Below are 72,089 nucleotides of genomic sequence, written 5' to 3' on the forward strand. Positions count from 1 at the left end.
TTTCACCAATACTTGTTTTGGTTAGTGAAACTAGCTTTATTTTCTAAATTTCTTCAAATTGGAATTTCATATAAATGTTATTTGTTAAACTAAATTTTTATAATCTGAACTTTTCATATAAATGTTAATTGTTAAATTTGATTTTTATAATTAAATAGTTAAACAATACTAATAGATAAATAAACTAAATTATTTAAATGAATTTTTATAATCAAATTATGAAATAATAATAATAATAATAAATAAATAAATTAAAATATTTATCTTAAATAATTATAGTAATGTATAAATAAATTAAAATATTTATCTTTTTGATAAGTAAATAGATTAAATGATTTAAATGAATTTTTATAATCAAATTATGAAATAATAATAATAATTAATTAATTAATTAAAATATTTGCCTTAAATAATTATCAAAATCAAATCATGTAAGTGTTAAACATTGTTGTCTATGTGCATGTTGTGAATATACTCACACAGTTAATAATTGTGAGTTTGAGATGATTTATATGGTATTACTTACACTAAAATATTTATTGATTTAGACGTTGGCATTAGAATTTAAGTCATTTGGTTGATGTGATAACATCCTCCCTTAATATGGTATTTGACAAGATTAACAATTTTGTGTCATGATTTATGGGTTGTTTTTTGGTTGCAATTGTTAACCAAATAACCATCTTGATAAGAACTTTGATCTCTAAATGAGAAATTTAGCCCTAAAAACCCATATGTTTCCTTCAAAAACTCCAAAAATAACCCGAAATTGAAAGGTGTTAATTTCAATATCACCCCTATTTTTGGTGTTAAAATGATAGTATTCTACAATTATGAACTACAAAACATGTACCATTGTTAACAAAAATCTTAAATCAACCCCCCACTTTTTGTTGTTGTTGTAAAGTTAAATTCTATTGATCTATCAAATAACATATACATTTGAGGTTTTAATTGCCTTGGTTTTCCATTTGTGAAATCAGACTAGTGGAAAAACTATGAACTTTTAACAATTTTAGTTTGAGATCCAAAATTTTACCTTAAAATTGAATTTTCTCTCATCGACAACTGTCCTATCTACCCAACCATAACTATTTAACTTACTAAAAACTAGAAAGAAACAAAATGAAACAAAACTAAGCATGATGCTAAGAAGAGTTGGAAGAGTGGGTTCCTTTCCATGCTTAGGGGAGCTACTTGGATCAGGTGTGAGGCCACGATGGTCCTCAATGTGCTTCATTCCCTGTCGAGGGTCTTCATGTATAGATAAAGTTCAACCAACATTTTGATGAGCTAGTAATGCCTTCATATGTTGGTACAAATGAATTGTGTGCATGTTTTGATTTTGTATTCCTCTTGTATGACCCATGTTGGGTATCCATTAGGCCACAACAACTAATATATCCATGTCCAATAAGCAACCACATTCCCGAGTAATGTCTCTCTTTATCTCGTCAAGGCTTGCCTAAATATTTTGTGATGTTTTCTCATGAAAGTGATGTGTGAAAGGACTATAATTAGGTTATGCAAACTTTTATGAGACCTCTTAAAATTACAGATTTTACAAATAACCATTATATTGTAAGAAATTATGGAAGTTTATGTATGGTTTTAGATTATTTGTATTTTGTGGACATAATGCATATTACAAGAATTAAGTATATTTTTGTATTATTATCTTATCTTGAAATGCATGTTTTCTATTCATATTTTCTCATTCCTATAATGTGTGTTTCTTTAAAATTGATGCACAATTAACCAAAGTGAGTAATAAATTTGTTTTGGAGATTATCTACTTTTTAGATATGACTGTTGAATAGTAAATAGACAAGTCCATACTAAAAATTTATAATGGGGCATCTGAGACCACATTAGTCTGTATCATTTTCATATAATACAGGAGTTAGTGTCACACCAAAGGTCAACACCATTCATAGAATTATAGTATCTGAAGGCAACCATCATGCTGATTGAATTAGATTTTGGAACTATAAATGGGAACATACAAGAAGTATATTTGGACCACCCTTTCATGAAATTTGACACCAAATGTTGGTCCGCTGCCAACAAGCATCCATATCCTCGGTGGATTCATTCATTGCTTCTCAATAAAGTTTTCCTGTCCCTTTTTTTTAACCTTGTGTTAATGACTCTCCATTGTGCCTTGTTTAAAAATTTGACTTTAGCTTACTTAAATAATTTAAATTGTTACACTTTAGCTTTACACTAGGCACAGTGGGAAGATAACACACTGGGACTACCTAATGCCACTAGTGTTTTTCCGCCACCAACAAGCTTGTTCAATACCTTAACGAAGTCAATAGCATACCTATGACAGGTCACTGTATAAGGGAGTCGGTAGGTATCGTACTGGGAAGACCAATACCACTAACATTGCTCCACTGCTAGTGAGTGTCCATAGCCCCGAAGCAAATATCAACATACCCTACTCCAAGAGGGATAGTTATAGATATGAGATGCAATATAATGGTGGAAATTGATTCATGAGGGAGGAGAAGAAATTCATTCACAGGCCAAGGTTAACCTATTCAACAACAAGCAATACCAGGTAAGGATTTCATAACATAGAATTGTAATAGAGTCTCTTAATGGACCAAATGTGAGGTTAGTACTAGCTTCAAATTTTCGATAGTCTCAATGACCGAATTACAAAATTATGGATAGGAATTTCTAATAACCACAATAGCCATATATATTATAGCTTTGACTGTGTTTGTTTCTTTTCTCTGTACACAAAGCCTATACCTACGAATATTCATTATTATTATATACAGTATCCACATTTTATTTTATTACTATTATTATTATTATTGATGTGTGAAAGACTCGATATGTAAGGTAGTTCTTGAGAAATTGACCATTAACTACTGGACCAACTTCTTCACCTTCAAAATTCCTAAGGGAGAAGGTATTTCCCCCCTCAACATTATCTATAATGAATGGACCGAGCCACAAATTATCAAATTTCATGTGTTTTCTAGGCTCTTCATTCCTTTTATCCCACTTCAGAACCCAGTCTCCAGGAAGAAATGTTTTGTCTCTGGCACACTTGTCAAACAACTGCTTGACCTTAGCTTGGTGCCTAAATATCTTATCGTATGATTGTTCTCTTTCTTGATGCAGGTGAGTCATCTAATTAATTCTTCTTTGTAAATCATTGGGTTCTTCATTAATTTCTTGCACTTTTTTATGATTGTCGAATTGAGGTAAAGTGGTATTACGACATCTAAATCATAAATTAGCTAGAAGGAGGAAGTACCAATGGATTTATTTGTGCTAAATCTATATCCCGATACAACATATTCCAGCATTACGAGTTAGTTTATTTTCTTTGAGTTTGAATATTTCTTAAGGATTTTCATAATATTTTTATTGGTAGATTCATCTAGGTTGTTTCCCTATGGGCAATAGGTTGTTGAATGACCTAGCTTAATTTCATAGTTGACATAGAAATTTTGAAAAGCTGCTAAGCAAAATGGCTTAACATTGTCGACAATGATTTTCTTAAGACAACCAAATCATGAAAATATACTTTCCGCCAAGAAATCCATGACTACCTTATCATTGATCGTCTTTAATGGTATTGCTTCAACCAACTTAGTAAAGTAGTCTGTAGCAGTAATAATCTAATGATGTTGACTGTTAGAGGGAGGGTGAATTTTACCAATGAAGTCCATCCCCCATTGTTTGAAGGGTGCTTTAGCTATGATTGGTTTGAAGGGCATGACAACCAGCTTTTGCTTTCTAGCTAAAATTTGGTGTTGGTGTCAATCTATGACCTCTTTGGTTATGCCAACGAATAAGGTAGGCCAATATAAACCACTCGTTATAGTTATATGCAAGGTGACTTTCTAGGCATAATGGACACCACATACAACGTTGTGGTGTTGAGTCATTAGGTAGTCAGTTTGGTAAGGTAAAATATAGTTAAGTAGAATACCTCTTGGGTCTTTCTAATATAACTTTCCATCTATAATACAATATTTTATAGACTTTGTTTTATCAAACCTTTCGTGGACCTAGTCAAGTGTCGTGGAAATTGGAGGGTCTGGAGGTAGCTTATGATGTTATCATACCACTCAGAAGAAGCCATATGAGTGACATGGCACCATTGAATATGCTTTTCATGAATATATTTTCCCAAAAATAACCTTTAGTCCTAATTAGCTGAAGCTCCCTCACATAATTTATGGAACGACTTCCTGCGAACTCCACGAGGTTTCTGAACAACGATTGAGCCCTTTCGCAGCGATGTGAGTGAACGGTGATAATTTCTTGCACCTATATTGTTTTCTCAAAGATGTTATAATATGTATCAAGAATTGTTTTCTTAAAGATGTTATAATATGTATAAAGAATTGTTTTCTTAAAAATGTTATAATATGTATCGAGAATTGTTTTCTCAAAGATGGAGATCCTTGCAAAGGTTAAGAATTCAAAACATAACAAACACAAAGTTGACAAAAACACTATCTTGAATATCGGTCTAAAGCTTCAAAATACATACCAGTGATTTGTAGGACAAAATTCAAAGGTCGTTGGTTGGGCATGAAAGGCAGAGTGTCAATTCCGGAGATTTTCTCATTATATATATATTAAGGATAGTTCACGGACATTGGGTGACCGCTACATCCACGGGAAAAATCCAAGTAGATCAACCCGAAGGGATCTACCCATCGGCCAAACAAGCAAGGCATAGCCCCAAGGGCATTGAGGAGATTTGACTCTGTAACCTCCCAACTAGTGACGTACTTAGCAACGGGAACTCGACCAACTGAGCTAACCTTTGGGGCATCTCATAATCTATATCTTAAACAAATATAAAGTAAGTTATTTCGTAAGGCACAAAAGTTGCTTGACAATTTTTCCAACTTGTGGTTTAGGAGAAATGATCATGGTGTTTGAATTTGCAAAAGAATTAAGAGATAATGCTCTTCAATGTTCGATCCTCATTGAGTAATGCCAAGAGAGACTCGGTGTCTGTCAAACTAATCATCTTGAGAAGTTTGTTGAGGGATATGCTCACTCGCTCGCTCAAAGCTCTTGGTCACTGTTAACTACGTTAGCAATAAGAAAATGAATATTCAAGAAAATGTACGAGGGTCACATGAAAATAAAGAATCTGTGGTTCTCCTAAACAATTTACATACCTCGAGTTTGTGAGAAAATGTTGTTTTAATTTTCAATTGACGATAATTGTCTTTTAATTTTGATTGTCTCATGTAGTGTTTGGTGTCTAGTTCTGGACACTTCATTTTTGCTTGATGCTCAGACTTTCCCCTGTTATGTTGTTTTATGGATGCTCAGTCTTTCCCTTGTTTTGTTGTTGTATGGGGCCTCTGTCTCTTCCAGTTTTCTTTGTTGTCATATACAATCATTTTCAGTATCAATGTGGCTCTTGTCTGTTGGGCGGGGTCTTCTTTCGGATTCTATCTGATCTACATGCTTTCTGGACTAGTTGGCCTATCTAAATGTTATCGCAGGTTTTTGTAGTTGTATGTTGCAGGGTCTATACCTTGGATGAATGTAACAATTTTTCTTTTCTTAATGCAAAGACTATTTTTTTTTCTCCGTGAAAAAAACTAAAAATACGGAAATGGTGGTTTGGCAGTGGAGAGAGAGCTCAAAGAAAGTCGAATTTAATTCTCAGACGTACACAAGATCATTTTTTATTATACAATCTGATTAACCTCATCAATCATGCATACCACATTGATGAAACCCATCAAAACCTGAAACTAAAAATGCGGTGACAGACTAACGTCACCCAAAAATTAAAAAAAAACCATAATGTTGACGATAAAAAACTGAAGAAATTACAAAATAGAAACAAACAAACTAATAGCCTAGCGACAAAATAGATTTCAACTTTATTTAATTTATAATATAAGTAAACTAACTTAACATAATAACATGACTAAGTGCATCCACTTGACACACGCCATTATTATTCCGAAATTGAGAATAATTTTATTTTCTGTGGTTTCACTCTATATTCCAACAACCACTCCCTTCCCCCAAAATCCCGGGGTATTTTCATTTTTATTTTTCCATTCTGTACGAATTTTTATGTCGCTGGCATATCGAATATTATAAAATAAATAAACAACTCTGAGTGGATACAATTAGATTAGGAATTTCAAAATAATACGGCGAGTCAAATTTGACGAGGAGTCAGGTCAGCATGGGCATCAACGAGCATCAAATGTAATTTTTTTGTTGTTTTTTTATTATTAATAGAATTTTTTTTTGTACTATTAACAGAAATCACGGGAAAGATAGTTCACAGTTTGATATTTTATATTATTCCATGATAAGTAATTTGTCCATCCAATTTTACTTTTGGGTCACGTATTTATTTTCTCTGATGGAAGTTTCACTAAAAAATAGGGTCAAAGGAAATTTGGATTATGAAGTGATGGAAGTTTCACTAAAAAATAGGGTCAAAGGAATTTTGGATTATGAAATTTTGTAAATTTATTTTGAAATTATGGTTATTTAAAATTGAGAATATAATAATAATAATTTATTTATTTTTTATTATTATTATTTTGTAAGTTTGTTATTTTTAACAAAAAAATTATCAAATTGTTTTTAACAAAATAAGTATGTTTTTAACAAAAATTGCAGGTGGTCTTAACCTGCTCGCAGGGAAACTAGGTCTGTTGGTCACGTGTCTGCATCAAACGCTGTCTAGAATTTAAAGAGTTTTCCTTACCCTCGAGGCTACATTGGCAACTTTATCTACGATATGATTCTTATTAAAATAGTAAATGCTAATTGTCATATAGTCAAAATTCTACTAAAAAGGCTGCTTCAATCATCTGATGAGTCCACTAGGGTTGGGGTTTTCACGCCTGAACCTAGGATTTCACTTCTCTTCATATCCTGAAGGCTTTGTTCAATCCTGTTCACCTTGAGGTTGTTGTGATACATATGCAATTGGACAGATTGGATCTCCCTTTGCTGATCCTTCATGCTTGGCTCAGTTGGTCTATCTTCCTCTGGTTCTTCTCTTTCCTTATAGGTTGTCATTGCATGGGCCAAGATGTTTTTCATGACCCAGTACTGCTGAATTGTTTGGCAGAACAACGTTTGGTGTCTTCTGGTATTCCCGAGGTCTTTAACCATTGTTTCCCATTCCTCTGCCTTGATCTCTTGATTTGCTATGTTATTGTTTAGTTCTCTTTCCCATTCGGAAATTACTGCGTTCACCTTCAGCGGTGTTCCTACGATGTATGCATTGATCAAGTTCTACATACTCTCTCTTCCATTTTTCCTACCTATTTTACTCAGTCCTCTGCTAGAAGTCAGTTCCAATCCTTTCATCTTTTTTCCGACCTTTCCCATTCCTCTGTTTACTTTCTTTCCCGCTTGGTTACCTTCCTTGGCCATCCTGTCCTCCTTCCGACTTTCTTCCTCCTTTTCCGAGCAATGCACCTATACCTGAGTTGGAGCATGGTTTGAGTTCCGAGACTCCAAAATTCTTTACGCTCTGCTTGTATATTACCTAAAACAGAAACCAAGAAAATAATATAAGTCAACATCATTTTAAATAGAGTAACCTCAGTCTTCCCCCCTTCCGAGTGGGGCTTCTCTGGCGTTGGATTTTTCAATCCCTCCGTCCCTGGAGACCTATGGTAACTCCCATTAACAACCGGATTCTCTCCTCCCTCGTAGGAGAATAATGACCTCCCCATCGTTCTGATGGTTTCCCATTAGAATCTGAAGAGCCTAGTTACCCAGCGCCCACGAGGCTTCTCTGCTTCTCCACCTGACTGTAGTTGCAGCCCTACCTTGTGTATCACCTCCCCAACGACCCAGGGAATGCTTATCAAGAGGGATGAATGTAATTGCAACCCTACCCTGGGTCTAGACAAAGGAGCTGAGCAGGGATTTTCTTAGAGCTATTTCCCTACCCCGATTGCAACCCCAATTACTACCTCTATTCCTGTGGCCCTTGTCCAGGTCTAGGCTCGACTCAGGATGGAGGAGTATTTGCCTTGTCAATAGATCAACGGACACTTCTAACCCTCCACACTTAACTAAAACACCTTCCTTCCCGAGCCACATGCTCAACCAAAACAACTTGATAGGTTTGTTCCTACAGTCACAGAGGAAACCGCAGAGGATGTTCCAGCAGGCCGCAATACCCCGAGACGTATCTACCTTGAGACCAAGACCAGGGTTCCCAAACAGCCTTCCCCAGTTGACAATCCTAACAAATTCTCTCCAGGATAACAAGCCAAAACCCTAAGAGAAACAGAAGGTCTCGACAGTGGCCGCATTCAGGGATATCATTTCTATTAACCAACATTCATCTTCTAAAAACATGTTTTCCATACAGTCGTGAGTGAGAGTCGAGAGGACATACCAGTTCTTGCAAACGAAAACCGGTCGCATCTCGACGTCCTCTAGCCCTCCACTTCCACCACCTTCAGTTGCACATCCTAACTTATCTCTTTGCATGCAAATGGCTCTTAGCCTAACTGTCTTCCCTTTTTGTTTTGCTGGCCACCTGCTCGGTTATCGCTCGAAGGGCTCACCACGTGCCTTCGTCCTCCGTCCGCCAACCTTTCTCCAACATGAGTTTCTCAGGATCTGGTTTCCCTGACATCCCCATTATTGCCCATCATTAATCCTCTCCGACCGCCGACTGCTCCTATCGTGAGTTTACTCCATCTACTTCACCACTTGTCGACTGCCATTGCCTTCCTCCCTCTGCAACACTTGACACCTGGCCTTCTTCTCTCCTCTCTTCCCTCTCACACAACTGTCTCTACCCTGTACTACCTGCTGCCCCACTGCCCTCTACCTGCTCTCGTGGCCTCATGCCAACCTCTGCTCCCTCTGCCTTCCGAGCGAACTGGGTGGTTGATCCCCCTCGGCCCACCATGTCCTATGGCCTTCCTCTCCTTCATTTACTTCCTCTTGCTTTTCACACCCCGATCGGGGAAATTGAGAATATAATAAATAAAAAATAATATTTGAAAATTTAAAATAAATATTATATTTAATATATATATATATATATATATATATATATATATATATTTTGTAATAGTAGTAAATACAATTTTAAGTAAGATTGTGATTTTTTTGTTGATTAAAATACAATTTTGAATGCATAAATAGATTCACTATCGTGAGAATCTTATAGAGAACTTGAATTCTATACATTAAACAACTTAAACTCAAAATTTTAAAATTATTTACCCGATTTTTAACTACAAAAAATACCTAAAAAAAAGTGGTTTCCTAAGTTATACTACAGTTTTATAATATTATCTACATTAAAATTTTATTATCTTTTACTTATATAAAAATATATTTTAAATAATTAAAATTTTAAATAATAAGCAAAATTATTATTATTTGAGAACGTTTTTTTAATTAATTTATAAATGTGGAAGAATTTTGATAATATTTTGGAAAATATTAATTATCATTATCATCATTAAATAAAACATTTTGGAAACAAATATATATTTTTTGAAAGTTTTCAATGTTTTTCCTACTAACTCAGGGAATATCAAATCATGCCCAGTTACATGAAAAGTAAAGGTGTTGACTACTTTTTAGATTGAAATTTTTTTATAATGTTATTATGCGAAATTTGAGGTTTATAATTACATGGTAACGTATTTTATGTTTTTCATAATGACTAGTTTATAAATTTGATAATTAAATTAACACAACTATATGAATAAAGTCGTTGAAATATGTTCATAGGTATTATTTTCCACTTTTAATGATTTTGAGAAATGTATAGAAGATGAAAATAATTCTAATCAATATATTTCAACCACTTTATTAATGTGATTGTGCTAGTTGATAGACTTCATGTGTAATTGTGCTAGTTTGATAACTAAAATACTTAGCAATTAGTAATTTAATCATCAAATTTCACCAATACTTGTTTTTGTTAGTGAAACTAGCTTTATTTTCTAAATTTCCTCATATTGGAATTTCATATAAATGTTATTTGTTAAACTGAATTTTTATAATCTGAACTTTTCATATAAATGTTATTTGTTAAACTGAATTAATCTGAACTTTTCATATAAATGTTAATGGTTAAATTTGATTTTTATAATTAAATAGTTAAGCAATACCAATAGATAAATAAACTAAATTATTTAAATGAAATTTTATAATCAAATTATGAAATAATAATAATGATAAATAAATAAATTAAAATATTTATCTTAAATAATTATAATAGTGTACAAGCAAATTAAAATATTTATTTTATTTGATAATTAAATAGACTAAGTTATCTAAATGAAATTTTATAATCAAATTATGAAATAATAATAATAATAATAATAAATAAATTAATTAAAATATTTATCTTAAATAATTATCAAAATCAAATCATGTAAGTGTTAAACATTGTTGTCTATGTGCATGCTGTGAATATACCAACACACTTAATAATTGTGAGTTTGAGATGATTTATATGGTATTACTTACACTAAAATATTGATTGACTTAGACGTTGGTTTTAGGATTTAAGTCATTTGGTTGATGTGATAACATCCTCCCTTAATATGGTATTTGACAAGATTAACAATTTTGTGTCATGATTTATGGGTTGTTTTTTGGGTGCAATTGTTAACCAAATAACTATCTTGACAAGAACTTTAATCTCTTAATGAGAAATTTAGCCCTAAAAACCCTTATGTTTCCTTCAAAAACTCCAAAAATAACTCGAAATTGAAAGGTGTTATTTTCAATATCACCCCTATTTGTGGTGTTAAAATGATAGTATTCTACAATTATGAACTACAAAACATGTACCATTGTTAACAAAAAATCTTAAATCAACCCCCCACTTTTTTGTTGTTGTTGTAAAGTTAAATTCTATTGATCTATCAAATAACATATACATTCAAGGTTTTAATTGCCTTGGTTTTCCATTTATGAAATCAGACTAGTGGAAAGACCATAAACTTTTGATAATTTTAGTTTGAAATCCAAAATTATACCTTAAAATTGAATTTTCTCTCATCGACAACTATCCTATCTACCCAACCATAACTATTTAACTTACTAAAAACTAGAAGGAAACAAAATGAAACAAAACTAAGCATGATGCTAAAAAGAGTTGGAAGGCTCCACTTCAATGGGTTCCTTTCCATGCTTAGGGGAGCTACTTGGATCGAGTGGGAGGACACGATGGTCCTCTATGTGCTTCATTCCCTGTCCAAGGTCTTCATATATAGATAAAGTTCAACCAACATTTTGATGAGCTAGTAATGCCTTCATATGTTGGTACAAATAAATTGTGTACATGTTTTGATTGTGTATTCCTCTTGTATGACCCATATTGGGTATCCATTAGGCCACAACAACTAATATATGCATGTCCAATAAGCAACCACATTCCCGAGTAATGTCTCTCTCTATTTCGTCGAGGCTTGCCTAAATATTTTGTGACGTTTTCTCATGAAAGTGATGTGTGAGAGGGCTATAATTAAGTTATGCAAACTTTTAGTTTGATAAAATTTATATCACTAAAAGACACTAAAAAGTAGAAGATAATAATGTACAAGTAAATTAAAAGACACTAAAAAGTAGAAGATAATAATGTACAAGTAAATTAAAATATTTATCTTATTTGATAATTAAATGGATTTTAGAGAATAATTTAACACAATTTTTCTTTGATTAGGAGACCCGGAGACCCAGTTAATTGCATAGATTCCAAGGTAGAAGTGAAGGTGTACTTCTCGTGGGCAATCTATAAGTTAATTTTAAGTGGCTTGAATACTTTTTTTGGGGGGGAATCTCTTTTATAATATGAATTTTATGCAAAAATGATAGTAGTGGATTGTGAAATGGTAGCTATGCTCAACTTCTTTTATTGATAAAATAGAAAAAAATCAATTAATGATAGCTGTGGATTGTCAAATGATAGCTATGCTCAATTTTTTTTAGAGATAAAATAGACAAAATTAAGGTTAATGACAATAAAAACTTATTTCCTAACTTTTAGTCAAACTAAATCTGCATATAACTGAGTAAGCTTTCTCTATTCCAATATTAATTTGAAAACTAAATTATTATAATTTTTTATTTTTAACCTGAACAAACATCATAATTCAATTTCCGTATCGAGACCACCTACTTAAAACAAACCCTATTCTATTCAGTTATGAGTCTCAAATCCGCCACAGAAAATTCAACGTGGTCCCCGCGCCTTGGCATCCAATCTGATTTATGCGTGCGTTGGTTGGGTAGAATCTAACCAAGTCGTTGGTAGTAAACGCCGTGTGTGGAATCCGGCCGTAGTACGGCATATTGTGATGTAATAACAAGGCTAAGTTCAGTGGCTAGAATTACACTGAACCTCGGCACAAATTATCATGGTTAATTATTTATTTAAATATTCAAACCAATTCTCAGGCCCGTGAACCAGAGAGGAATTCAAGTAATGATTCGAATGACATAGAATTCACAAACACATCGAAGATACCGAATGTCTTTCGTGTTTCCCGTTTCAGTGCTATACGCGTCAGCAATGTCTCACCTCTCTGCTTCTGTTGCGCTCCTCTTCATCACGCCTTTGCTTTCTTCTTTTGTGATTAGTGCAGGATTCACAGACAGCAGAGATGGTAAGCTCTGTCGATACTGGTCATTGGGCAGCTAGTAATTATATTTATTTTTGTGACTTTTTAACACAGAGGTACTGCTGATATAAGTGGGTAATGGCGAATTTCAATGTGTCCAGTGAGCACGATGTTGTTTCTGAAAAATCAATTGGGAAATACACCATCGACATGGAAAGGCGGAGACCCCTGCGGTTCGAAGTGGGATGGCGTTACTTGCAACGGTTCCAGAATAACTTATTTGTAAGTATTTTGTGCATCTTGGTTTCAAATCATAGCAGCAACTCGTAATCGAAGCGAACATCCATGCCGCTTATGGAAATTTCTGTTTGGTAACTGAATCCTAAAGCCTTTTTCCATGGACAAAATTTTACAGGACTCTCTCTTCTGTGAATCTCAAAGGGCAGCTGCCGGGTGAAATTGGGCGCCTTTCAGAACTACAAATTCTGTAAGTTGACTGAAGTCATCACAAGAGTACTGCATAGCTAGTACCATCCAAACCTGGGTGTGAAATGAATATGAATATATTGAAGTTGCTAAGGGAGTCATATTTTTTCTATTTGCTTCACAGTTCACGAGAATGGATATCATTATGTCCATAAAGGTTTAAGTTTATACTCTAATTTAATTCATGAGCGTTTAGAGAATTGAACTCATGACTTTTTTAATAGTAGAGAATTCATGAGCGTTTAGAGAATTGAACTCATGACTTTTTTAATAGTAGAGAATTGAACCCATAATTTCTCATGACTTTTTTAATAGCAGGGAATTGAACCCATAATTTCTCAATAGCAGAATAGCAAAATTAAACTCATAACCTCTTAATAGAAGAATTGAACCCATCGCCTCTTGAAAGCAAAAATGTTTTAAAGGACTCCAACTAAGCTAACCCTCTGAGGCTTGCGGAGGGAGTTATTTGTCTGAAACTCCTCTGTAATACACAGACCTAGTTTCATTCGTGTGCAATACTTTTATACCATCTAGATTTAATCCAGCATTTAGACCCACAGTTGTAGCAGTGAATCTGGTGATGGATCTTCCACATCTACCTCCTATACAGAGCACCTTCCTTCTCCAGACACAATTAGATTAGTACTAACTAAACATTCTCTTGGGGCTTGCATGGGAAATAAGAAGGTATAATTACTAAAATATGTAGATTGGGGCTTGCGTGGGAAATAAGAGAGTATAATTACTAAAATATGTAGATTGACTGAACGAAGCCATTATTGCAGTGATTTATCGTACAATCCAGGATTGACAGGAACGATTCCGAGCGAATTGGGAAATTTGCAGCGACTTCAGACGTTGTAAGCATTTTGAAACCTGTAATTCAATTATAGCCTTTTTTGCTCAAATCGTTCAATAATTTCTAATTTCTAGTTCGTTTTAGGATTTTGATAGGCTGTAGGTTTTCTGGGCGCATTCCAGAAGAGCTGGGTAAGCTGCACAAGCTCGTTTTTCTGTAAGAAAATAATCCTGATAAAACCCTTATTTTGTTCATAATCTGTCAGAAAATACTCCAGATAAAACCCTTATTTTATGAACAAGTACACTTTATGACACTTTGAATCCTCGTTGATTTTGGTAGGGACATGAATTCAAATGATTTATCAGGAAGTATTCCTCCATCTTTGAGTAATCTTACAAAACTCTACTGGTTCGATCTGTCAAACAATTCCATTAGCGGAGAATTTCCAGTTGAGCTGAAAAGACTTGTTAAATGTGGTCACTTGTAAGTGTGATATATGTATTTTTTTGACAGTACAATTTAATTTTTCCTTATAAACAGGAATATGCATTTTTACGTTGCTACCTTCCTAACTGATGGTTATGTGATTGATTATTCAAGCCACTTCAATAAAAACAAATTGAGCGGATCGATTCCACCGGAGGTTTTTCACAAAAATATGACCCTAAAACATATGTGAGTAACCATGTTCATTGTAATGTAAGGATTTTATCAAATTAGATACTGAACATAGGGCAACTGGGTGCAGATTATTCGATAACAATTCGTTTACAGGAAAGATCCCCTCAACCTTTGGGAGCGTATCAACCTTGACTGTCCTGTGAGTCTTCTATATGTAACGCCGTGTTCTCTTAATCTAAGAATAACGTTCTGCTGCATTTTCTTTGCTGCTCATGTCTCAATATCTCAACAGACAATCTAAATCTTGTTCTATGATTAACAGGAGGCTTGATGGAAACTCTTTAGAAGGCCCAATTCCGTCCAACATCGCACATTTGGAACTTAATGATTTGTAAGATTATCGCAGATTGCCCCTGTTCAGAGATTTTAGATCATTATGATGGGTTCTGTTCTGGACTAGAAAAGTCGACTAAAAATCATTACTGTGGATCAAGTTCCCTAATCAAATTATTCAAATTCACTGATTCTTTGTATTTTGCCAGGCGTCTATCAAATAATAAACTCAGTGGTTCTATACCTGACTTATCCCGGATGGATTCTCTTCAGTATCTGTAAGTAGATAGTTCAAACTTTCTCAATAGATGTTGGATTAATTTCATCAATTTAAGACATCCAATATTCGGGCGCATGGTATTTATTTTTAGGGATCTGAGTAACAATTCAAAAGTTCATCAATTTAAGACTTCCAATATTGGGGTGTATGGTATTTGTTTTTAGGGACCTGAGCAATAATTCATTCGAGGTCTCCGATCTGCCTAGCTGGTTATCTAATCTAACATCATTGACCACTATGTAAGTTCAAGTGATTTGAATTTCCAAACGAATAAAGTTTTGATATTTTGCAAACTAACTGGTTTTTCCAATCCCCTTGTCTTGTGCTATAGTGTGATAGAAAACAGTAATTTGAATGGGCAGCTTCCTGCTGAACTTTTTAGCCTACAACAGCTTGAGACAGTGTGAGTGTATTTAATATTTTCTTTCCCATACCGTCAATATTTCATTGTTCAAAGCTCAAACTTGACCAGTCAGTGATCTTCGTTTTCCAATGGTGTAGGATTCTCTCCAATAATTCTATAGATGGGCCTATCTCAATTTTGGAAGGAAGTGTCAGCCAGCAGCTCCAGTTGATAGACCTTCGATACAACAACATCACAGACATTCCGTTGGGAAAAAGCTTTACCAAGACTTGGGCGTATGGATTTCCATGATAACCCTCTAAACTGATTCATGTGCATTTCTGATTCATTTATATATATCGGAAACCTTGCTGTATCTATAGGAATAAGAAGAGGGAAAACACTTTGCATATCTGAATTTTTCTGGCATTTTAATGATGTGATATTTGAAGGTTTTTTTTTTTCAGTAAGATGTGATATTTGAAGGTTAGCTACTTTTATTCCAAAGTTGTACACCATCAATTCCTTAATGTAACTATCTAGATTTTGTCTGAATGCAGACTTGAGGGTAACCCAGTTTGTGATTCACGACCACTCATATCAAATAGCCCGATGTGCCGTCCTGATGAAGGTGCGCCTCAAGCAACCTCCTACAAAACTGATATGGCTCATTGTGGAAACTATATCGCATGCACTGGAGATTCAGAGAAAGTTAATCCTCAGAATTGTCAGTGTGCAACGCCATATATGGGCACCATGGTCCTAAGATCTCCCTCCTTTTCAACTTTGACGAATACTGACAGATTCCAAAGCCTCGAGAATTCTCTGTGTACCGGATTAAACTTGACAAAGGGGTCAGTATATCTCTGCTGCATGTGGTTTGATGAAAACGGATATCTGAATATACCACTCCAGATTTTCCCACCGCCCGGGAGGAAATCTTTTGACCTAACTGAAATCATAAATATTGGTTCTGCTTTAAGCAATCAAAGCTACAAGCCTCCAGACGAATTTGGACCCTACTATTTTATACCATCGTTTTACAACTATTTGGCAGGTGAGAAACTCAATTTTACTCTTGAACCCTGGTTTTCAACAAACATGGGCATCCTTTAAACTTTATTATAAATATGCTTGAACTATTTTCCTGGCTGTTTAATTTCAGGAAAGTCGAAGTCTCTAAGTACAGGGGCAATCTCAGGAATAGCAGTTGGTGCTGCAGTGTTAATCATTGCCATCATTGCCATAGGGATTTACGCATTATGGCAAAGAAGGAAAGCAGCAAAGGCCGTTGAATTATCAAACCCATTTGGTATGAAACCCTATCCTTGTAGCACCTGCTTTTACCTTTAACATATATGTTTGGTGATGCAAACAAGAAACTAATTTCTGTTAGTTTTCCATCAGCTTCCTGGGGTGCAACAAGCAGAGGAGATAGTGGAGATGCTCCCAAACTGAAAGGCGCCAGAGTTTTTTCGTTTCAAGAACTGAAAACGGCTACCAATAATTTCTCCAGGAATAACGAGATTGGCTCAGGAGGCTTTGGCAAGGTATAAATTTGGAGTCGTCTCAAGAACTCATTGTTTAGTGTATAGAACGAACACTGACCTTAAAATCTCGGCTAAGTGAGAGCGACCGGATAAGGGGGAAGCATCCAAGCCCCCTACTCCTGTAAACCTCCAAGCCCGCGACCGCCAATTTCCCTCTGAAAGCATTGCACAATTGCTACTTAGTTTCCCGGGCGAGTAGTCTAACGAGAATGCAAATTTGTTAGGAAAATAATGGAAATTCAGAGATGATTTTGGTAAAAATCTGGCGAAATTTTTTGGAAACCTTGGAAGCTTCAAGATTTTGGGTCTCAGGGTAAAAACATTAAAAACTAAATTAAACAAAATTCAAGCACCCCTGACATCATATTTTTTAGGAAACAAGTTTTAGCTCTACGCCCTCGGTAGACAACGCCGTTTTACCGGTGGGAAATAGGGTTTGTGACTCCAAATGATTTGTGAAGATATTTGACAGTTCAAATAAAATCCCAAATCTCCGACTAGCTTTAACTGGGATGAATGCATACTCATCTAATTTTTAAACCTCTTAGTTTAACTGGCGGGAAACAGGGGATTGTGAATGCTAGTTTAACTGGTGGGAAACAGGGGATTGTGAATGCAAAGGACTTATAGCCAGGGACTAATGAGAAGGTAAAAAAAACGTACACTAGATCTGTGATCCAAATTCTGCATAATTTCTACTTGGTTTAACGGGTTGGATTTAATTTCTACATAATTTCTACTTTGTTTAAACGGGTTGGAAACAGGGGATTGCGACTCCAAAGGCTTTATATTTATGACGTAATGAGAGCGTTAAAAAACCATTCTCAGATATGCTACCGATTTTAATCAGGCTGACTGTACGCTGTTTTAAATTTTCAGTTAGGATCATATTAAAAACAATTCATTTACGGCTATGAAATGTTAGTGCTGAGATATTTAAGTGTGTGAGGGCTGTGATATTGATTCAGCTTTTAACTCACTCCATTATGAATATCTGATCACTCACTGAATTAATGTCACTTTCATATGGAGCTGGCAGGTGTACAAAGGGATATTGCTCGGTGGGGGGCAGATGGTGGCTGTGAAAAGAGCGAGGAAAGAGTCTAACCAAGGTGTTGCAGAATTTAAGACGGAACTAGAAATGTTGTCTCGGGTCCATCATAAGAATCTGCTGGGATTAATTGGATTTTGTTTCGAGCCAGGCTCGGAGCAAATGCTTGTGTACGAGTACATGCCAAATGGATCACTCAGAGATAGTCTCTCGGGTAATTTTCTATCCTTATCCCTCCACTTTTTGTTTCATGTCCGTCATATTAGTTGAATCAGCGCAGAAATTGAAAACAATGATTTGTCTGCCAAATTAACAGGTAAAACTGGAATTCGTCTTAATTGGCGGAAGAGGTTTTGTATTGCACTGGGGTCAGCGAGGGGATTGGCGTATCTTCACGAGCATGCAGATCCACCCATAATACACAGAGACGTGAAGTCGACCAATATCTTACTGGACGAGAATATGGTTGCCAAGGTAGCCGACTTCGGACTTTCCAAACTTTATGAAGACGCAGGTAATGCAGGCCATGTATCAACTCAAGTCAAAGGAACTATGGTGAGTATCAGCACTCCATATGTTTTTCATCAAACTTTCCAGCCCTCCAAAAACGGCATAAACTCTGTGCAATTAGTGAGAATTAGTGAGACATCGTTAATGAAAATTTCTGTAATATTTTGGAATCTGTGCAATTAGTGAGAATTAGTGAGACATTGTTATTGAAAATTTCTGTAATATTTTGGAATTTGATATTTTGGAATTTGATAAACATGGGTGAAGTCAATTATATTCCAAAATTAGATTTACCTTTATCCATATCTGTCCGATCCCCATATATAGCAGTAATCTACAATGGACTTAAGCTCAAGGCAACTAATATCTAATCGTGAAATTGAAACAATAATGAGTTGGGCAGGGGTACCTGGATCCGGAATATTACATGTCGCAGCAGCTGACCCAGAAGAGCGACGTATACAGTTTTGGCGTGGTATTACTGGAAATCCTAGCATCTCGGCAGCCCCTGGTTGAACGAGGGAAATATCTGGTTCCGGAGGTGAAGACTGCAATGGAAACGGGTGGAATAAATGCAGTCCGACGGCAAATACTCGACCCCTTTCTCCGAGAGGCTCCCATTTCTCCAACAGCTTTTGAAAGCTTCGTAAGTTTATCATTGCGCTGCGTTGAGGATTTGGCTGTGAATCGTCCTAAAATGAGGGACGTGGTGACGGAGCTGGAGTTGATCGTAGAATCTGTGGGAGGACCATACGATGCAACAGCAAAGACAGAGCATGAGTATCCAACAGCAAAGACACAGCATGAGTATCCAACAGCTTCTCCACAGAGAGGTCAGCATCTTTATAATTATCATAATGAGGCTGTAACTTCCACCCCTTCCTTTGAATACAGTGGTGGATTCGCTGTGAACCCTTCCATAGAGCCCAAGTGATGTTATTACGCTAGATATAGCAAGCCTGTTAAGCCTGCCATGGGGCAGGTTCTCTTCAAAACACCACATTATATTTAGGGTGTGTTCTTTTGGTCCTCATGAAAAATATTGGGGTGTTATTTTGGTCCTTATGAAAAATGAAAAATAGAGCGTAATCTGAGCGAGGAGAACAAATAGATTTAGCCCAGCCACCACATCATAATGTAATTCACCGTATCAGCCTGGCAACTACTAACAGCGTTCGCAAGACTTTTGTGCGTCCCAAAACATTTTAAGCTGTATTTTCATATTCCCCGTCCGTCATGTGGAAATCAAATAAAAGCAGTGAAATTGGTGTGTAGATAATTGAAAAGAAATTATATATATATATATATATATATATATGAAATATTTTCATATATATCCTGAGTAACATATATATCTTCTATTTTCTACGCATTTCTCAGATAATAAAACTAGAAACTATTACAACAAATATTCATTATAAGTTTAATATGGTGTTATAACGAATATTTATTTATGAGCTTAACATACTCCATGTAAGAATTAGATAAAATAATAATATATGCTTACATAGGATAATAATATTTCTCTAAAACAGTCCAGCTAAACCAAATTCAGAATAAATATGAAAACATTAATGATTATTTAATTTATTTAAGGTTTTGGAGATGAAATGATTTTTCACGTTGTCACTTATTCTCGCTGAATTTTGTTTGTGTCAGCTTGTGAATGATTAAACATATATAATTGTACTTATTTATGAAAACATTAATGATTATTTAATTTATTAAACATATATAATTGTACTTATTTATGAAAACATTAATGATTATTTAATTTATTTAAGGTTTTGGAGATGAAATGATTGTTCACGTTGTCACTTATTCTCGCTGAATTTTGTTTGTGAATGATTAAACATATAATTGTATTTATTAATGGTGTTGTATTCTTTTTATATTTTTCTGAAAAAGTCTATTATTCGAAGGGTTTTGGAAGATAAGTATAATTTTTTAAGAAATATCTAGAGTTTTTAAAGAATGAGTTGGCTTATTTATGAAAACATTAATATTTATTTAATTTATTTAAGGTTTTGGAGATGAAATGATTTTTCACGTTGTCACTTATTCTCGCTGAATTTTGTTTGTGAATGATTAAATATATAATTGTATTTATTAATGGTGTTGTATTCTTTTTATATTTTTCTGAAGAAGTCTATTATTCCAAAACCCTTGGAAGATAAGTATATTTTTTTTAGAAATATTTAGAGTTTTTAAAGAATGAGTTGTATTGGCCAAAGTTTGTAGTGTACAATTTTAGATAAGTTTGTAAAAAATGAGTTGCATTTGTTAAAGTTTGTAGTATAGAATCTTAGATATCATTTTAGCTTTGGGAATGATTAATTGCCCCATTTGTTTGGGAAAAAAGAATGGTAAGCATTGTTTTTTATTTTTATTTCGGTCCATAATAATTTTATTCTTATTTTAAGGTTGTCTTGTGATAATTTATATGAATTTCAAACCATCTCATATCCTAGAAATCTTGATTTTTGTCCATCCACTTGACCTAAAAATCATATTTATTTCATGGATTAGCCATATTACTACATATTGAGGGATAGTATTTATTTCATGAATTAGCCAATAACTTCACATTACTGCATATGGAGAGATAGATACATTGTCTTTGTTGGCTGTTATATGTATATTAATTTTCATATTGGTAATGTAAACTCTAGATTTTTTTTCCCAAGGAAAAAAACGGTAACTTTTTATTAAAAAGATAATGAAAAGTTACACTAGCAGATGCATTGAAACATTTTGTAAGCTGCCACAAGGGCTCGAGTGCTTTCGCACCCCACGCAACGTTAGAGGACTAACGTGCACAAAGAATAAGAAAAAAGAAGAGAGGAGAGAGAAAGAAAGAGGCAAAAAACTGAATTCCGGCAATGAGTAGGACTCACGCTTCAAGTTTTTCTCCCCTTTTTCTTTTCGACCTTGCGCCACTCTCCTTGAGTGGGCTCGATCGAAGCAATGACTAACTGTGTTTCTGCATTCTGTGGGCCAGTTTCTTTGTCTGAATCTGAAGTATCTGAGTGGTGGTGTCGTTTGATGCCTCCCGTGCTAGGATCCATGCTTGTCTTCTCTGTCTTATTGTCTGATGGGATTTCCTTCTGATTCTCCATTTCTTGAGATACTTCGGTCTTCTCTGCTGGGATCTCTTCCTCTGCTGCTTCTGATTCTTCGTCCTCTGAAGCTGGGGGTGAAAATTGCCATCCTTTTCTCTGCTTCCCTTTCTGCTTCTTTTTATTCTTGGCTTCTGGGCATGAGCTTTGTAAGTGTCCTGTTTGCCTACAAAGCCTACATCTGAAAGCAGTGTTTTCATAATCTAGTACCTGTAACCAGTTCTGTTGTTTGTAGATCAACCTTATATTGTCCAGCAACCCTTTACTTAAATCTACTTCCACACAGATACGTGCGAAGGTGTAGATCCTTTCATCGATCCTTTCCAGGTCTGTTTTGATATATTTCCCTATGCTGTTCCCAATGCCTTCCAACACTCGTTCATTCCAAAAGTGCAGAGGAAGGTTGTATAGTCTAACCCAGACTGGCATTTTGGTTACAGTCATTTTATTTGGATCAAAATCTGGGAACCATGGGGTCATAAACAGCCCCGCTGTTCCCCAAAACCATGGCCCAGCACTGATGACTGTATCTCTGACTTCCTTGGATGTAAATCTTACTATGAAGAACCCCTTTGAACATAGATGGATATCACATTCCATGGTCCAGCTGGTGAAGATCCAATGGAATAGATCCAAGGGTTTAGGCCAGAAGCTGTTGAAACGGAAAATTAGAGCTTGCGATTCATAGGACTTAACGAAATCATCAAGCCCTGAAGAATCTAAGTTTAAAGCTGGGGTTTGCTCTGACTGATCTACTATGTATGGCCTGGGCATGTGTCCGCCTTGATCTGGAGAGAGCCCTGAATTCCTGCTGCCCTGTAAAATGTTTTTGTAGGATAAACCTCCCTTGGGTTGGTGCTGGGCTGCAGTTTTTTTCCCTTTTTCTCCCCCTGAGGAGCTTGTCTGTCCCTGAGGCAAAGCCCCTCCTCTCAGTCTGAAGATTAAAGTAATGATTGATCCTGGCCCAATCTCATAACTTTCCAACGATCTACAGTCCTGGAGGGACCGCCTACCATTGACCAGATGTTGGATCTGAACTGGGTATCCCATTTCTGCCCATATTTGTTGTTTCAGCTGCAAGGAAGTATCTCCTGCATGAACCCATACTAAACGAGTTTTCCCCTGAGGGGGATTAATCAGAATCTGAAAACAAGTATTTGTTACCTGGTCTGGCTGTAGGCAAAGTTCCAGATCTGGCTCTGATTTGGTTCGTTTTTCCTTGTGCATGTCTAGATCTGCCGAAACTCTGCTCGATCTATGGTTGGTGCCGTCGATCTGCTGCCTGGGGTCAAGCCGTACTCGGATAAAGGCTAGATCGTGTAGCTCCAAGCCGGAACTACAAAGTTTGGGTCCATGCGTTGAAGGGGGAAGCGGATCTGCAGCATGCAGTCCCCCCCTGCCGTTTCTCCATGCGTTCTGGGTTTGACGAGCCCTGACCCCTAAACGCCATACGCCCGACGGCTTCCTTGTTCAAGAGCGCAGTTTGGGGCTTCGATCTTCCGCCAGAGAAAACCCTCCTCGTGGATCCACGCAGAAAGGTGAGCTTCCAATGATGCCCTCGCCTCACAGTCTCGTTGAAAACTTTTATTTCGCTCCCAATCCAGGGTCATTTGATTCCATGTGACAGAAAACCCTACAGATGCGCAGTCGCACTGATCTGGGTATATTTGAAGCGAATGTCTGCTAGAGGTAGACCATTTCTCTGAAGGCGCAGGCAGCTGCCCAGCAGCGTTCACTGTTAACCCATATCCTGGATCGCCTTCGGGTCCTGAGACTGGCTTGGGAGTCGATGCGGCTGCAAAACGAACCCTGCGCGAGCAAACCCTAACCATCGCCATCGCTCTTATTTTTTCACCTCAGGACCGTCGGCAGCTTTACTACTTATATGTAAACTCTAGATTTATTCATTGTTTTAATTTTATTTTTTATTGGTTTACAATTTATTTTGAGAGATAAAGTTTACCATTATTATAACTATGATTTTTTATCTTTATTATAAGTTTTATAATAAGCATTGCTAACCTTTTACAAACAATGTTACCAACTTAACAATAACTGTAACCACAAAATAAGAACTCTAGTCCAAAAAAACATGGAAAAACACTCCAAAATAAAAAAGTGGTTATGGTTAAAATTCCAACAATTTTTTAGTCATAACATTAAAAACAAAGATCAAAATCATAGAAAACCTTAAAATTAGAAGAGTTTTCAACCATGGCGTTAAAGATCAAATAGCATGAGTTCGAAAAACTTTAAAATTCTGTATTTTTTCAACCATGGAATTAAAAACAATATCATGAGTACAACAAACTTTAATTAAGAGAAGCATGGCATTGTAAGTCAAATATCATGGCTAAAAAAGCTTAAAAAATAACACTTAAATCAAAGAGTAATTCTAATAAGAGAATTAGTTTTTTTAAGGATAAAATTATTGCTACATGAGCCTAATAAGAGAATTAGTTTTTTTAAGGATAAAATTATTGCTACATGAGCCTAACACAACTTGACATTTTTTAATGACGTAATAAAATTGCAATAAATTTTTTAACTATGACTTATAAAATTACCATTAGTGTACACAAAATCATCAAAAACACTTTTCAAAAAATGTAACATAAAATTTATTAAGTTTTTTTTTTTTTTTTTCAAGCTTGGCAGGACTACATCTTTATCATGTCCAATATATCTCTGTGTTCGAGAGAATTGAACCAGTGACTTCACATCAAAGAGTGCCTTAACAAAGCAACCGTAAACAAAATTAGAAAATAAGACACCCGTAAACAAAATAAGAAAATTTTAAATTTAATTAAAAAATTATATTTTACAACCCATTTAAAAAAAAAAAAAATTAACACATATATCTCTGTGTTCGAGAGAATTGAACCAGTGACTTCACATCAAAGAGTGCCTTAACAAAGCAACCGTAAACAAAATTAGAAAATAAGACACCCGTAAACAAAATAAGAAAATTTTAAATTTAATTAAAAAATTATATTTTACAACCCATTTAAAAAAAAAAAAAAATTAACACCAAAAATTTAAAGTAGTTAAAAAAATGCAATAAATATTAAAAAATGATTTAAAAATTTCTAAAATATATATGCAAAATAATAATAAAATTATAATTTATTAAAATAAAATTTAAAAATAAATAAATTAATGAAAAAATAAAGTAATATATGGTATGTCAATTGGATTTATCTTGATTGGTTAAGAGGAATGATTGGGAACCTCCAAACCTAAATTATATTCTTACAGGTGAAATAAACTTTAATATATATGACAAAAATAAGGAAAATCTCAACTCTCTTCCTCTTCTTGTCTGCTGAGACATCTGGTATATATGAGAAAGAAAGGAAAAAAAAAAAAAAATCTCAACTCTCTTCCTCTTGTTGTCTGCTGAGACATCTGGCTAAAAAGAAATGGAGTTATTTTTGAAATTAGATCCAATCAATCATAAAAGTTGCAATAAATAACTTGGCAATCCAAAGCTCCCTTTTTTTCCAGTGGGGAAGAAACATCCCCGCTGAAGAAACATCATACAACAAATGTCGCCAAAGCTAGCAGATATACAAATATGGCCGTAACGTGTAGAGATACCATCACCGAAACAAATGTGCTACAACATCGCACAGCTCCCACAAGAATCGAACGCGACTGGGGAGTGCGAAAGCCAACCACCCCAACCAACACATCGTACACTCACGTGCAATCCAAAGCTCCCTTCCAGAAAACAAGATAAACAAAAACACCCGAGAACGGATTCTTGCCAGGTTATCCATGGGCTTCTTTTTTAAGGTGTTACACAACACTCTCCCTCGGTCGCCGGCACAGGGATCGTTTATTTCTGTCATATTCTCATTTTATTCCCTTCTAATGTCGTATTGGACTGGATACAAACAACTTTGCTGAATTTTTTTTCTTTAAAGTTGCTTCTTCAATTGCTCAAACACATGTAGATCGTGGCAGTAATTAACTAGATGAATGGAAACTCAAGATTAATAAATAACAATCTAATTCTACTCTACCAAAATATTATGCACATAATTCGATATTTCTCACACGTCTTTTACTCACATATACCCAGAAGAAAATCAAGAAGCATACCAGTGTTCTTCTCTGCCAAAATATTATGCACATAATTCGATATTTCTCACACATATTTTACTCACATAGACCAGGAAGAAAATCAAGAAGTATACCAGTGTTCAAAAGCTAGATTGGTTATGGCTCCGGGTCTTTGGAAATTCGAAGAAAATCAAGAAGGGCTACTCTTCCTTCTCCACCACACCCCTAGGACTGATTGATAACCTTACTGTGATGAATATGTGAAATTTTGTGGATAGGTTGGGGTGTCTATGGCTCATATATCTGGGGCAGCATATATGATTTTTGTTTTTCAATATAGCACATTTTCTATATGTTTGATGATATTGTTGGATTCTCATATTTATGTTTTATATGTTTGATGATATTGTTTGATTTTCATATTTATGATGCCTACATAACCTGATATTATAGAAAGGTTGTGGATTTCATGCACAAGTAGTGTGGATCATCATTGCAGGATTTATTATTTTTCTTTTATGGACAATTTTCTTTTACAAGGAGGGTGTATTGGATTTTTTGGGAGTACAGGTTAAATTTATAAAATATTGTAGCTATTTAAAGGTTGTTTATATTAGATCTATTTCTAAAAGCAAAATTTTTAGACTAAAAAACCACTTGAATGTTGAATAACATACTCACTTTATATTTTATTTGGACTATAAATAAAATACACACATATATTAAAAAAAAATCATATTTGATTTAAAAAAAATGAAAAATAAAAATTTTATACAATAAATTAAAAAAATTAATAAAAAAAAGCAAAATATATATTAAAAAAAAAAAACAAATAAAAAGGTGTCCCTCCCCATATAGAGTAATTTCTGTTGTGTGTGGGTGAGGGCAATGCGCAACATCGGTACCTCAACCCCTCATCGTCCCTCCACCCATCATTTTTGTTTTTAAGTAAATTAAATTTTATTTAAATTTATTTGTAGTTTTTTTAAATTTGAATTATAATTTTTTATCTTAAAATTTGTATAATTTAAAATTAAATTTTTATTTTATAATTTTTTTTAAAGAGATTAATAATTTTAAATAAATATTTTTTTTTTGGTGTTTATTGAATTTTTAATTTTTTTTGTTTTTGTATTTTTAAATCTATTTTTTTCTTAATTAAAAAAAGTTATGATTTTTCAATATTTTTAACATAAACAATGATTTTTTTCTTTTATTTTAAATTGATTTTTCCATATATATATATGGATTGAAAGCATAAGAAACCTATAGTATTTTCCCACATTTCATGAATGGTAAATTGGGTAAACCATCAGGCCTAATTACAAAGCAATCAAAAAAAGTCAAACCTATTATCAACAACAACTAACAACAATATCAAAGGACTTCATGTCTAACTCTAGACCACTTAAACTAACCCTTGGGGATTTTTCCTCCAATTTCTCAATGTGAATTAATGATTAAACAAAAATTATGTAATGTCACTTTTAGATTCACAGTCAACTTTATGTTTTTATTTTTATTTTGGATAGTACAATGGTCAAGGCTCTAATGTTAATTAATTGGTAATTTTAACCAAACATAAAATAAAATAAAATAAAATAAAAGTTAACAGTTTTGAAAAAAACTTAGAAAATAAGTATTAGAAAAAAGGTAGGCGAACTTTTAATCCTACGTTTTAAGGTTTTTTGTAGTCACCAAATTTGATATTCCATGGGGTGGTTGAAAAAAGTTTGAATTTTAACCTTAAAAAACGGGGTTATGTTGCATCACCACTTTTGCATTTCAACATGTTTTTTCATGTCTTCCATAGTCATGATATTTGATCTTTAATACTATGATTAAAAAATATTTGAATTTTAACCCTAAAAAAAGGGAAAATGATAAAATATATGATATTTCATCACCACCTCCTCATTTCTGTGTGAATTTTCATGTATTTCGTAATCATTGGGTGAACCCATGAAGATGGGTGACACTTTTGGTCCAAATATAGTGATGAAATTTCAAGTTTTTCCTCTTTTGTCGAATTGCAACCCTCAAAATTCATATAAGCATTGTGAATTTTGAATCAGAGTAAATTGATAATATGTGGAGAATTATGTTATTGTCATAATGATATTTTTTGCAAAAACAATTGGTGTCCTATAATTTCTCATTTTTCTATTAAATGCAATACTTATCCTTGCAATTTTCCGCACATCATAAGAGGTAACTTAGTCTAAAATGTATAATTTTAAGATCTATATCTATATCTATATCTACATCTACATCTACATCTACATCTACATCTACATCTACATCTACATCTACATCTACATCTACATCTACATCTACATCTACATCTACATCTACATCTACATCTACATCTACATCTACATCTACATCTATATATATATATATATATATATATATATATATATATATATATATATATATATATAAGCATAATCTACATGGAGAGAACAAAAAATTTCATATTAAAAATGTATTTTTTTATGCAAAGTTATATTTTTCGTTATTTTTTGAAGTTGGCGAATTAATATGAAATTGTATTTTGGAGACACCTGTTCGCATAAGATTTTTTTCAACTTTTTAAATAATTGAAAAATCAAGGCTATCATTTAGAAGAGGACTCGTAAACAAGTATAGTGGTATTTTTTGAAAATTTTTCGTTGTGTATATTTTATGTTATTAATTTTTTATTTAGCCCCTTTGAAATTGTTCAAAAAATGTCAAGCATTATGTTTAAAAGAAATTAGATGAAAAATATCTTATAAATTAGAAAGTGTCAAATTCATATGTCATTGGATAAAATATTTTTTCACAAATCCAACATGATTTGTTCAAAAAATGTCAAGCATTATGTCTAAAAGAAATTAGATGAAAAATATCTTATGAATTCGAAAGTGTCAAATTCATATGTCATTGCATAAAATATTCTTTCACGAATCCAACATGATCAACTCTGCGACTTGAGGAAAAATTATGCCCTAAATCTGCTAGGGTACAAAAAGGGGTTGCAGAGAAATGTGCAGAAGGGGTGTTGCACGGGGGCTTCACTGGGAGAGAAATACCATACCACGTGGGTTAATATTGGGGTATATATTGAGGAAAAAATGACATAATATATTGAGGAATATGAAGGGGGTAAATGGTTTTTATATTGACAGGTATAAAAAATGGAGCTCAAAGTTATTGAAAAAATATAAATGAGTATACAAAATGTTAATGAAAAAATGGATACCTACAATATCTAGTGAAATTAGGGATTTTTTAAATTGGGAAGGTGTATTGGGTTTGTATTGGTAGGGGGTTAAAAAATGTGATTTTTAAAGGTATTTTCCAATATGTAGTCAAATTAAGGGTATTGTTTAATATGCCATGAATGCATGTGATATGTCAGATGTTCATTAAGTGAATTCCCCATGGTAGAAGCAGTAAAATATGGATAGTCCCTCTTGAGAGGTCCTGTCTCCCTGCAACTGGAACATCTAAAAGGGACCTTCCAATAGTCCACCTGAAATTTGTACTCACATTTTCCCTAAACAACCTCCAAATCCACCACCAAATCCTGACTAAAATCGACCTCGACAAGCACATAGGCCATTCTTTTGTCCATAATCAACTCCTATGTCTCCTAAAAAAATAAGAACCCAATGAATTTATGGATTTTTCAATGAAACACTTATTCCAAAACTATAATGACAAACCAGGAATTAAAGCCCAAACATGTTGTATAGACACAGGTTCTGACTGTGCATGAAAAGTTGGATGCTAAAACTTTAACACCAAACTAACATTGTCCCAAAGGCATACATTTTCTTTTATTCTTTCTGTATCCTTCCTCGTTTGAAAAATAACTCCTATCCACCCCTTGTTTAAGAGACATGCTTCTAATTCATAACCCAAAAATGACAACTAATTATGTTTTGTCCACTCCGACAAACCCTTCTTCGTCACCGTTCTCCACATAAATCTCCCTACCAAGCTCCAATCTACAAGAATTTGAACTTGATCCTGAGTTGCATTTTTGCCCAACACCATATGACGAGCACTCTACACTTTCCTGATGCATTTAGCCTTTCTTCTTCGCTTCAATAAACCCAGATCATATGCATATTGAGCAAGCTCGTGCCCCCTTATCTCAGGAGCATAAACCTCCTATTTTCCTGCTCATCATCACATGCAGGGAAATTCCTCCTCAGAAAGGTCTCAGTCTCTTCATTTTCCATCTTTTTGCATGATAAGGAAGCTTTTCTACAATGACTAATAGTTGTTGACCCCACCGTCTGTTCTAATTCATCATACATGTCAAGAAACATCATATCCTCTAGACCCGTTTTATGATTGAAGGATTTAGGAAACGTTTTCATATAGTCCAATATTCCCCGTCATATCAAGAAATATCTCGCGAATGCCACAAACAAAAATTCCCAAAATCCAAATCCATAGCCTTGACTTCTTGTCCATGCCAGTTATACTTCCTTCCCCTGTAATTAGAAATTCAAAAAAAAATGTTGACATATGTCTAATGCCTCTTAACCATATCCTATCGATCACAGGGATTAGGGCCCATCCTGCTTAGTCATAGTCAAACTAAGACCTTAGAGGCTAACCATGCCAATGTTCGAGGAATTGTTGTTGATGATGGAAACCCCATTATCTCTATGAGCAAACGTTGTGTTAGTGTCGTGGCTTCTACAACATCTTGGGTGCGGTATTGTAACCAAAATATACTTTTTAATTCTCCTCCATTCCCAATAGCCATAACGATCACATTTGGCTCAGCACACACAGATGCAACAACACGACCCTGGTTCACATAGGTCCAACAATAATATCACTTTGACTTGTTGTCACACTTTTTGACACAAAGGAGTGCGTTAATCGATGAAAATCCCAGATTTGTAAGTTTGTCATTTCCATCGTACTTCCTCTATATGCAGTGGTGTCATGGTCTCCTCTTTGACTGTGCAAATGATTCATGCTTAATGTGCCCAATTGGCTCCATTCTTCCTAATATTGTTTTTCAAGCAAAACCTTGATGGTGATTCAACTCCATATTTACAAGATGTGGCAACACTGATCTTTCATTATGGTGGTGAGAATTACAAAGGGCTTCCTGTGCCATCTTGCATCCCTCAAGGATTTTTAGTCGACTCCGATCCAAGACTACTAAATCCCAACAAAATCTCCATGTCCGTTTGCATGCAACACTTCAACTCTTTGTAAATACTTGTAGTGCTTCTCTTAATGCTTTTCGAGCACAAAAATAAAATTTCAAAAAATTTCAAGTAATCCATTACCTTTTAAAGATTCAATAGGAAAATTTGGTCCGAATAAGTGCCAATCATCATTATTAGTTGAGAAAATAAATTCCCAAATTCAAACAATTTATTGTCAGCACAAATAACACTAATTATTTTCCAGTATGGTTAAAAAACTCAAAATAATTCCTTATCTTCATAAAATTAAATAACCCAATTTGATTTTTGTTGGCATTATGGTACATGTGTTGTCCTTGATGGCAACCCACTCATAGGTCAGTTCAGAATTGATAAAGGGAAACCCACATTCTAATAGGTCAATTCAGAGGTAACAAAGAAATGGCATAGGAGAACAAGATGATGGAACAAAGGATTACAGATCAAAATCAAGCAATTGAAGAAAAAGAATTTGTATTAAGTTGTATACATTGTTTCACCTAGCCCAAGTAGCGTATACAAGCGGGTTCACAAAACAAAAGGAGCGTATATGTATGCACACACTTTCACAAGAGGAAAAGAACGTCTGGGATGGAAAATTAAGGTTGAAGAATACCAAGGGTCCATACCATGGTATTAACCCAAAATATTGAGCAGAGTAATGGTTAATTGATCCCCTCTAAGAATACCACAGGTTCACATGTTGTTTTGGTCCGAGGTATTGGAAAAGGCTCTAAGTATATAAGGAAGAGAAGATCAAAGGGCTAAGGGTGCAAGTGAAAGGGTTTTTCATGAATACTTCTATCTGAAGTATATTTTGAGTAGTAAGGGATATGGTTATGGTATAGATCTAAAATACCTTGTGCACCCTTGGATATAATGGTGGATCAGGATCATTTGACCAGAAATGACTTATCATTGTATGATCTGATAATGGATAGTCTAGATCTGATTGCTAACACATGTTTTATCCTTTATATTCTATGATCTGGGTATATCTGAAGTTTAGAATAGCTAGGAAGTTATAAGTTATTATTTGCAGATCTATATGATGGTTTTCCTTGGTGAAGGCGCGTATACATGCTGGTTCGACACTTCCAAGTAGCGTATGCAACAGAAAAGCTTGTTGTTCAGAGATGACTGATCCATATGATCAGTGCTGCTATTTTACTGTTGTTTGTCAATGATGTCTTCATTAGATCTAAAAGTAAAACTGATTTTATAAGGAGATTGAGTCTGGTTGATTGATTGATTGATTGAGTAAGAAGGGTGATAAATTGCGCTTAATTAAATTTAAGACGAGATTAGCGCATTAAGAACAATTAAGTCGCATTAATTATTGCAGTTATGGTTCGTCGGAACCGTCAGAGTCGAATAACCGTTAGGCGTTATGCTTCGTCATGTTCACATGCTAATCGTCGCGGAGTTGTGGCTAGAACCGCCAGGTTAACTGACTGTTGGAGGTTGCATTCACATCCGAACTCTTAACCGTCGAAGTGGAAGGTTATGTAGCCACCGGGGTTAACGGAGATGAACTGTTTGTGGTTTGAAGCATTATGTTCATATGGGGGGAGGGATGGCCTGCGGGCTAGCCCTCCCCTAACCGCTAGCCTCCAATTCGTTACAACTCAAATATATGCGATGAATACATTGGGTAAGAACTACCCGGTAGCATAGTTGGTAAGGCGTATGGTCTGTGTGCGGTAGGTCATGGGTTCGACCCCGACTACTGCCAATAAATTTTTCTCCATAGTTAGACACCAATCTGACCCTTGGAAGGTGCCACGTGGCAGCCTCCAGGCTTGCCACATGGCATTCTTCCATTGGTCTAAAATCAAACCAATAAAAATGTGCCAAATCACCATTGTACAACCCAACCAAATGATGACACTTGTCCAATCCTGATTCGTCATTGACCAAAATTGACCATGCCTACTCACCAGACATGTCAACGGTACGGACTACTAATTGTGCAGTGATTGGGCATTTTTTTTGCAAATTTCGCGTGTTTAGCAAAGTGATCAGAACACAGTAACTTTCTCATACGAACTCAATTTTTGATGAAACGAGTTGTGTTAGGATCGTTTTTCCAAGATGGACACGTTAGTTCAGGTTTCGAGCCATTCTGAGAACTTTGATTTTTGAGCTAAATACTGAGCGCGTGATCAATCTTGTTTCAGTAAGAAAAAAAGTTTGATTTCCCTTTCTACAGCTGAAGCAGAATATGTGCCTACTGCATCTTGCTACACACAACTACTCTGGATGATGCAAACATTACAAGATATTCAAATCAAATGTTCTCCTTCCATCTCCATTCTATGTGACAATACAAGTGCTATTAGTATTTCGAAAAATCCAGTCATGTACTCGAAGACCAACCACATACACATTAAGTACCACTTTCTATGAGAACAAGTGCTTGAACAAAAGGTTAAATTGGAGTACGTTCCCTCCAAAGAGCAGGTTGCTGATATATTTACCAAACCTCTTCCCAGAGAAGCATTTGAATATCTCAGACAAAAGCTGGGAGTTGTTTCTGCCTCATCCTGCTGTTAAAACCAATTTTTAGAGGAATGTTTCCTATACGTGAATTTCATGAAGCAAAGTCGCGTATATACACGAGTTTCTGTGCTTGTAGGAGCGTATGTGTTTTTCATAAAGAAAAAACAGTGGGTCAGACTTAGAATCAATTTCTGATATGGGTGTTCAGTTTGATATTGATGGTTAGTCTGCTGATATGTTTTTCTCATTGATGTTTTTGAAGAAGATGCCTTGATGAATGAATTGTTGACAATGCACATGTAGCATAGGTTCATGGGGAGCATTGGCCTTCAAAATATTATTGGCATCATGGTTGCTTAATTCAGATATGGTCTCTAACGAAAAGGTCATGTAAAGACCTATGGTGTAATAATATGTCTCCTTCTATCATAGTCTATTATGAATGAGTCCTTTTGGACATATGATGCATTTTGTACCCCCACTATGCATGGGAATGGTGATGTAATAATTTCAATTTTAAGTCATGTATGAACATTTGGTATATCCCCACTTGGTTGGGTGATTGATGTATGTATGAGTCATTGATGATAGGAAGGTCATACTCACATAGTTGAGTTATAGAGTCATGTTATTCTTTTGAAAAATATTTATGCAAACTCTGCATATGCTCAGGGGGAGCATGGATAGTATAGTGCATCTCAGCATGTACTAAGGGGGAGAATATCTTGGTCCACCCTTTGCCCTTGATGTCAAAGGGGGAGAGTATCTTGGTGTTGCTTGATATATCTAATAGGTTCTACAACGTGAAATGATCAACACCAACATGGTTGCCATCAAGTCCAAAGGGGGGGATTGTTTGCATTATGGTACATGTGTTATCCTTGATGCAAACCCACTCACAGGTCATTTTAGAATTGATAAAGGGAAACTCACATTGTGACAGGCCAATTCAGAGGTAACAGAGAAATGGGACAGAAGAACAACAGGTTTCTTGATATATCTAATAGGTTCTATAGCTTGAAATGATCAACACCAACATGGTTTCCATCAAGTCCAAAGGGGGAGATTGTTGGAATTATGGTATATGTGTTGTCCTTGATGGAAACCCACTCACAGGTAAGTTCAGAATTGATAAAGGGAAACTCACATTGTAACAGGAAAATTTAGAGCTAACAGAGAAATGGCATAGAAGAACAGGATGATGGAACAAAGCAATACAAATCAGAATCAATCAATTGAAGAAAAACAAGTTGTATTAAGTTGTATACGCTAATTCACCTAGCCCAAGTAATGTATACAAGCGGGTTCACAGAAAAAAAGGAGCGTATACGTATGCACACACTTTCACAAGAGGAAAATAGCATATGGGATGGAAAATTAAGGTTGAAGAATACCAAGGATCCATACCATGGTATTAGCCCACAATATTGAGTGGAGTAACGATTACTTGATCCCGTCTAAGAATACCACATGTTTTAAGTGTTGTTTTGGTCCAAGGTATTGGAAAAGGCTCTAAGTATATAAGGAGGAGAAGATCAAAGGGCTAAGGGTGCAAGTGAAAGGGTTTTTCATGAATACTTCTTTCTGAAGTATATTTTTAGTAAGGGTTATGGTTATGATATAGATCTGAAATATCTTTTGCACCCTTGGATACAATGTTGGATTAGGATCATGAGACCTGAAATGACTTATCATTGTATGATCCGATAGTGGATAGTCTAGATTTGATTGCTAACGCATGTTTTATCCTTTATATTCTATGATCTGGGTATATCTGAAATTTGGAATAGCTGCGAAGTTATAAGTTATTATTTGCAGAACTATACGCTTGTTCGCCTTGGTGAAGGCGCGTATACATGCTCGTTCGACACTTCCAAGTAGCGTATGCAGAAGAAAAGCTTGTTGTTCAGAGATGATTGATCCATTTGATCGGTGCTGTTGTTTTAATAATGTTTGTAAATGATGTATTCATTAGATCTGAAAGTAAAACTGATTGTATAAGGAGATTGAGTCTGGTTCAGTGATTGATTGATTGAGTAAGAAGGGTGATCTTTGCTACTATCTGTTTAGAACTCTACAATATGACAGTATATCTTCAGAATGTCACGGGTTGGCACAATTTTTGGTTCAAAGGTTTTATGATTCAGTATCTTTAGAGGTATATGCAGGTTGGGTTACATAAAGTAGCGTATACATGCAGGTTGGCTTCATTAAAGTAGCATATACATTATGACATATGATTATTGAGGTTACAGTTGATTTTGGTTATTGATGTAGTGTTATGGGTTCAGGTCTGTGTTCTGGTGAGAGTGATCTGACTGTTCAGATTAACTGATTGTTGGTAGATGCAGTTGTATTTGATGTGGTGATTGATTTTGAGCTTCAATGTTACTAATGGGTCCAGTATGAAAATTTGATGAAACGTGGCCTACATATTGTGTTGTTGTGTACCAGGAGTATCCAATCTGAAAATTTATGAAACGTGGTATCTGGAAGAAGAGTGAAGGTAGTAGCCTTTTGTAGGCCGGTGCCTACGTACTGGCAAACATATAAGACAGTACAAGAGCTAGGGGGTTGGAGCTCCCTTCCAGTAGAAGTTAGAAAACAAGTGAAGGTTGTAGCCTTCAGCAGGTAGATGCCTATGTACAGGAAAAAGTCTGCACCAGTAGAAAACTATAAAAACTTTTTATTATAAGAAGATTTAAGACTGAGACAACATCAAAGGTGGTTTTTTCCCACATTGGGTTTCCACCTGAAAAATCCTGGTGTTCATGTGTGGTGCTTATGTGTGTTGATTTATTCTGTTCTTACTGCATCTATTTACTTCTTAGTAAATGCATCACACTCTGATATAAGACAAATAATTAGTTGTTTATCAAAGTTTATTATCTATACGCTGGTTTCATTCTTTAAAGGTTCTGACATATGCTGGTTGGCTTTTGTAAAACAACGTATACAACTTAAAAAATAAAATCATCATTATGAAAGTTTAAATACTAATTCACCCCCCCCCCCCCCCCCTTCTCAGTATTTTTCCCAACAGTTGGTATTAGAGCAGGTCCTTCAGAAGAAGCTTGATCGCTTGAAGGAAGATCTGTCAAGATGAGAAATCATGAAGGAATGGGATCTATTAGACCACCAATCTTCAATGGAGATAACTTAATATTTTGGAAGACAAGAACCAGAGCCTATCTTTAGTCACTTGGAGCTGATGTTTGGGAAATTGTGGAAGGAGGATATCAATATCCAGCAACAGTCCCCACAGATCCAACATAAAAGAAAGCATATGAAAACAATGCCAAAGTCATCAATACATTATTAGGAAGTCTATCAAAATCATAATTTTCCAAAGTCACGTAGCTCAAGACAGCCAAAGAAATATGGGACGAAATCATTCAAAGCTACGAAGGAGACTCCCAGGTAAAATGTGCTAAGCTCCAAACTCTCAGAATTTAATATGAAACTCTCAAGATGCATAGTGATGAAAGTATTGCTAGTTACTTTTTACGAGTAGATGAGATTGTAAATCGTATGAATAATCTAGGTGAAGAAATAAAGGAGGCTACTATAGTAGAGAAAATTTTAAGATCTCTATCTTCTAAATTTGAGTCAAAAGTATCTGCCATTGAAGAGAAGCAAGATCTACAATCTGTTACTGTTGTTCAACTTCATGGAATTTTAACTACCTTTGAAATGAGGAAAGGAGGTCCATCAGAAATCAGAGAAGCTGCTTTCAAAGCCTCTGCAAAGGGAAAAGAAAAGGAATATCTCAAGGAATCAGGATATATATCAGAAGAAGACAAGGTAAACTTTGTGAAGAAACTTCAATTGGGTACCAGAAGATTCAAAGGTAGGCTTCCCTTCAAATTTTTTTCTTGTGGTAGATTTGGTCATTATGCTACCAAATGTCCTCATAAAGATAACTATGACAAAGGAAAGGATTCCACAAAAGGTAATAGGAAACAATTTTTCAATAGAAGAAGTTATTATACTCATGAAGATAGTGATGGCTTGTCTAATAGTGATGAAGGTGAATCTGAACAAGATATTAAACTACTCATGGCTTATGAAAATGATGAGTTTATGGATGCCTTAGAAGAAGAAGATTTTCTTGAAGAAATCACTCATCTTAAAATCTGTTTGGAAGAAAAGAATATGGTCATAGACACTTTGACACATCAACTCACTGAAAGGGAAAAACACAATGAGAAATTAGAATGTGAAGTAGTGGGTCTAAGAAAAGAACTTGAGAAGACAAAATCTATGAATCTTAGATTTGCTAAAGGATCATAAACCTTAGATGAAATCATCAAGGTTCAGCATTCTCATATAAATACTGGTCTTGGATACACTAGAGAAACATCCCAACCAGAAAATCCTTAAGCCAGAAGCTATCTTGATGCATAAAAAACCAGTGAACAATTCGTCAATCCTCAGCAAAAGCCTAAACGTTCTCTCCAGGTAAATCATGCTCATTTTACTACAAAGGTGAACAACAATAGAAGCACCAACCAAAAGGTGAGAAATACCAAAAGATTTTATGATCACATAAACTTCTTCTTTAATGGACAATGCTTTTCATGCCATATTTTTTGTCATAAGGCTGCTCAATGTGTTGCTTACAAAACTATCATGACTAGAGAAACAAGAAAACAAAGGAGCATGACCGGAATCAAGAAAATATCTTATAATAACTTTTCTCCTCTTGAAGATGAAATTGAATGTTCATTTTGCAATAACTTTGGTCATGAAGAATCTGAATGCAGGAGCAAATTTCGGCCAACATATAAAAAAGAGCAAACATCATCCAACTCCAAGGTATGGAAAAAGAAGGAACTACAGTAAGAAGGATGTGGCATAGCTCTATTTTTAGAAGGACAAGAAAATCGATGGTACATTGATAGCGGATGCTCAAAACACATGACAGGTGATAAAGATAAACTCATTTCATACAATGCTTTAGAAAAGGAAAAGAATGCCTCTTTTGGAAATGACACACCAACTATCATTAAGGGTAAAAGTTTTGTTTATCTAAAAGAAAAGGTTAAAGCTGGAAATGTTATGTATGTTGATGGTTTAAAGCATAATTTTCTGAGTGTTAGTCAAATGTGTGATCAAGGAAATGACATTGTGTTTCGATCAAAAAAAATAATCAAAGGTACAAGAACTCCAAGAAATCTATATATACTAAAAGGAGGTCAAGAATGATGTTATCTAAGCAAAAAAAAAAAGAACTGGTTATGGCACAAAATATTGGGGAATCTAAGCTTTTCTCAAATAAGAAAATCATGCAGGTTCAAGGAATTTAATGATCTTCCAAATATCAACATCCCAGAAAATACCATCTGCAAACCATGTCAATTCAGTTAGAAAACTAGAGTTCAATTCAATGCCAAAGAAGGATCAACATGTAAGCCTCTTGAACTCATTCGTACTGATTTGTGTGGACCAACAAGGAAAAATTCACCTCGTGGAGAAGAATACTACATTTTATTCATTGATGATTTTTCTAGAATGTGTTGGATTGGTTTACTAAAGCATAAAGATGAAGCATTTGAAAAGTTTAAGGTCTTCAAATATTTAGTTGAAAATGAATTAGATATAAAAATCAAGTGTCTCAGATCTAAGTGGGGAGGAGAATTCATATCAAATAATTTTTTTGAATTTTGTGAACAACATGGAATAAAGAGACAGTTCTCTATTGCCAGAACTCCTCAACAAAATGGCGTGGTGGAAAGAATGAATAGAACAGTTCAACAAATGGCTCAAGCTATGCTTGATGAGTCTGGAACTCCTGACACCTTCTTGGGTGAAGCTGCACATACTACACTAAATATTCTCAACAAAGCTCATGTACGTGTAAATAGTGATCAAACTCCATATGAACTTTGGTATGGCAAGCCTCTTACTGTAAAACATTTCAGAGTCTTTGGAAGCACATGTTTCATAAAAAAGATTGATGAAAAACTTGGTAAGTTTGAACCCAAAGCAAACGAAGGAATATTTCTTGGTTATTCATCTAGAATTAAAGGATACAAGTGTTATAATAAGAGACTTAGAAAAATTGTTGAATGCATTGATGTTGTAATCAATGAAGCATGCCGAAATTCGAAACAGGTGACATCACCAAAGGAAGATGATAATGATTGATCTGAATTTGATAAAAGGTATTACAGACTATGTGTGGAGTTGCCTATGTTACTTAGTGCAATGTATCGAAATTATTGCGAATAACACATACACTTAAACAAATATAAAACACAATAAAAACACATCAACACAACCAAAATTGATAAATGAGTTCACCAGACTTCTTGGCTACATCTCCTGGTCCTAGCTTCCAGTGCTAACCTCTATATTATGTCTTCAAATGATTGTTACAGGTGTGAGCTCAAAAACAAAGTCTCAAACACAATAATGGATCTCACCACTATGTTCCGCTTGAATCTTCGAGTCGAAATGAGCATACACTTGACCGTACTGGTCACTCTGACCTCCAGACCCCCTGGAACGGTTCATCATACACTCTCCCTATCAAATTTTCTGTGTTATGGTGTTTATATAATAGATACAGTTACAAATTATGTTAATCAAGGAATAATGCGTTACATTAAAAATAACGTATTAACCAAAGGACCGGCGGGCGCAGGGTGGACCCCGACCATTCGGCCTTTCCCTAGCACTGATCTTGAGAACAAACCATCTGACGGCTATCGCGTCCCACTCATCAACTGATCCAGACAGCCTACACCATTGATCTGTCTTATGGAATCTGATGGTTGTCGTGCGGTTACGCACTCCAACTAGCACATTTTCTAATTCTCCGAAGGCACATGAGAAAGTGGTTTTCGGGAGGCTACGTGTTGAGCGCTGAGTGGAATCGCGTGCTCCTGGTCTAAAATTGCTTCCTGCCTTGAGGGCACGCGATAAACCATTTACCGCCCTTCTGTCGGAACTCAAAGAGTTTAGCTCCTTTTTCATAATTTTATCGCGTCCATTTTCCAAGATAACATGCATGCATGTTTCAACGCGATATGTGTTGATCTCCTTTGATCAGACGATCTTTGCACTTATTTGTTGATCCCTATCGCCTGTGGTTTGAACCAATCACTGACTACCACATCATCTTCTGAGCTGACATCATCTAGAACCTGTGACTCTTTCCCAGGTTGCCACCTGTCCTGCTGACGTAGGCATTGACTTTTCGGCTTGAACCTTTGATCAGCTCTCATTTCCTTATCCGAACTTGGATTTGCATGCAGTTTACACCATTGGCTTCGTTTTAACGAGATCTTCAACCTTATTTCACTTTTTTCACCTATATTTGAAGACTTTTGATCTGGAGGCTATGTTGAATCCATTCTGGATCACTCCTCCCCACCGGAAGATTTTAGTCCACCAATGTTCTGAAAATGGGGCTCTTAGGTTTCTTGTCTAGCTTACAAGAACCTCTCCCACTTCCAAAGCTTTAATTTTCCCAAGTCTTTAATGATTAACCAATCCGGAATGAAGAAATGCTTGAAAATATAGGTGTATGATTGTAGTTGTTTCAGCTGATCATTTGCTTTAAAATTCTGTTGTGTATGCTGATATTTAAATGTGCTTGAACATATATATAAATGCATATAACAGTGAATAATGCAGAAAAGAAGCAAACACATAAGACAACAATGTAATATGGAGTTCACCCTAATATCTTGGGCTACGTCTCCTTGAGCTCTAATCAACTCGATTAGGCTCTTTGGGATTATGGCTGAATTCTTTTTACAAGTCCTTGAATCAACTCCATATGGTTTACAAGTGAACCAATGGGTTCAAAATACCATCTTACCCCTGGCTGTCCTTTAGCTACAAATAGTTCTAGGCTTCTCTGGACTAATTCTTTTGGTCAGTGCTCTGAGCTCCTTTGAGCTTCTAGCTTCTATAACTCCCTCAAAATTGTTTACTGTCTCTGGAATCCTTATTCTGTCTTCAACTCAAACAACACCAACAACAGCTCAAGCATTCAGTCTCTTCGTTGTTTGATACTTCACTGAAGTATTTATGTGCTACCTCCAACCTCTGGTGGCTTCTCCTATCAAGTGCTTTGGCACATCGAGCTTCCCAATGGGTTCCTCAATGCTCCAACACTACCCACAAATTCACTGAGCATTACGGGCCTCCATGAGCTTCTCAGAACTTCTGCTGAGCATCATACTGCCTCCACGAATGAGAATTCACCTCTCTGTGTTATCAATGCTTCACTCTACCTCCAAGCGAATGAATCAATTGTGTTCTCAAGCTCAGCCAACTTTGTTTATGTTATGGAATGACTTTTTAAGCCCATCGGTGCTTGTCTGTTCATTTCAGCTCTCGGGCTCTCTGGCTCCCGGTCGTTGTCCCTTAACCTTCCTTCTAGAGTGCTTAACAGTCATTGATAATGTCCCAAGGTATGGTGGCCATTTGTTTTGCACGGAAGGGAAATTGGTGCTTTAAATTCTTCTGAAACAGTCGTTTTGTGTTTACACAAAGAACACTGTAAAAACAAGGGACAATCCACACAAAAACACAATTCCGGGCTTGAAATTCCCATAACTGTGCTTTATTTTCCTATCAGGTCCACCCGTAGGTCGCTATCGTAAGTCGTAATGGCTCTAAGGTCTGCCCCTTTGTAATTTGTAAATATATTGAAACATGGAAAATATCGCAAAAAACCGTGGAAATGGCTTTGGATTGGATCTAAAATATTATGTATCTATATTTCCGAACCCTTTTAGGTCCGTTCCGATTGCAGTCGCAAGTCACATGGCCTGGGGTCCTTCCCTTTTGGGATAGCCGACAGCGATCCGCCGATATCGGCGATCGCAGTTGCAAGTTGCATCGGCCCGATGTCCTTCCCTTTTGGGATCGCCAACAACGATCCACCGATATCGACGATTGTAGTCGCATGTCGCATCAGCCTCGGCCTTTGTTAAGTCCTCCCATGAATCTGTGGGATGCGATAAAGCGATAATCGCTGATGGCCCAAGGTCCTTCCCTTATAAATAATTGCAATGCGATATTTCCTCTTAGACCAATCAAACAAGGCCACATGGCCCAATCCTAGCCTGCCATGTGTCAACTGTGGATTGGCCCATGAGCCTATACCAAAATTTTCAATATAGTTCAGAATTTAATGAAATTGCCTCCTTTTCTAAGGACATTGGGCAATTTTCATTTTACAATAACTCCTTCATCTGGAGTCCGTTTGCGCCCATTCAAGTTGCGTTGGATTCAGAACAAGGAGATATCTGCAATGAGACTATTTCTGAGAGCAACCTGCGACTTTCATTTTCCTTTGATTTACAAAGGATTTGTGCCATTTGGCACCTTTTACCTCTTGGATGAAGTCTTGTAGACTTAGAGGTTTATCTAGGATCCATTTTTGGATCACGCCTTCCCACTAAAAGAAATTTTGGTCTCCAAAATACTGATATACTGATTTGAACAGTAAATGAGAGTGACTCACTCTCTTCTTTTAGCCTCCCTACACTTGCCTTTGCATAGTGCCTTTGAACCAAAGTTTTTGACCACTCCTCCCCTTTGGATGGGCTGGTCTTCTTGAGAAGAACTATCTTCCTCCTTGCCTTTCTGCAAAACTTCTATTGAAATGGTCATTGAAGGTAGTTTGAGCTTCTTTGCCTTGATCATTGATCCCAGGTGGCTTAACAAATTTGGAGTACGTCTGCTCCACAAAAATTTCATTTGTACCTGTTTGGCAAGCTGCCAACAACAATTGTTAACAACAACAAGCATACATACAACAACTAGATGGACTAAACTCTTGCTTCAACAAGAAACATATTTTCACATCTTGTGAACACCTCCATGTCTTACATCTGCATACAAATGATGGACTAGACAACAAGCCCACAAAACATGCCTTTAAAGCAATCAACCCTTCAAGTCAATCACACACATGTTCCGAAAACAAGGAAAACATCAACATCCCTGTGTTCATGCACATCATCTCATGCATGCATTTCATCCTTCAACTTTCACTTAAGCACATTGTACTTTCGAAGCTGAAATAAAATATAATGTTGTAGCAACAAAGTGAGCTTCCCACTCAACTTCTCCATTCACCTTCTTGGTAAAATCCTGCAACTTGCATTCCATCAACAAAGAAATGCAAACAGATGCATCAATAGACATGCAATCTTTAATTGGATAAGAACTCTAACCATTTCTTACCAATCCATTTCAAAGGTCCTTCCTTTGTCTGCACATCAACATCAATATGTGAATCATTCTGAGACACATCAGTCATGGAATCTTCCTTTCCATTTCTGCCATCTTCTCTTTCCACCTTCTCCCTCAACTTTTGTGGAAGCATTGCTGGATTCAGAGTCCAACACCTTCAGCAAGATGCCCTTGCTTATGGCAGTAAGTGCACTGCATGTGCATCCTCTTAACAACATGATTTTCCTTGTCCAATGGACCTTTTTCTTTTTGCTTCTTTTCCTTCAAAAGCTTCCTGTATGTGGCCATTCTCTTCCAACATCTAGAAACAACATGGTTATCCAAACCACAAAAGGAACAAGCAACACTTTTCCCATATCTATGTGGAAATTTATCATGCTTTGCAAAATCAAAAGGACTATGGTTAGAACTAGATTTATACCTGCCTCTTTCACCTTTATTGCCTTCATGAAGAGGTGAAGCAAATGAAGAAGTGGCTCCCTTTGGAATCCCATCAATCACTTCAAGGCTGTTAGAGTTTCCACAACTCTCTGGTTCAAGCAAATGATGTTTCAAGCCATTGCATTCCTCCTGAACACAATCTTCACACTCTTGAGATAGAGGACTTGCAATGAAACTCCTTCTTGGAATGGTTTCAATGGCCTTCATGGCAGCTTTGGAACTCTCTCCATAAGACTGTCCATAGCCAAGACCCAAATACTTAGGCCTTTCCTCAATCATGATTGGTTCAATGATACCTTGTGCATGCTTTCCCAAGCCCTTGCCTTCATAGCCCATCTTGGACATTATCTTGGAACCTATGCCTTTAGTATGTTTCTCAAAAGAACCAATACAAGCATTCTCAGAAGAATTTGAAGACAAACTGGAATGGATTACCTCTTCTTCAAGCTGATACTTAACTAAGGCTTCTTTGGAAACAAAGAGCTGTGACTCCAAATCATGCATCCTTTTCAGGTTCATATTTGCAATATGAAGTTGCCTCTCCATTTCCTGTAGTCTGTCAACAAGAAACTGCTTCTCTTCCTTCATGGAATTCAACTGCTTCCTAAGTATGCTGCTCTTCCTTCCATCCTCATACTTTTCTCTCACCATATCCATCATGGTGGATAATTATTGCTTCATGTCTTCATCAAAGAGTCTTGTGAAGAGAGTGGAATTTGAGGAACCACTTGTAGAAGTTGTCATTATGCCAATGAACAAAAAAACTTCAACAAGATAAATAAAGAGCTTATTTAAGCAACCTCTTGCAACAAACCTCTTGTGCTTTGGATTGCCTTGAGGTCCTTTGGGATAGAAGAGTGCCTTCAACCCTTCTCCTTCTTGTCCTTTCTGGACTGAGCTATCAATAGATTTCCCTTCACCTCTACAAACTCAAAAAATAGTCAGTCTGCAAAACAAGCATACAATCAGCCTCTTGTTGTTCAAACAGCTTTCAGACAAGCAGTCTTCGCTTTGTCAATCAAGAATTCTGATATAACCTTCTTAAAGGTGTGGTTAATCAATGTTAAACACTGATACCACCTGATATGAAAATGGGGCTCTTAGGCTTCTTGTCTAGCTTACAAGAACCTCTCCCATTTCCAAAGCTTGAATTTTCCCAATTCTTTAATGATTAACCAATGCGGAATGAAGAAATGCTTGAAAATATAGGTGTATGCTTGTAGTTGTTTCAGCTGATCATTTGCTTTAAAATTCTACTGTGTATGATGATATTCAAATGTGCTTGAACATATATATAAATGCATATAACAATGAATAATGCAGTAAAGAAGCAAACACATAAGACAACAATGTAATATGGAGTTCACCCTGATATCTTGGGCTACGTCTCCTTGAGCTCTAATCAACTCGATTACACTCTTTGGGATTATGGATGAATTCTTTTTACAAGTCCTTGACTCAACTCCATATGGTTTACAAGTGAACCAATGGCTTTAGAATACCATCTTACCCCTAGCTGTCCTTTAGTTGCAAACAGTTCTAGGCTTCTCTGGATTAATTCTTTCGGTTAGTGCTCTGAGCTCCTTTGAGCTTCTGGCTTCTCTGACTCCCTCAGAATTGTTTACTGTCTCTCAAATCCTTCTTCTGTCTTCAACTCAAACAACACCAACAACAGCTCGAGCATTCGACCTCTTTGCTGTCTGATACTTCACTGAAGTATTTATGCGTTGCCTCCAACCTCTGGTGGCTTCTCCTATCAAGCGCTCTGGCACACCGAGCTTCCCAATGGGTTCCTCAATGCTCCAACTCTGCCCACACATTCACTGAGCATTACGAGCCTCCATGATCTTCTCGAAACTTCTCCTGAGCATCATACTGCCTCCACGAATGAGAATTCACCACTCTTTGTGTTATCAGTGCTTCGCTCTACCTCCAAGTGAATGAATCAATTGTGCTCTCAGACTCAGCCAACTTTGTTTCTGTTATGGAACGACTTTTTAAGCCCATCGGCGCTTGTCTGTTCGTTTTAGCTCTCGGGCTCTCTGGCTCCCGATCGCTGTCCCTTCACCTTCCTTTTGGAGTGTTTAATAGTCATTGATAACATCCCAAGGTATGGTGGCCATTTGTTTTGCATGGAAGGGAAATCGACGCTTTAAATTCTTTTGAAACAGTTGTTCTCTGTTTACACAGAGAATGCTGTAAAAACAAGGGACAATACACACAAAAACACAATTCTGGGCTTGAAATTCCCATAACTGTGCTTTATTTTCCTATCGGGTCTGCCCGTAGGTCGCTATCGTAAGTTGCAATGGCTCTAAGGCCAACCCCTTTGTATTTTGTAAATATATTAAAACATGGAAAATATCGCAAAAACTCGTGGAAATGGATTTGTTCTGGATTTGAAATATTATGTATTTATATTTCAGAATCCTTTCGGGTCCAGTTCCGATCACAGTCGCAAGTTGCATGGCCCGGGGTCCTTCCCTTTTGGGATCGCCAGCAACGATTCGCTGATATCGGCGATTGCAGTCGCAAGTCGCATGGGCCCAAGGTCCTTCCCTTTTGGGATCACCAACAGCGATCCGCCAATATCGGCGATCACAGTCACATGTCACATCGGCCTCGGCCTTTGTTAAGTCCTCCCATGAATCTGTGCGATGTGATAAAGCGACAATCACTTATCGCAATTGCTGATGGCCCAAGGTCCTTCCCTTATAAATAATTGTGATGCGATATTTCCTCTTAGACCAATCAAACAATGCCACGTGGCCCAATCCTGGCCTGCCATGTGTCAGCTGTGGATTGGCCTGTGAGCCTATACTAAAATTTTCAATATAGTTTAGAATTTAATGAAATTGCCTCCTTTTCTAAGGACATTGGGAAATTTTCATTTTAGAATAACTCCATCCGGAGTCCATTTTTGCCCATTCAAGTTGCATTGGATTCAGAACGAGGAGATCTCTGCAATGAGACTATTTCTGAGTGCATCTTGCGACTTTCATTTTACTCTGATTTACAAAGGATTTGTGCCATTTGGCACCTTTTACCTCTTTCATGAAGTCTTGTAGACTTAGAGGTTTATCCAGGATCCATTTTTGGATCAACCAAAAGTTGGTTTTAGATATCGAGTAAGTGAGGATAAAGTTCCTTCACTTTTCCAATCTCTATCTATCGTGCTTTACTTGGATTTGTACCTTTGATTCCAACTCTTAGGTATTCAACATCCCCTCGTCATGAAGTTCTTATCCTCCTGTCAAGAACCGTGTCCTCCTGTAACTCATTGAGATACTCAGGCAACAGATCCTCAATGGAAGGTAGCTGACCTTTCTCTTTGGGATCTTCAATAATGAAGGTTCATACAACCTCAAGTTTTCAACATTATCAACTGAATAGATTTACATATAAGCTGGTAGATCTAGGTGGAAATCATTTTCACCAATTTTATCAAGTATTTTGAAAGGACCATATCTAATTGGTTTCAACTTCTTACCTTCCCCTTGTATTCTTTCTTTGCTGATGTACAACCAGCCTTGATCACCAAATTGAAAACTATACTCAACTCGATGCTTGTCATGTCGCGCCTTCTACTTGGCGTGGCTTCTTTCTAGCTGTTCCTGTACTGCCTAGTGAATTTCCTGGATTTTTTCAATGAACTTGGTTGCTTTGTCCACATCAATGTGTCCATCAACTGCTATGCCTTTACCAAAGACAAAATCCAAGGGAGACTTTGGTATAAAACCAAAACAAGTCTCAAAAGGAGACCTTTGAGTAGAAGAATGTTTTGCACGGTTGTAAGCATGTTGCACATAACACAATTGCTCATCCCAAAGTTTGGGATGCTTGCTGCAATATCCTCGAAGAAACTGTATCATTGTCCTGTTGAACACTTTTGTTTGACCATCTATTTGTGGATGAAATGTTGTGCTCTTCTTTAAATTTTTGTCCATTAACTCCCATAGACTTGACCAAAATTTCCCAACAATTTGAGAATCTTGATCAGATACAATAGAAGTGGGTAACCCAAAATTAACCCATACATTTTGAAAGAACAACTTTGTAGTTTGTTCAGCTGTGACCTGTTTATTACAAGGTATCAAAATACACATCTTACTAAACCTATCCACAACTACATACAAATAATCAACACCCTTTATAGACTTTGGCAATCCCCCAACAAAATCCATGGAAACACTTTCCCAAGGACGAGAAGGAATTGGCAACGGAGTATACAAGCCTAATTTTCTATTACTTGGCTTGCTTGTAGCACACATAGTACATCCTTTAACATATCTAGAAACTGTCTCATTCATTTGTGGCCAATAGTAGAATCTTTGTAATTGTGCAACTCTTTTACTTACCCCAAAATGAATTGATATGAGAGAAGTATGTGCTTCTCAAATTATGTTAACTCTTTCAGTTTGTGGGATGCATAACTTTCCCAAATAATATAAGAGTTTTTCCTTTATGTAATAATCTAATTCTTCTACCTGCTTGCCATGACTTAAAGTTACATATACATCCTTAAAATCAACATCTTGAGCATATTGTTCAATGTAAATTTCATGAATTACTGAATTATTCGTAAGTATAGTGGATGCATTTATGATTGTTCTTGATAACATGTCTACAACCTTATTATGTATGCCCTTCTTATATCTGATAACAGGATGAAATTGTTGTAGAAAACCCATCCACTTGTAATGTCTTGATTGTTGCAATTTAGTTTGTGAGTGTAAATATTGAAGTGGTTGATGATCTATGTGTATGATTGTTTATTTACCCATTATATAATGTTTCCACTTTTTAACACTCTGAACTAATGCATACAATTATTTATCATATGTAGGATAGTTAACTACTGCAGATGTAAATGTCTCGGAATGAAAGCATATAGGATTCTTGTGCTGCATCAACACTGTTCCCATGGCATAGTCACTTGCATTAGTCTCGATCTCAAATGGATGTTGAAAATCTGGCAGTGCTAGTACTGGAGCTGTACTGATCCTTTCTTTCAAGGTGTCGAAGGATTTCTGCTATTTTCCTCCCCACTGAAACCCCTGTTTCACACTTGTCAAAGCATGTAAAGGAGCTTCAATCAACGAAAAGTTAGCAATAAACTTTCTGCAGATTTGGGTTTAGGCTAGTTCACAATGACTTCAACCTTAGAGGGATCTATCTTCAATTCACCACCCCCTATAATATAACCCAAATAATTCAAAGATGTCTTGCCAAATTCACATTTTGACAGCTTCACATAAATATTTTCTCTTTTTAAAACATCTAAAACCTGCTTTACATGCTTTACATGTTCATCCCAAGTCTTACTAAAAACAAGAATGTCATCTAAATAGACTATTACAAGATCATCAATGAATGGTCTAAATACATCATTCATGACTCGCATAAATGTAGCAGGAGCATTAGTAAGCCAAAAGGCATAACCTACCACTCATAAAGTCCTTGCTTCGTCTTGAAAGAAGTTTTCCATACATCTTGTTCTGCAACTCTGATCTGATGGTAGCCGCTTCCCAAGTCTAATTTAGAAAAGTAAACTGCATCTTTTAATTGATGTAATAAATCGTCAATACGAGGAAGAGGATAACGATTCTTGATCATAATTTTATTTAGTGCTCTAAAATCAATGCACATTCTCCATGAACCATCTTTCTTTTGCACCAACACAATTGGTGATCTGCACGATGATGTGCTTGGTCTTATAAACCCTTTATCGAGCAACTTCTGTACCTGCTTCTTTATCTATGCATTCTCTAAAGCTGATAAGCTGTACATTCCAATGTTAGGTAGTGGAGCATCTTGTTGTAAATAAATATCATGTGCTATCTCTCACTTGGGCGGAAGCCCCTTAGGCTCTTTAAACAGAATATCATAATCAGAAACAACTTTAAATAAATCTGCTTCTTGTTTAGGATTACAGCCTTGGAATGCATCGGATTTATCAAGTTCCTTTGCCTTTACAATCATTAGTAAAAATTTCTTACTTCAAATAACAATTCTTTTCATCTGTCCTGAGTTTATGAGAGAGAAGTTATCTTTAATTTTATGAGCCCTTACAATATACTCAATTCCATCCTTAGTGAGTTGATACTTATTTTCATCTTGATAGAAGATAGTCGTTCTATCGTACAAGTATGGACTCCCTAAAACAATTCCACATATGTCCAATGGAAATATATATAACTCAACCTCATCTACAAATGTTGACCCAATAGCTAATCGAAGTTTACATTGTCTCGTAACTTGTAGCTTTGTTTTATCACAAACCCAACCTAATGGATATGGCGTTTTATGAGGTTTTGTTTCTAGACCCAAATTCTTTACAATTGTTTCAAAAATCAAATTAACTTGTGACCCACTATCAAATAAAGTGTCAATTTTAGTGTGCTTGGAAATGACTCTAATATGAAATAGCTCATTTCTTTTCCTCTCATTACTTTCATTATCAACAGAATACGAAGAATTACTTGTAGACGCTTTAGAATCTTTACCTTTTATATGTGTGGTTGTAACTGTTATTTCATCACCTGAGTCTGACCCCAAGTCCTTTTGAATAGCAGCAACATTCTTTCACTCTTTACCCTCGAACTTCTTAGGTTTTAGTTTTGGATGCAAAGACCAGCAGTGTGCCTCATCGTGTCCTTCCTTCTTACAATGACTGCATGAAGGTTTATCCTTATTTACAGTGTTTGTTTTCCTCTCCTTCCATTTCAGTTTCTGCTTTCCTTTATTCTTGTTCTCAAAATATTTGGATGATTTCCCAACATCTGGGTTTACATTTTTACCTCTAGCCTTTAGATGAGTTTCTTGAACTGACACATCATCTAAGCTAGTGGGATTAATCATAAGTATAGTACGCTTCAAATAACTATGAAGACCATCTATATATTTTAACAATGTCTCTGGTGAGTCCAATGATATGCCTAATGTTAAAGCTCTCTTATGAAATTCTTGAGTATAACTCTGTACACTTTGACCCTTCAATTGACGTAGTGTTTGCCAACTCATCATTGCTTGTTGCATGTAAGCCAAAGGATAAAATTTCTTTTTAATGGCAGAAACAAATTCATTCCAAGTTGAAATGATTTTACCATGCTTCTGAAGATCTGCTTGTGTCTTGCCTTCCTGTTGGGGGGAAAAGTATCCAATACAGAATGACCCTATCCCACTCTAAGGGTGATAGTACCTCAGCAACAACTGAATGCAAAGCTATTCAAGATTACTTCTTTATAGGATGAGAGAGGGAAGAAAAGGATGATCTACTAACCGTTATCTTGCGCTTAATAGTCGATCCAGTCTTCACTCCTTGCTGCTTGCTCCTGGCTCCTTGCTCTTTCACCGGCCCAGCTACACAAAGATCCTGTAAAAGCACAAGAAAAGGAAACTACAAGAAGCATACATCCATAATCGATTCAGGGATTAGCATAAATCAAATATACAAGCATCTATTCACCATAAAGACACATGCATATAGAAGAACCTCAAATACTTTATTGATAGAAGAAGTAAAGTTCTGCGAGGGTTACAACCATAATAGGCCCAATCCAGCAACACCTCCCAACAGAAAGACATCTCCTCTTCACGTCCTTTCAAGCAATCACCCAATAGTTCTATACACAAACCAACAGCACTTCCTTACTTGCTCAAAATTCCAGCCTCCCTAGACCTCATGAGAGAGCTCTATATATAGGAGATTTGGAGAAAGGATGAGTCAGCTTGAGGCTGGCATGAAGCTGACTAGTGTCCTCTCCCACTTTAGTTAATCTTCAGTTCTTGAGTCCACTTGGAGATTCTTGCTTCCACTTGGAGATCAAGACCCTCTTACTCATCACAAGGCGAATTCCTTGACCCAAGTGTCAGTTTGGAAGCTTCCTGGGCAGTTGACACCTTGCAGAATGACTGTGCCACTTGGCCAATCTCGCCCAGCGCAGGTAGCCTTCATTGGTTTTGACATTCAGCGCAGGTACAAAGTGGAGCAGTTGACATTCAGCGCAGTTGCTCAGTGGAGCAGCTGACATGATCTAGAAACTGCTTGTTTTTGAGTGTTTTCAGGTGGAGAACTGATTTTCAGTGCTGTGGTTTGCTGACCTTGTTCCTCTAGGGCTAAGAACAACATGTTCAGGGACTTTGGATCCCTCAGATTATTGACATTTCATGCTCCATGTTGTTAGGCACAAAAATGTCTATAACAGTTGCCCCCTAAAGTATGAGGTCGTTTATCGGGTGAAATGCTTTATCAGGAGGATCCGAAGTTCATTCAATTGCTGAGAGGTGCCCTGTAATAACATACAATACAATACATTATTTTTCATTCTGCTTTCATGATCTAGCTGAGGCAGGCATTCCCATGCTCAGCTTTATAAATTCATTTTGGTACATAGAACAGACGATCGTCTGATGGTAGACTGATAATTCTCTGCCGAAATTATCATCCTTTGAGTAGGATGATCATCTGTTGCAATGATGTACATAACAAATGTCTTTATATTTCCTGAATATATATCGTAGCCCGTATGGATGAAACTAGATCCGGGGTCTTCGATCTCGTTCGATCTTCACTCTAAGTACAAGTCGATCCATGTGAGAATTGCATTGAAGTCGAACATGGAAAGACATCGCTTGATTACCGGTCAATAATGTAAATTGTTAACAAGCGCGAGAGGAATCACCAATAATGATAATGACCCTCAAGGTACTGCAGTGCAATTCACGTGGTGTGAATAAAGGACTTGGCGTCGAACACCACGCAAAATCTTCTGGTCGAAGGTCATTGATGTATACCTGTCGCCGGAAGTGAGAAACTTGCCATTGAGGCATGCAAGCTTCAAAGTACTGGGGGTTTTGTTCCTAGATCAACTTCTTGGATAATGAGCTGAAGTCGACAAGAAGCGATCCGTCAAAGGAGGGCCATAATGAATTCCACATCAGTGACACGGAACGGAGCTAATGATTTTAGTGGAGGTGAAAACGATCTGTGAAATATGATTCAGGGTGGCGATCATGGGTGGATGAAGGATAATGTATGGTAGTGGATGGGACACGGTTGACTCTTTCTGAACACATCTCTTGAACATATAACGACACTGATATGATGGATCGGTAGCATTACCCCAAATGTGGATGGTTTGGCGAGGACCATGGTGATGAGACCGGTGAATGAAACAACCCAACCCGATGTGATACAGAGGACAAAGTGTCATGTTCAAGAGCGACTTGCTACCATTAAAGCTTTGAGGTTCTCCCAATTTTTCCCCAGTCATTTCTGACCAGTACCTCTTTATTTTTGTCAAGCTTGAGGAGGATAACATATGCTTGTTCTATAACCTGCCCTTCGGGCAAGCCCATCGCTATGTTTTAACGAGCCTAGCGATAGGGAAACTCGTTCTCGTCTAAAGACAAGTTTGTCGCTATTTAATCATTTTAACGAGTCTAGCGACAAAGACAACTCGGTCCTTTTCATTTTTAGAGAGTCTGAAAAGGTACAGAAAGTTAACTCCAAAATTTCTTTTTCGTCATCTAATCCCTTAAGTCCGAAAAAGTATAAAACAATACAGAAGGGATGAGTTTTCGATAGTTTTAACGAGCCGAACAAAACAAGCGCTCGATCTTTTTGTGTAATAATCCCTCGGGTCCAAAAAGATTAAAATCTAGAGGAGGGATAGCTCTTCCGGTCCTTTTAACGAGCTGGAAGGCCAAAACTCGGAAAACTTTTCATATTTTACGAGTCAGGAGAAAAGAGCTCAAAGAAGACTCATATTTTGAGGAACGAGTGATAAACAGGGATAGCAGCAGATTCCAGGTATAGGTTGGAATTTTCCAATCACGGTAGTGTCACAAGGATGGCTAAGTGAAATCACTCTTTGCAGCTGTTCCTCAAAAAGGGTAAACAATCATATGGAGGTGAACGATAGGCCAAATGGAATGGAGTTGGCAGGTGCAAAACACGACCAAGGCTTTTATGGCTAATAAATTTACGATCACGATGGTTATTTACCGGTACTGGGTTCATTTTTTAAAGAGCTTGAATGCGCCAAAACACTGCTCAAAAGCTTATGTTTATTTTTTAACGAGCATGAACTATGACGCTAAAACTGCTCGGATCTCGCTTTTCTATTTTTTAACGAGCATAAATTCCGCGGTAAAACTGCTCGATATAATTTTGTATGCCCCCAGCATAATACTGTAAACGAGGCATATGCCCCCTAGCCTAAAAAGGGGGGGCGTTTCATTTTTTAATGAGGTTGACCTGAGATAGGAACTATCCTCGAAGTTTTCGATCCATTAAAAATAGAAGGTTTCATATTCCGTTGTGGCCATTTCCGCCAGATTAATTGGAGGCGGTAGGGCAAAAGTACCCTTTAAAGTGGGGTCTTTTAGGAAAATTACTCCGATATTTTGGAGAGAATGATTCCTTCCGTGGATCGATGGAATGCTTCCCGTAATAAATGGTGGCACAACTTCTGCCGAAGTTGTCGTCGAACTGCTTGGTTGATCTTTTCCCTTGCCGTTTGACAACTGCGGACTGCCGTAATCCTTGTTCCTTGTTGAAATCCAAGCATCATTCTGTTGCTTGGATGTCGACAACATCAGCACCTGGCTTGGGGAAGAATTTCCACTATCAACCATATTTTGACCTGGGTTGGGAAACGGATCAGTCAACACAGCTGGATTTTTCGGACTCTTAAAGAATATTTTTATTTCAGCTTTGTATGGGCAGTCTGTTGTCCAATGATCCTCGTCACATATAAAACATGGACTTTTTGGTTTTCCTTTCCTAGGAGAGTTTGAAGAGGATCTATTAGGAGATGATTTTCCTTGTTCCTTCTTCTTCCCTTTATTTTGTTTCTTCTTGCTTCCTGGTTGATTGGTTTCTTTGCCTTTATCTTCCGATACGGCATTTACTTCCGAAGCAAGAATTTCTTCTTTTGCATTTTGATCCGAATTCTTATGGGCTTTCTTTGACGAAGCCTTTATCGATTTCGCGTTTGCTGTGCCAATCACGCCATCATCGGCATGAGAGTCACTATTTGATTTAGGAGGGGGAAGAATTGAAAACTCTGGTCTAGGGGCGTCAGGTATTTTGTCATAGAGTGTGCCGGACTGAGTATAAACTAAGTCCAAATATTGTGCACGAGCAATAACTTGCTCCTCTGTTATGACTCCCCCTTTGGCCACATCTTCCGTAATAGCCGGAAGTAACGACTTTATAAACCATTCAGCTAATAGCTGATCGGGAACATATGTTTTCACCATCCTACGACGACGACGCCACTCATGTATATGATCAGATATATGGGTAGCAGTTGTCTGTTTGAAGTTGGTAAATATTTCTGTCCCCGTTTCATACCTTATCGGTAATTGAAAATGGGTTAAGAAAGTCGTGGCTAGGGAACTAAAGTTGTCGAAAGAGGCTCTTGGCAATTCAATATACCATTTAGCCGCTGGACCTGTCAATGTCCTCTGAAAAAGGCGAAGTCTTATCGAATCGTCGTTAAGGGTGTTCGACGAACACCATAGATGAAAAGTCATCACGTGATTCGACGGGTCTTCACCTGGATTTCCATTGAATTTAGGAATGTCAGATGGAAGTTTATGAGGAATCGCTGGCCACCAAGGGGCATAAGCAATCGGATCGTTGGTTAAACGGTGTAAATCAGGTAACTCTAAAGTTGCCACGAATGGTAACTGTTGATTCAGGTTAGGTGAAGCGTAACCAGGGTACGATGGAATCGCTTGAGCAGTGGGCCTTTGCATACCAGCATAATGCAATTGATGTTGGTATGATTGATACGGTTGGTGGACTTGACCACTGTAAAGTGGTTGGTTTTGACCGTTTTGGATATACGGCTGTCCACTATTCGCAAAGATCTGCTGCTCAGAACCTTGGTACACTTGCTGGAACTGCGGTTGTTGGTATTGTACAAGCCATGGTTGTGACGCCATGTTCTGTTGCACCATGCTAACCATTGGACCAAGGTGTGGGGTAATTGTACCCGTTGGTACTTGTGTCGTCCCACCAGTTGGCGATTGTGGTTGTGACCCATGGCCAAGCGACTGTTGCATTACAACCTGAGGTTGACATGTAACAGGTATCACTTGAACTTGCGACACGGTTACAATAGCCGGGGTGGTTGGGATGTTCGTCACAGGTACACACTGTTGCATAGAATATACAATCCTTGGTTGTTGAGATAGCATAGGTACCCAACTACTCGATGCAATTCGAGTATAACCAGAATACTGTTGAGAACTGCCATACGGATATCCTCCCGGAGGAGGTAATGAAAGGGCATACTGCCCTCCATATGGTAGCAATCCGGAACTTAGAGGGATTGTTAGTCCTTGAGGACTAGATGGCCCAAATTGACCTCCATGAGGATCAATCTGTCGAGTTTCAACATAAGAATTACCGGGTATTACTCCGGATGAACAAACTGGAACAGACCATACTGTCGAAATAGTCCCTTGGTGGACTCCTTCTAGCTGTTGAGAGCTAGTTGGGACAGCTGGTATGCCGGCAAACATCGTTGGAGTGACGGCAGGGGCTTCTGCTGTCGCTGTGTCATTTGACACAGTCCTAGATGATGACGGTTGTTCAGCAATTTTAAGTCTATCCAATAGATTGCCTAGCGATTCTACAGGGACTTCCACTTGTGATGGATTAACCTCTGATGAAGGAAAGAGAGTGACCCCTACTCCAAAATGAGTTGGAGTACTTGCTTGCGGATCCTCTGCAATTTCCTCTATCGCAATCAAACCCGGTGGAAGAGGAAGACCGTCAGGTCCGTAAAATATTTCTAGTGCCGAAGAAGTGGTTGTTTCGACAGCGACAGTTGTTTGAGGAACAAAACTCTCTGGACCGGTTACAGATGGAACTGGTTCAGTTACACAAGTATTTGCCCCCAGACCAGGATCAGTATTACTGTCCTTCTGTGGCTGTTGAACTTCTTCTATAGAGGCAGGGTTTCCAGAAATGTTAGGAGTAACCGGAACCTCAGATGTAGTTGGAACACTTGTTCTAACTTTCAAAGGAGATTTTGAACCGGTTAAACGAGTTCGCTTTGCCCGTACTGTTTTCGATTCCGAGGACAAAGACGGTTGACTCGCAAGCCTCCGCGAACGACGGATTTTCAATTGACTTTCTTCCACGATTGCGGATTACTCGATCAACAAAAATATTAAAAGGGGAAATTTGTGTTTCCGAATTGAATGAATTTTATTAGACGCTTTTAGACACAACTTGATTTTTCACTTTTTAGGAGTCGAGAAAAAGCTAAAGATGACTCTAGTCTCCTTCGATGTATTAACGAGCCCGAAGTGACAAATGCTCGGTTGGACTTTTTCAGTTATAGAGTTTGAAAAAGGCCAAAAGAAACTGCTCTGGAGATCTAGGCAGAGGGTGTGCCAAACCTTTCGCAAAACCACAGAATACGTTTTACGGTACGAGTGGTCGATCTTCGTGAATGCTGTGTTCACTGCATTGCGATCAGTAGGGCGGCCGACACGGTTTCCTATGGATAAAGGATTTATTCCTATAGGGGTCTCCCAATATATATGCGACGGTACGTGGGAGCACAAGTCCGTATTAGTGCCACCGACTCTCAGGAGGAATCACCCACCTTCATCGAGATCGACAGTCACTACATTTAACGACGCCGGAACACGTCTCTAGCTTAGACCTCTAGATGTTTGCGTTATGTTTCAAAGCGTTGTTAGGTTTATTCAATATATTTTAAGTTGATCTTTTTTAAAGTTTGTCTTTCAAGGTTCACCACGAGATGTATTGATACAAATTCCTAAATGCAGTCTAAGATGAGAAGCAAGCTTTTTCAATCTTTTCGACTTATGAAAATCTTAACTACTGAGGGAAAAGAGAGATAAAATCTTTTCACACAGATCAAAGAGCACTCGCTAATGCACTTTTCCCTAAATCAACATACAAACTTATATGCAAAAATGCAAAGATGCAGGTATTTCTTTTCTCTTTCTTAATGTTGGTGAAATGCAAAAAGAAAGCTGTTGTATAAATTTGAATTCAATTTCAAGTGAAAGCAAACAAGTTTGTTCAAAATCAAAAGACACCTTAATATTTACTTGTTTCGACACTAGAAATATCTAAATTAAAACCATATGACGAAAGCAAAAGCTCAATCAGCTATGAACAGCAAATAAACTAACTCTTAAGATCAAAATGACACTTTATCACAGGTCTAGATCTAAGAGGCCACAGCAAGACTAGTTCACTTTCGTTATGGGAAACTGTAAATGTACAAGAAATACACAAAGAACAAACACAGTTTATTTATACAACCGAGGCGGAATAGTGACAAGGAAAGTTGGTTTCAGATAGGCCTACTGACTGGTAACAAACAGCAAAAACAAGAGTGAAAACAGGGCAAGACACAGCAGGAAACCCCAGCAGCACAAGGCAGGACTGGTCCAGCGTAGGTGGAACACTGCCTGTTTGACCTTCAGCGCAGGTAGCCCCTTCGGGAACTGCGCTGAAATGCAAATAGCCTTTGTACAGCCTGCACTGAAGAACGAGACTTTCGTTCGACTTGGTTTCCGGGTCACAGATTGCTCAAAAATTCATAGTTTTTGCTCAAATCAGAAGCTATCAGTCAAGGACACACTAAGGAATGACAAGGAGGATGAAAAGCTATCACTAAGAGCTTATTAGAGTCCTTGTGGATCAGCTCTTCAAATTATAAACTTGCCCAGAAACTGAGCTAGAGTAGCTGCCCTCTACTTTGCATTCGAAAGATTCGAACACAGTTCGATTCGGTACTCCCTTTGTTTATAAAATGAATAGCAAAAAACACAAGTAACCAACAAGATACGATCCCCAGCGGAGTCGCCAATTTGTTGGGGGGAAAAGTATCCAATACGGAATGACCCTATCCCACTCTAAGGGTGATAGTACCTCAGCAACAACTGAATGCAAAGCTATTCAAGATTACTTCTTTATAGGATGAGAGAGGGAAGAAAAGGATGATCTACTAACCGTTATCTTGCGCTTAATAGTCGATCCAGTCTTCACTCCTTGCTGCTTGCTCCTGGCTCCTTGCTCTTTCACCGGCCCAGCTACACAAAGATCCTGTAAAAGTACAAGAAAAGGAAACTACAAGAAGCATACATCCATAATCGATTCAGGGATTAGCATAAATCAAATATACAAGCATCTATTCACCATAAAGACACATGCATATAGAAGAACCTCAAATACTTTATTGATAGAAGAAGTAAAGTTCTGCGAGGGTTACAACCATAATAGGCCCAATCCAGCAACACCTCCCAGCAGAAATAAATCTCCTCTTCACGTCCTTTCAAGCAATCACCCAATAGTTCTATACACAAACCAACAACACTTCCTTACTTGCACAAAATTCCAGCCTCCCTAGACCTCATGAGAGAGCTCTATATATAGGAGATTTGGAGAAAGGATGAGTCAGCTTGAGGTTGGCATGAAGCTGACTAGTGTCCTCTCCCACTTTAGTTAATCTTCAGTTCTTGAGTCCACTTGGAGATTCTTGCTTCCACTTGGAGATCAAGACCCTCTTACTTATCACAAGGCGAATTCCTTGACCCAAGTGTCAGTTTGGAAGCTTCCTGGGCAGTTGACACCTTGCAGAATGACTGTGCCACTTGGCCAATCTCACCCAGCGCAGGTAGCCTTCATTGGTTTTGACATTCAGCGCAGGTACAGAGTGGAGCAGTTGACATTCAGCGCAGTTGCTCAGTGGAGCAGCTGACATGATCCAGAAACTGCTTGTTTTTGAGTGTTTTCAGGTGGAGAACTGATTTTCAGTGCTGTGGTTTGCTGACCTTGTTCCTCTAGGGGTAAGAACAACATGTTTAGGGACTTTGGATCCCTGAGATTATTGAAATTTCATGCTCCATGCTGTTAGGCACAAAAATGTCTATAACACTTCCCACCACACAAGTGCGGTTCCTCCAAGACAAAGGCTAGCCAGCTGGATCTTCTTCCTTTCTAAATCAACTTTATGCACCTTGCAATATACATAAATTTTCCTTATCCAATTATCAAGCTTTTCTCCATTAATTTCTCCATCATAAATTGGCAAATCAAAGTTTACATCTAATTTGATCAAAGAGGTTTGTTTTTTCTTCTTCTTAGAAGAGCTAGATTTATGAGAAGAAGACGATGATGATGACGATGATGGTGATGATGGAGGAGATGGTGGAGGTTGCATTCCTCATTTCCCTTTATCTTCCTTATCTTCTTTCTTTGGAGGGACAAAGAGAAAAGGTTCCTCTGCTCCTTTGTCTGGTCTAGGTGATGAAGTGCCTTCACCTCTACCCTTTTTAAACTCATGATACATCTTTTCCACCATGGCACGTATCATCATGAAGCTATCCAAGAACTAGGATTCTGACCCAAGTGGAGCTTGCCTCAACAAGTTCTCCTTCACCTCATCTGAGCCTTAACCTAGTCAGCATTCAAATCTCCACACAAACTTGTCAAACCTTAAAAACCTTAAGCTCTGATACCACTTGATCTGAAATTGATAAAAGGTATTACAGACTATGTGTGGAGTTGCCTATGTTACTTAGTGCAATGGATCGAAAAGATTGCAAGGTCACGCAAGAAAGTGGTTTTTGGGAGGCTACGTGTCGAGCGTTGAGTGGAATCACATGCTCCGGGTCTAAAACTGCTTCCTGCCTTGAGGGCACACGATAAACCATTTACTACCCTTCTGTCGAAAATCAAAGAGTTTAGCTCCTTTTTCGTAATTTTATCATATCTATTTTGCAAGATAACATGCTTGCACGTTTCAACGTGATATGCGTCGATCTCCTTTGATTGAATGATCTTTGCACTTGTTTTCTGATCCCCATCGCCTGTGGTCTAAACCAATCACTGACTGCCACATCATCTTCTGCACTGACATCATCTAGAACCTGTGACTCTTTCCTAGGTTGCCACCTGTCCTGTTGACATAGGCATTGACTTTTCCGCCTGAATCTTTGATCAACTGTCATTTCCTTATCTGAACTCGGATTTGCATGCGATTTGCACCATTGGCTTCGTTTTAACGAGATCTTCAACCTTATTCCACTTTCACCTGTATTTGAAGACTTTTGATTTGGAGTGTATGTTGAATCCATTTTGGATCAATGATGAAGACGGTGAATGATTTCCTATATCAAATCGAAATGATACAGAGGAAGAAACCAATGAAGCATCAGAAGAATATACATCTGAAAGGGAAAAGGCTCCATCCATGTATGTTAAAAAGAATCATTCAGAATCTCAAATTCTAGGAGAAAAAGGGTCTAGAGTACAAACAAGAAGAACTCTTGTAGGAACTTCTGGTTATTTTCCATTACTATCCTCCATAGAACTACAAAATGTAAATGATGCTAGCAGAGATGAATGTTGGGTTAAGGCCATGGATGAAGAACTTGACCAAATTGAAAAGAATGATACTTGGGAATTATTTCCTAGACCTCATGATAAAAATGTTATAGGAACAAAATGGATATTCAAGAATAAGTTGAATGAAAATGGAGAGGTTATTAGGAATAAATCAAAGCTTGTTTGTAAAGGGTATGCTCAACAAGAAGGTATAGACTTTGAAGAAACTTTTGCACCTATTGCTATACTTAAAGCCTTAAGAATGTTTCTTGCTCTTTCAAGTTTTCAAAAATTCAAAGGTTATCAAATGGATGTAAAATATCCATTTCTTAATGGAGATTTAGAAGAAGAAGTATACGTTGAACAACCAAAAGGATTCATTCTGGGAAATGATGGAAAGCTTGTATGCAAAATCAAAAAGGATTTATATGGACTAAAACAAGCTCTGAGGGCATGGTATTATTGTCTTGACAAATATCTTAAACAACAAGGTTTCACAAAAGGTTCTGCAAACAACAACTTATATACAAAAATAGAGAATAATAATCTTCTAACTATTGTTGTTTATGTTGATGATATAATATTTGGTATTAATGAAGAATCTATGAGTCAAAACTTTGCTTCTGTTATGCAGCAAGAATTTGAAATGTCTTTGCTTGGAGAACTAACCAATTTTCTTGGTCTACAAGTGCAACAAACAAAAGATGGCATCTTTCTCTCACAAACTAAATATCTCAAGCAAATTCTGAAGAAGTAAAGAATGAAAGATTCCAAACCAATATGTACTCCAATGGTAACAGGATGTAGTCTCAGTTCTAATGATGAATCTCCTACAATGAATCAACCAGAGTACAAATCTATGATTGGAAGTATGCTTTATCTAATAGGTACCCAACCAGATATCATGCATGCGGTAGGAATTGTTAGAAGATTCCAAGCCAATCCAAAGTAATCACATCTTCAGGCAATAAAAAGAATATTCAAATATCTCCAAGGAACTCAAGACTCTAGTCTATGGTATCCTATAGATACATATCTCACTCTTCATGCATATACATATACAGATTGGGCTAGAAATATTAATGACCAAAAAAGCACTAGTGGAGGTGCATTCTATATGGGATCACGATTAGTATCTTGGTTCAACAAGAAACAAAGTTTGATTGCCTTATCTACAACTGAAGCATAATATGTGGCTGTTGCATCTTGCTGCACAAAACTACTCTGGATGATGCAAAGATTACAAGATATTCAAATCACATGTTCTCCACCCATCTCCATTCTATGTGACAATGCAAGTGCTATCAGTATTTCGAAAAATCCAGTCATGCACTCAAAGACCAAGCACATATCCATTGAGCACCACTTTCTAAGAGAACAAGTGCTTGAACAAAAGGTTAAGTTGGAATATGTTCCCTCTAAAGAGTAGGTTGCTGATATATTTACCAAACCTCTTCCCAGAGAAGCATTTGAATATCTCAGACAAAAGTTCGGAGTTTTTTCTACCTGATCCTATTGTTAAAACTAGTTTTGAGATGAATGTTTCCTATACGCAGATTTCATGAAGCAAAGTCGCGTATATACACGCGTTTATGTCCTTGCAGGAGCGTATGTGTTTTTCAGAAAGAAAAATCAGTGGGTCAGACTCAGAATCAGTTTCTGACATGGGTGTTCAGTCCGATATTGATGGTTACAATTTGCTGATATGTTTTTCTCATTGATGTTTTAGAAGAAGACGACTTGATGAATTAATTGTTGACAATGAATAGGTAGCACGGGTTCAGGGGGAGCATTGGCCTTCAAAATATTTTTGGCATCATTGTTCCTAAATTCAGCTATGGTCTCTGATGAAAAGGTCATGTAAATACCTATGGTGTAATAATATGTCACTTTCTGTCATAGTCTATTATGAATGAGTCTTTTTGGACATATGATGTATTTTGTATCACCACTATTCATGGGAAGGATGATGTAATAATTGCAATTTTCAGTCATGTATGAAAATTTGGTATATACCCACTTGGTTGGGTGATTAATGTATGTATGAGTCATTGGTGATAGGAAGGTCATACTCACATAGTTGAGTTTTAGAGTCATGTTATTCTTTTGAAAAATATTTTTGCAGACTCTGCATGTGCTCAAGGGGAGCATGGATAGTATAGTGCATCTCAACATGTACTAAGGGGGAGAATATCTTGGTCCACCCTTTGCCCTTGATGTCAAAGGGGGAGAGTATCTTGGTGTTGCTTGATATATCTAACAGGTTCTACAACTTGAAATGATCAACACCAACATGGTTGCCATCAAGTCCAAAGGGGGAGATTGTTGGCATTATGGTACATGTGTTGTCCTTGATGGCAACCCACTCACAGGTCAGTTCAGAATTGATAAAGGGAAACTCACATTGTAACAGGCCAATTCAAAGGTAACAGATAAATGGCAGAGACGAACAATAGGTTGCTTGATATATCTAACACGTTCTACATCTTGAAATGATCAACACCAACATGATTGCCATCAAGTACAAAGAGGGAGATTGTTGGCATTATGGTACATGTGTTGTCCTTGATGGAAACCCACTCACAGGTTAGTTTAGAATTGATAAAGGGCAACTCACAATGTAACAGGTCAATTTAGAGGTAACAGAGAAATGGCACAGAATAACAGGATGATGGAACAAAGTATTACAAATCAGAATCAAGTAATTGAAGAAAAAGAAGTTGTATTAAGTTGTATACGTTGTTTCACCTAGCCCAAGTAGCGTATACAAGTAGGTTCACAAAACAAAAGGAGTATACGTATGCATGCACTTTCACAAGAGGAAAAGAGCGTATGGGATGGAAAATTAAGGTTGGAGAATACCAAGGGTCCATACCATGATTTTAGTCCACAATATTGAGCAGGGTAATAGTTACTTGATCCCGTCTAACAATACCATAGGGACTATGTGTTTTTTTGGTCCAAGGTATTGGAAAAGTCTCTAAGTATATAAGGAGGAGAAGATCAAAGGGCTAAGGGTGCAAGTGAAATGGTTTTTCATAAATACTTCTATCTGAAGTATATTTTGAGTAGTAATGGCTATGGTTATGATATAGATCTGAAGTATCTTGTGCACCCTTTGATACAATGTTGGATCAGGATCATGAGACCTGAAATGACTTATCATTGTATGATCTGATAATGGATAGTCTAGATCTGATTGCTAATGCATGTTTTATCCTTTATATGCTATATCTGAAGTTTGGAATAACTGCGACGTTATAAGTTATTATTTGCATATCTATACGTTGTTTCACCTTGGTGAAGGCGCATATAGACACTGGTTCGGCACCTCCAGGTAGTGTATGCAGAAGAAAATATTGTTGTTCAGAGATGACTAATCTATTTGATCATTGTTGTTGTTTTACTGTTGTCTGTTAATGATGTCTTCATTAGTAGAAATGACTGTATAAGGAGATTGAGTCTGATTGATTGATTGATTATGTAAGAAAGGTGATTTTTTCTACTATCTGTTTAGAACTTTGTAATTTGACAGTAGATCTTCAGAATATTTTGGTTGGTACAGTTTTGATTCAGAGGTTTTTATGATTCAGTATTTTTGGAGGTATACGCAGGTTTGGTTAAAGGAAGTAGCATATACACGCAGGTTGGCTTCATTGAAGTAGCGTATACATTCTGACATATGATTTTTGAGTTTGTAGTTGGTTCTGGTTATTGATGTAGTGTTGTGGGTTCGACTATGTGTTCTGGTGACAGTGATCTGATTGTTCAGATTAACTGATTGTTGGTAGATGCAATTGTATTTGATGTGGTGATTGATTTTGAGATTCAATGTTACTAATGGGTCCAATATGAAAATTTGATGAAACATGGCCTACATATTGTGTTGTTGTGTACCAAGAGTATTCAATCTGAAAATTTATGAAACATGGTCCCTGGAGGAAGAGTGAAGGTAGTAGCCTTTTGTAGGCCGATGCCTACGTACTGGTAAACATATCAGCCAATACAAGAGTTAGGGGGTTGGAGCTCCCTTCCAGTAGAAGCTGGAAAACGAGTGAAGGTTGTAACCTTCAACAGGTAGATGTCTGTGTACTGGAAAAAGTCTACACCAGTACAAAACTTGTAAACAATTTTTATTATAAGAAGATTGAAGACTGAGACGACAACCGTGGTGGTTTTTTTCCCACATTGGGTTTCCACCTGAAAAATCTTGGTGTTCATGTGTAGTGCTTATGTGTGTTGATTTATTCTATTCTTACTGCATTTGTTTACTACTTAGTAAATGCATCACATTCTTATTTAAGACAAAGTTAGTTGTTTATCAAAGTTTATTATGTATACCCTGGTTTCACTCTTTAAAGGTGCCAACATATGCTGGTTGGCTTCTGTAAAATAGCGTATACAGTTTGAAAAAGAAAATCACCATTATGAAAGTTTAAATATTGATTCACACCCCCCCCCCCTCTCAGTATTTTTCCCAACAGTATTTTAGTGAACAAACTCTAAGTAACCCTTTAACTTCATAAAGCTTAATATACCATTTTAACTTTAATCTACATTGATTATCATCAATCTTACTCAACAAAATGAGTTTTCAAATTCAAACAATTTATTGTTAACATACTTAACACTGATTATTTTATAACATGGTTCTCCACCCTTTATGATTACCTATTTCTAACATTTCTTCCAATAGTATAACTTTCACAAAAATAATATGAAAATATTAAAATTTGTCAAACATAAGCCTCTTTAATCATGTAGCAATGTTTTCCTTTATTCTCTATAGTTTTGGAAAGACATAAATCCATGGGAGCTTCATTCAGTGAACCTCTGACATATCACGTGCGTTTGTGGCATACTAAACAATACCCTTAATTTGACTACATATTAGAAAATACCTCTAAAAATCTCATTATTTAACCCCCTACCAATACGAACCCAATACACCTTCTCAATTTAAAAAGCCCCTACTTTCACTAGATATTGTAGGTATCTATTTTTTCATTTACATTTTTTTATACCCCTTTATATTTTTTCATTAACTTTGAGCTCTTTTTTATACCTGCCAATAAAAAAACACTTTACCCCCTATTGTATACTCAATATATTATGTCATTTTTCTTTCAATATATATCCCCATATGAACACACGTGGTATGAGATAGCTCCCCTAGTGTATAAATCCCTTAAAATTAAGATTGACCTCACTACCTAAACTTTCCAATTGATAATGTCACATTTCTCAAAAATTTATATAATTACATATTAATGAGAATCAACTTAATATTAAGTTTTACCCGTGAAGATGTTGGAATTATATATTAATTATTTTAATGAGCTTATAATTTCTAACAATTTACCCAAAGTTTAAATTTAAAGCTAATTAATCACATATGTAAGTTAAGATTAATATATTTATTATTAGCTTTTTTAGATTTAGTTAAGCTAAAATTAACATAGCATTTTAAAATTTAGTTAGTCGTGTATCATTAAGTAATTTAGTTTAAAAAATTCAAGTTTAAAATCACAACTTTATTATATTGTATTATTGCGTCGATAAACGCTTTTCAGCCTAGTATCGTTATCAATTTATTTTATTTTTTCAATTTCAATTTAAAGAAGTTTATTAAAAAAAAAAATGTAAACAAGGACTTATACCTTTCCAGATGGAAAGTATTGGTAGATGATCACAGCAGGACCATGTTGACAAATTCCAAGACCTAAACCATTATTTTTGTAAAAATCATACAAGGTGGAGGACCATGCAAGAAAATGATAGGTGTTACCTATTTTAACAACAATGGATTAAAATGTAAACAATAATGTCAATTAATGAATTAAAGTGTAAACAATAATGTCAATTATAAGGGAGTTATACCCTTCCAAAAAAGATAAAACAAAAATATTGCAAGATGATCACCAAGGGAGGACCACGTTGACAAATTTCAAGACTCTAACCATTATTTTTGTGAAACTCATACAAGGCAGAGGTCATTGAGGGTGGAGGCCCATGCTGGAAAATGATTGGTGTTCTATATTCAAACAACAATGTATTGAATAAGGGAACTCATTTTGTTGACCAATAATATCTATGAAGTGACATTGATAATTATCAAAGATATTATTCTTAATTTGGAAAGGCAAGAAGTTCTAAGTTTTGCAGCTAGATATACTCATCCCTTCCAGCCCCATACAAAAGAAATGGCTCATCCAGGCATGTAATGTTTTGAATTAGTTAAATTGGATTTGAGTAGTTGGTAACAATAAATATTTTGAATTTGAATGATGAACCATATTTAAGATAAAACGAATCAGAAATGATAACAAAAGGGAAACTTCTATTTCATAGATCATAGAAAAGTAAATGCTGCCTGACATGCAAGGCAAATAGCTTTAGCCCTCTCTCCAGGTTGCTATCTCGATTCGCGTGCTGTCACTAAGAAGGCGAAAGCTATTTGCCTTGCATGTCAAGCAGCATTTACTTTTCTATGATCTATGAAATAGAAGAAGACCCCATAACTTTAACCTCCATTATTATAATGATGGACTTTGACATTTCACACTTCATTCTTATCCATTGACATTTCACACTTCATTCTTGTCGTTAGCATATGTTATTTCATGTGAGAAAGTAAGAATATTTATGCCTGTTGTTTGCGAAAAATCTACCCCATTACACACCACCTATGTCCTATATGTTGTTTCAAGCCGGACACTAAGAATATTTATAGAGGTTGATTGTTAACGTGTTGACCGTCTTGTGATAAGGTGTTGCGGCAATGGTGTCTGCTACCTGAAAAGGAATACAAATTGATTGTGCGGTTCATTGTTAACGATTGACAATCTTTATTCGAGTAAAATGACGTGTTTGTCATATTAAATTGTGATATTTGTTTTTCTGTGGTTCAGCGTTAACGGTTGGCCATCTTCTAGCGATGTGTACTGAACCTTCTTAACCTTCTCCATTAATTGCCATACAGGATTACCATGTGAACGATGAATCAAAGTTTCAGGGACCTTTTCTTAATTAATTGGCATACGTCATTATCATGTGACCAGTGAATCACAGTTTCCGGTAACCTTCTCATTTAATTGAGATAATTAATAATGAATCAATATTTATGGTCTCACCTTATAGATCCAAGGAAGAGGTATATGTCATTTTGAGTGTTTGTTAGATTTTTTGAAGGTTTTTCTGGCTTATTTTTTTGGTGAAAATTGTTATTGGGAATTTATTGGAATCATAAGATTGAGTTGTGAATTCTCTACAATTCTAGAGTGTCAAAGGTTTTTCAGAGTGCTGAATTTATATCTAAATTGTTGTGAAAGGCAGATTCGAGTACGAGGATGGGTACGTCATTGTTTGAAATATGGTGCATGGGTTCATCGAAGGTTTATATATATATCTATATATATATATATATATATATATATATATATGAAATTCAAATTATGAATTTTCAATTTTGATATTTTCCAATTTACAACAAGAAAAATAAAACATTGAACATTCACATTGAAATTTCAAATTTAACATCAAGCAAAGAGATATGAATCATGATAATAGATATATATTGTATGTCCAGGACTCCATTGTCATACTACATTCAAAATTTGCCTTAAGACATTTCCACATATGAAATAGAAAATTCCCAAAAAAAAAGTGAAATTGAACAATGAACAAGTCTCAAGATAACTAATTTTGCTTCCTCAAGTCATGTCATTACTCATCAACATCCATGTCATCATGATCAACATCACTAAGCTCATCAGTCAATGTGCTCTCTAGGAAGGAATCACTCTCATTTGGAGGCTCCTACTTATCCATAGCAATTGGAGGTAGCTCAATAAGACCATATGGTTGTATCTCCTCATCCAACAAAAAAAGTCATTTGTCACTGACTAAGTAGGCATACCCTCCGTGTACCTGTTTTTGAGGAACCACTTGCCTTTTTATGGGGTACTGAGTACTCATCACAAAGAAAGAACCCATTTTTAATTTTTAGAGTATCGGGTTCTCCATACCTGAACCGGGTTCGAAAGAGTGTGTTTGAGATGAACTTGAATCAATTTCTAATGATTAGGTGCATAAATCGGTTACCAGTACGAGAACCCCACCCTTGGGTTTAGGTACCCTTACTTTGTAGATTTATATATGCTATCAAAAACCTAATTTAAATAACAAAAATGAAGATTAAAAAAAATGCAACATTTCGACCAAAATCTCAGAAAAAGTTTGAATTTTGTATTTTGACATTTCATTTATGAATATAATAGAAAAACTGATAGGAATAACTCTATTTATCTTCATACAACAATGATCCAAATTGGATCATTATATTTTTTTTCATCCATCTCAATGCATTCAGAGTGGAAAAAGCAGAGGAATCAACTCATGGGATCATTTTTACTGGCAAGACCTAGTTTGGAAAAACAGAGTCTGAAACCTTATGAGAGTTTTTTAAGGCATAAAATGATGGTTTTTCGAGGTAAAAATTTCATGACATAGTGTAGCACTTTTTCATGATATTATACACACATAGATATTTCCAACGGCGCAAGAAGTGCGTCAATCAAAGTTCATATGAAAAAGTTATGTCACTCATAAGTTGACCTACCTGTTTTCACCACCATGGTTCAAGAGGATCTCGTGTCAACCCCCATTATTCATGGAAAGGGGGCTAGACACATGTTTGTGACGTAAAAGACTCTAGAAAAGTTTATATTGTAACTCTAGTTAAGAGGTGATGTAGTCAAACTTGACCACTAGTAGGCTATCGGGTTGTGTTATAATCGAGCCACTATGAGGAAGAGGCATTTCATTCTTTCAAGAGCATTTTGTTCCATAGCTGAGAAAATATAGTGAGGAGAGATATGCAGTAGAGCACACAGAGAGGATCTATGCATTGTAGCATCCCACGGGCCACAAACATTACTTCTTTGTACCTACAACCTTATTTTCAAAACAGAGAAAGGGAGCGAAGCGACCTTACCTTCCAGTTGTGTTTTCACCCGAAAGGGTTTCCTAAAGCATATCTTGTGTCTTATGCATGTGTGTGAGCTTCTTTTTTCACTCTCTACTTTTCTGCATAATTTCCATTCGCATGCATGCACTAATTACAATTAAATTTACAGATTTAGAGGTTTAATGAAACTATAATAGTGTAGAAATTTAGAACTTTTAATATAATATTATCAGATATGTTGTGACGAACTATCTAGTGGAATATCCACAACAGTTTACAAATCATTTGGTATTAGCGCAAGTTTCTTTAGGTATTTTGAGGAGATTACAAAGATCTAGATCAACGGTGCCAAAAGTCGTAAAACCCTAGGCTGACGAATATGTAAATGACCTTCATGATCTTGCAAAGATGAGGTTTACATGGCTGGAAAAACAAGTCACATATATAAACCGCAATGTAAACCTCCTGATGGCGGCCTTAAATAACAAGCTGAAGATTTTTGGAGAAGATGGGGGTTCAAACGCAGATGACAAATCAGAATGGGGATTAGAAGATAAATGAGAAACAGAGAACCATTTGAAGAAAGAAATCGAAAAATAAAAACCCAGCTCGAGTGCCATAAACCAATCACGGTCCCTATTTAAAATGGAAGCAAATGTTGATATCGAGCCATACCACGATGAGATCGACGCTCTGAGGTTGAACCATTGGTTGCAGCAGCTGGAAGTTTATTTTAGCGTCCATCAGATTGAAGAAGGGAAAAAAATATCATTTGTGCAGGCTGAAAATGGAGGGTCATGCAATGACTTGGTGGGAGAGCCACACGAAAATCATGAGGCTGGAGGGAGAACCTCTTGTGACTAAGTTGGAAGATTTCAAAACCCTCATTAAGTCACAGTTTTATCACATTGGGTACGTGGAGGACCAGTGGATCTGATGGCATTACTTCAGGAAAAAGTCGGGCCAAAGCACGCAGGAGTACACCACGAAATTCATAAAGATGACTATAATGTTGGGTATCTCTCCAAATAACCCATATGTACTCCTCAAGTATTTGGGGATCTGCATCGGCATCTGTGCGAGCAAGTGATGTTGTTTAAGCTGAAATTGGTGGACAAGGCTTGTGTACAGGCACAGTACCTAGCGAACATAGGCCTGAAGAGAGAACAATCAAGTGGATTGACGCAGAATGAGCAACAAAATGCTTCTAAGGAGGGGAAGAAAAAACAAAAAAGGGAAAATAATAAAAATAAGATAGTCATAACACACTGTTGCAGAGATTTTAGCAACCATTGCAACATTGATGGCCATACAGAGGAGAAATGTGGGAAGCTTCATCCATAGATAAACTTGAAGAAAAAAAAGAAAGATACTAAGAAGAAGAATCTCATGGCCACAAATTCGGGCAACTAAGTTGAAAGCAACTCAGACATGGATGAGAAGATCGTATGTATGTAAGAGAAAAAGGAGGTGAATCTAAGTAGCCTTCAACAATAGGAAGAGAAAGAAATGACTAAACTCTTCCATATGATGATACAGGTCAAGAAGACAAAGATTGATGCTCTGTTTGACTCAGGATCACAGGTGAATCTC

At 36.6% G+C, this 72,089-nt stretch overlaps 1 protein-coding gene across 2 annotated transcripts; it reads left to right on the forward strand.

Moving 5' to 3' along the window:
• Positions 1-12,276: 12,276 nt before the first annotated feature.
• On the forward strand, positions 12,277-19,866 carry LOC149185017 (leucine-rich repeat receptor protein kinase HPCA1-like). 2 transcript variants are annotated; one of them, XM_089417755.1, is made up of 19 exons: positions 12,277-12,641; positions 12,758-12,878; positions 13,012-13,083; positions 13,871-13,945; positions 14,029-14,100; positions 14,227-14,370; positions 14,488-14,562; positions 14,636-14,707; positions 14,831-14,899; positions 15,051-15,119; positions 15,286-15,360; positions 15,453-15,524; positions 15,623-15,760; positions 16,025-16,521; positions 16,630-16,776; positions 16,872-17,014; positions 18,054-18,279; positions 18,382-18,620; positions 18,979-19,866. In XM_089417755.1, exons 1-19 carry the CDS (start codon positions 12,506-12,508, stop codon positions 19,507-19,509), a joined length of 2,973 nt encoding a protein of 990 aa, XP_089273881.1. In that variant the 5' UTR covers positions 12,277-12,505; the 3' UTR covers positions 19,510-19,866. The 2 variants fall into 2 exon arrangements, with proteins under 2 accessions (XP_089273881.1, XP_089273882.1); XM_089417756.1 differs by lacking the exons at positions 12,277-12,641; positions 12,758-12,878; positions 13,012-13,083 and adding an exon at positions 13,482-13,772 and having other exon boundaries at positions 18,979-19,865.
• The last annotated feature ends 52,223 nt before the right edge of the window (positions 19,867-72,089 follow it).

This window comes from Pinus tabuliformis, chromosome 3_2 (genome assembly GCF_031772625.1).
Source record: "Pinus tabuliformis cultivar Carrire ecotype Pingquan chromosome 3_2, CPIR1, whole genome shotgun sequence".
In the NCBI taxonomy this organism is placed as follows: domain Eukaryota; kingdom Viridiplantae; phylum Streptophyta; class Pinopsida; order Pinales; family Pinaceae; genus Pinus; species Pinus tabuliformis.

Excerpts from the sequence above, each read along its gene's own strand:
- LOC149185017 (XM_089417755.1), top strand. The coding sequence starts at position 12,506 with ATGTCTTTCGTGTTTCCCGTTTCAGTGCTATACGCGTCAGCAATGTCT. Across the intron at positions 15,361-15,452 it reads CTAACATCATTGACCACTAT|TGTGATAGAAAACAGTAATT; the intron begins GTAAGTTCAAGT and ends CTTGTGCTATAG. Across the intron at positions 18,280-18,381 it reads ACTCAGAGATAGTCTCTCGG|GTAAAACTGGAATTCGTCTT; the intron begins GTAATTTTCTAT and ends CCAAATTAACAG.